General features: G+C 40.5%; 3 protein-coding genes and 1 pseudogene across 7 annotated transcripts in view; 2 read left to right on the plus strand and 2 right to left on the minus strand.

Moving 5' to 3' along the window:
* Positions 1–7,100, plus strand: part of LOC311625693 (uncharacterized protein C2orf78-like) — a gene marked incomplete at both ends in the record, with an annotated part of 12,307 nt that extends 5,207 nt beyond the window's left edge. The window contains one exon of the mRNA XM_084890218.1: positions 5,563–7,100. Within this exon, the coding sequence (XP_084746344.1) occupies positions 5,563–7,100 (1,538 nt within the window). The remainder of the gene's footprint in view (positions 1–5,562) is intronic.
* Positions 7,101–18,428: 11,328 nt separating this feature from the next.
* TMEM14A (transmembrane protein 14A) lies at positions 18,429–28,407 on the plus strand. Of its 4 annotated transcripts, XM_084890821.1 has the most exons (7): positions 18,455–18,540; positions 21,387–21,432; positions 22,054–22,139; positions 23,291–23,368; positions 24,646–24,747; positions 25,331–25,418; positions 27,594–28,407. In XM_084890821.1, exons 4-7 carry the CDS (start codon positions 23,299–23,301, stop codon positions 27,631–27,633), a joined length of 300 nt encoding a protein of 99 aa, XP_084746947.1. In that variant the 5' UTR covers positions 18,455–18,540; positions 21,387–21,432; positions 22,054–22,139; positions 23,291–23,298; the 3' UTR covers positions 27,634–28,407. The 4 variants fall into 4 exon arrangements, with proteins under 4 accessions (XP_084746946.1, XP_084746945.1, XP_084746947.1 ...); XM_084890820.1 differs by lacking the exon at positions 21,387–21,432 and having other exon boundaries at positions 18,429–18,540; XM_084890819.1 differs by lacking the exon at positions 21,387–21,432 and having other exon boundaries at positions 18,438–18,586.
* A 6,653-nt stretch (positions 28,408–35,060) lies between these two features.
* Positions 35,061–53,677, minus strand: LOC311625321 (glutathione S-transferase A2). Its single transcript, XM_084889475.1, has 7 exons — positions 52,666–53,677; positions 46,957–47,063; positions 42,421–42,472; positions 41,274–41,406; positions 38,709–38,850; positions 36,366–36,497; positions 35,061–35,419 (listed from the first exon to the last, which is right to left on the minus strand). The coding sequence occupies exons 2-7, from the start codon at positions 47,041–47,043 to the stop codon at positions 35,297–35,299; spliced, it is 669 nt and encodes a 222-aa protein (XP_084745601.1). The 5' UTR covers positions 47,044–47,063; positions 52,666–53,677; the 3' UTR covers positions 35,061–35,296.
* Positions 53,678–55,858: 2,181 nt separating this feature from the next.
* On the minus strand, positions 55,859–70,446 carry LOC311625834 (glutathione S-transferase A1-like; annotated as a pseudogene). Its single transcript has 7 exons — positions 70,404–70,446; positions 66,009–66,113; positions 62,752–62,813; positions 61,627–61,755; positions 59,225–59,365; positions 56,803–56,934; positions 55,859–55,980 (listed from the first exon to the last, which is right to left on the minus strand). The product of its transcript is annotated as a glutathione S-transferase A1-like (transcript).
* Between the last annotated feature and the right edge of the window lie 1,643 nt (positions 70,447–72,089).

Here is a 72,089-nt window from a genome sequence, read left to right on the forward strand (position 1 = left end):
TGATAGATCAATAGATAGGTAGATATGAATTTCTCTATTTTGATATATTTTATAACTTAATAAAACTGAATAAATATTATAAATTAGCATTATTAATAAAGAAGCATTTTGAGTTTTGAGATGCTGTTAACTGTAATCTTTCTTTGGTGGGTATGGAGATCAAAGGCTGTATGATAAGGAAAGAATTGGAAATTGGATTGGTGAATGAGGGACAACTGGTAAGCACTGTGGGGAAAAAAGGAACATGGGCTATGGCCAGAAAGGCCTAAACAGGAAAGATGTTATGGACTGATAAAGAAAAGCAGGAGGTGGATGTATGGCCGAAGTGAGAAGCTGGGAATGAAGACTGGTGCTTCCACTGTGGAAAACAGTGAAGAGTCCTCAAAAATAAAATATGGAACTCTCATTTGACCTAGTGATCCCACTTCCAGGAATATATCCTAAGAAGCCAGAAACACCAAACAGAAAGAATATATGCACCCCTATGTTCAAAGGAGCACAAATTAAAATAGCTAAGATTTGAAAAACAGCCCAAGTCCCCATGAGCAGATGAGTGGATAAAACAGCGGTGGTACATTTATACAATGAAATACTATGCAGCTGTGAAAAAAGAAAGAACTCTTTCCATTTGCAAAGCATTAATAGACCTGGAGAGTATTATGCTAAGCTAAATAAGCCAGAGAAGACAAGTATTACATAATTTTATTCATATGTAGAATCCATTTAATGAACAAAATAAACTGATGAGCAAAATAGATCTAGAGACTTAGAAGCATAGAACAGACTGACAAATTTCAGAGGGAAGGTATGGGTGTGGGTGTGGGTGTGGTGTGATTAACAGGTAATTTGTATGCATATATGCACAGCCTATGGACACAGAAAATGGAGTAGTGAAAGTAGAAGTGGGGATGGTCAGGGTGGAATGGAGGGGGTCAATGATGGGGAAACAAAAACAGAAAGTAAGGGGACATCTCTAAACAATAATAAAGAATAATAAATAAATAAAAAGTATGAGTAGGAAAAAAACATATGAACAAAACCAGAGAATTGACACACAGCATAAAATTAATGTGTTTGGCAAACACACCAATGATTTATATAAATGACATATGAACTAAATTTATATAATGACTTATATAAATGACATAATCCTATATAATAAGGATATAATATGCAAATTGACCATAACCCCACAAATAAAGATGGCAGCATCCACAGCCAATAAGGAGGGAATATGCAAAATGACAAAAAGCAAGAGGCAAAAGGCAGCTTCATGGAGGAACAAAGGCAGAAAGGCGACTCCAGGCCTGAGTGAAGGCGGATATGTCTCCAGCCGGAGCTAAGGTGGGGCTGGCAGTCAGGGGAAGGAAGGTATACTCTTCCACGAATGTTCCTGGATTGGGCCTCTAGTATGACATAAAAGAAAGTGAAAATACATTTAAGATTATAATCTCTACTGAGCAAAATTCCTTGCATTTGCTGCACTACGTAGATAAGTTTTTGTTTGTTTGGGTTTTGTTTTGTTTGTTTTTTTTTTTTTGTGTGTGTGTGTGTGTGTGTGTGTATAAATTGTCTGCTATCTTAATACAAAATGAGACCAAAATGTGTCAACTTCTTTTTCATAGAACCTAAAATATAATATCCTCATGAATCTCTTTGGTCCCCGACAATTTCACATATTCTCTAAGAATGTCCTTGTCTTTCTCTAACTATTCTCCTCCTCACTTTTGCCTGGCCTTGCACCCCAGCATGGCAGACAGAGAATCCTAGAGGCCCAAAGTTCTATAGCGGCTGTTTGCAAAGGGGGAGGAGACTACAGTAACTGCCACACTGGATACACTTTATGAAAGAAGGAAAAAGGGAAATATATGACAGAGCAGGATGGCAGGATGCCTACATGGCCCAAGGATCCAGAGGGAGCACATTATGGGCCGAAGAAGTGCAAGCAAAGGCTGGAAGAGGAAAGGTTTGCAGTCAGCTGACTCCTAGCTCTTTGGTAGTTGCTTGTAATGGGCAGAGTTCATTGGGAACAGCATCAGACACTACAAAGAAGACCCTGTTGCTGGAAGTGGACAGGAAGTAACATCCATCAGTGTCAGAATGCAGGATCAAAGCTTGTCTAGAAACAGGGCCTACAATGAAGAAGGAGAAGAATGAGAACGGTAGGAGATGCAAGTCAACCTAGCCTGGCCCAGCCCAGCCCAGCCCAGGGAAGCTAGGATTCAAGGAGAAGAAACTACAAGAGAAGAGCCATGGACCCCATCATTCTGCACAAAATGCACTCAAGAAACTTCATTTTACTTTTGAACCAACTGACAGAAAGAACTCCTTAATCTCTTCATTTGCTGCTCAAATGCCATGGTAAATTCACTAATGAGATGGACTAGTATGATTTCAGAACAACTTTAATTATGCAACTTAGATGTCCCTTTCCATTCTCTCTAACCATATTAGCACTATATATAATGGTAAATGTGCTATATAATATAATTTAGAGAATATAAGTAATTACTAGTTAATTATATTCATGAATGTCTGTAACAAACTTTGAGATTATTCTCCTAACATCATAGCTTGGGAAAGTGAATCTAGAACAACTGTCTTGTCCACCAGCACATCTGTCCTGACAGCTCAGCCATTTACGTGTTGGTCTACCTCACCTACCACTCCTTCTATCCAATCCTGTTTCTTGGGAATCTGACCTCCTGATTGGCTCTCTCATCCCTTTAAACTGCCTGCTTATGACATCATTCTCCCACCAAACCTACCACCACCTGGTAGAATCTTGGGGTGCCTATGGAGTTGTCTGTAAATAAATTTGGATCATTGCAACTGACCAGTGACCAGTAACTGGTGACCAGTGACCAGTGACCAGTAGGACCAGTGACTTTCGAACTGGACACATGCTCTTTGGCTTCAGCCACTGACACATCTTCATTCCTTCCATCTACAGTTGATATTTGCTCTTCTCTGACCATGTCAGGTTAGGAAAGAAACTTTTTGAAGTTTTTCATTGGATTGTTATTTGTATCTAAACTTAGAAATAGTGTCAAAAGAGAATAGAATAATTTGGGGAAATATTGAACTAGAAGTCTGCAGACCTAATTTCAGTTTAGATTTTGACATTTACTAGCTTTGTGACTTTGGACAAGTCATTGGCTCTCTCACTCACAAAGCCTGTTTTTTCTTCATCGGTTAGATTAGGATGTTAGAGTGGTGGTTCTATCTAATGCCTTCCTTTTTCCTATACTGAGTGTTAAAGAACACTCATGTTGAAAATGAAATCAAGACCTCTTCGCAGTGTATGAACGTGTACTGAATGAAAACTTGGGTGATGTAGAAAACTAACAATATGCATATATACAGGATGTCTTGTGTGTAATAGTCTCCCACTACTAATGTTTCAACTTGAGTGCTGTTCAAAAAGTAATAGTTACCTGTTTTTGAAGATTTCTATCCAAACTAGGTGAACAAAGAAAAAAGGGAGAGAGGATGGAGAGGACTGGGCTATAGGGAAGCAAGTATTTCAATGTAAGTAAGTTTAGAATGCTTTCATCAGCACAGGCCAACAGGAACCGATAGAAATGGAAAATACAACCAGGAGGGAAGGGAAACTAAAGAATGAAGAAGGAGAGCATGGGAGAGCTCTCAAGAGCAAATAGGATAGTTTGGAAGGAATGTTGAAGGGAACCAAAGAATTTAAATGAAAGCAGAAAGAGTTAAGGGCAACCAGCTCAGAGTAGGGCAAAATAAAGTTGATCTTAGCAAATGCTTACATTGATAGATTAGGAAGGAAAGGAAAGGCAGAATAGGGCACCTTGAGGAAAAGCGTGTATCAAAAAAGTCATATTCAGTTGCCTGTGGTTTTCTATTACCTCTCTGAACACAGATGGCATGTGACAGTTTGGAACGTAAATGTTTAAAATATGTTTCAGAAATGATGTTTCTTCTATTCAAGAAACTAAGAAGGGTGATTATCTAGGGCTCTGGTTGGCAAACTGTGGCTTGCAAGCCAAATAAGGCTCTTTGGCCCCTTGAGTGTGGCTCTTCCACAAAATACCATGGTTTGGACAAGTCTATTTTGAAGAAGTGGCATTAGAAGAAGTTTAAGGTTAAAAAATTTGGTTCTCAAAACAAATTTCAATCATACTGTTGATATTTGGCTCTGTTGATTAATGAGTTTGTCTACCACTGGTCTACAGGACTGGAGTAAACATAATTTTCAGTGTTTCACTTCATCCTCATTTTTAAACTTAGACGATGTTTTTTCTAATAAAATGAAATTTTAAAAATATTAAATATATTTTTATTGATTTTAGAGAGAAAAAGACAGAGATAGAGACATAGAAAAATCAATGATGAGAGAGAATCATCGATGGGCTGCCTCCTGCACCTCACCCACTGAGGAGTGGTAGAGCAACCTGGGCATGTATCCTGACCAGGAATCAAACTGTGACCTCCTGGTTCATATGTCCATGCTAAAACACTGAGCCTTGATGGCTCAAAAAGATTTTTTTAAAGATATTTCCTAAATGGAATGAGAAAGAATACATCCTTTGTGTGATTAGTATGTCCCAAGTCAGAGTAGCTTTTCATCTTTACAGTTATTTTCTTCAGAACACAGAGAGCAAGCACCCTGATTCACAGCCACCACCTCCCTTTATATTCTAGCTACCGAAGGAGGGGAAAAAAAATTCAAGCCCCACATCTCTTATTTCACATTGCTCTTAAAACAATTTTGTGGAGTTTCTTGTGGAATCCTACATTAATTTTTTTTATTGGAATCTAGAGATGATGGTTTTAAAGGATTTGAGTACAACCCTTTCCTGAATGTTGAAGATGATAATCTAGGTTGTCAGAAAAATAGAAAAACCTTCATACCTTTCAACAGTCTTTTCTCTTTGTTATGAGGTTATATCAATTGAAATATGTATTTCTAATAGACTAAGTATCCATTACTTGCTGGGGAATATTCAAAGAAATATTAATGAGAAACAATAATGGAATTCCTTTACACTTACTTGGCTCTCTGCTTTAAATATTGGTCTTTTTTTACTGAAATATTAGTCAACATATATTCTTTTTTTTCCCCCCAACATATATTCTTAATGGAGCACATATCCATCTATTGTACATTGATTGCATTGTGCTGCCTGTTATTCAATTTTTACTGATACATCTTCTCTGTTTATGTATACTGGCTAGGAACTTATTCAAAATCAATTTTGTGGGTTGTTTTAGTTAATAGTATTCATTAAAATAGAATAGATAATATTTACTTTTATGATATCAAATGTATAAAACAGAACTTCATTTGTTAGTAAATTTTTTAGGCTTTGATGCTTCTTATGTGCCCAAATTTGTACTAATGTCTACATATGTCTTTGTATTCCTGATGTATATGATTTTTCTCTTTGTCTTTCCAGAACTTATAACTTTCTTATAAATCACACATAATATATCAATTATTCATTAAATATTACTGTTCTAAATTTATTATTGTTATTTTATAGAGGAGTAGGCCAAAACTAAGAGTTTCTCTTTCTCCACTGCTCCCTTTAGGAATCCCTGACATTCAGCAGGTCCTGGCCTGCATCAATCCCCTTGACCAAGAGATACATTCTGATTGGAAAAATGCTAGTTTGGGAAAGTATAGCTTGCGTCTTAAGGACCAAGAGACACTTGAAAATGCGACTGAATCTAATGATAGTTTTCCAGGCATTGCTACACTGGTGAAGGGTATTCATCTTCCACAGGTCTTAACTACCTTGGATGACCTAGATCAGCCCCAAGGTCCCAAGGTGATCAAAACCAAAATGACTAGAGGCCTCACGTTGCACGAGGTACAGAAAAAGTCAAGGATCAGAAAGGCTTGCTTTGATCAAGGCGGGAAGATCAAACATAAAGCCTCTGAGCCTATCACTGATGCTCCCAAGGCCAAGATCAAACCCGAGAGCCCAGACTGTGTGTTTCTAGGAGAAGTGGTTCTTTGCAATGCTGCAGCTGGTGGCAGGGCTGCTGGAAACATGGCCAAGCATTCTAACAGCAAACCTCAGAAAGCTGCACCCAGCAGCACAACCAAAACTAAGAGCCATGGGCAGAAAAGCACCAAAAGAATCAAAGAAAACTACTCCAAAAGAGCTGAGGAGAGGAAGCAGTCAGGGAACAAAGTTAAGAGACAGGAGAAGCCAGCCATTCCCAAGATGAAGAGGGGGAAAAGTCATCCTGAGCTGCCACAAGAGGCCATCAAAAAGCCTCGCAGCAGCCTGGGTATGCACATGCTGGAGTCTGTGCAGGTTTTCCATGCAGTGGGCAAGAAGACTGATAAGAAAGCTGAGCTGTCTTCCTCACGGGCCCAGGGAAACTTAAGCAACCCCAAAGGCCCCCAGTCACGCCCAGCTATTAAAAGGTGGCGGGACTCTCCGGGGGAGGGCAAAGGTCCAGAGATAACTGAAGTCAAATGCCAGAAACTACATGGAAGTGCTGACAAAGGGTCTTCATCTCCATCCCAGGACCAGCTGCCATCTCCCGGTAAGGTCAAGTTGGTGCCATTGGTTTTCCCAACCATGGACAAGCCTCAAGCTAGACGTGTTCCTCGCAGGCCACAAGCGGCATCACGTCGGCCTGCTGTGACCAACCCTGCCAAGCCTGCTGCAGTCAATGCATCCCTGCCAACTCCTGCATCTATGACAGGTCCTGTCAGCTCAGCTCAGCCAATGTCCACGAACTCAACCAGACCAGGTTTGAACAACCCTGACCAGCCTAGTGTCCCTCAGCCTCCTGCTTCTAGGCCTGCACCCTACAAAACATCATCTCATGCTTGTTTCCAGCGGGAGCCTGTTCACACTGCTGTGAGCCAGCCCCAGACCCTGCTCAAGCCTCACAACCACTATCTTCTCCAGGATTTTGCCCTCCAACCAATTCCATGGAGGAAACCTGATGTCCTTGGACCAGTAGTATCAACACCCATCACAAATGAGCAGAGGCCAGATCGAGAGGCCATGAAGAGGAAGGCTCAACTAGAGCGTGAGAATGCTGCCAAATTGGGGAAAATGCAGCATTTCACTGAGAGGGAGAAAGAAATGGACATTTCTCTGTAGTATATGGCTATGTGATGTAGGAGATTCTGGGAGTGTTGGCGCCACTTTGGGCACCAGCTATTTTAAATAGATAGATAGATAGGAATTTATCATTTTTGACATATTTTTTAACTTAATAAAATTGAATAAATATAATAGAATTAGTAGATGAGTAATAAAAAAGTCTATTGAGTTTTGAGATGCTGTTAACTGTGATCTTTCTTTTGCGGGGTTGGGGATCAAAGGCTGCATGAGAAGGAAAGAATTGGAAGTTGGATGGTGAATGAGGAGTAGGAAGGAACTTAGGCCATGGCCATTAGGCCAAAAGGGGAGAGAAGTTATGTGGTTATAAAATTGAGCAGGAGGTTTGGAATGGCAGAAGCAATAAGCAGGATGCGAGGTTCGGGTGAAAGAGGAAACTTTGAATAGAGTTGAACAGGGCAGATGCTCAGCCTCGGATGACCACAAGAAATCTCTTGTGGAGGTTGGCCTAATGTCTCATGATAAAGTATTTTAGAAAACAGGTTCAGGACACATTTCCCAAAGGGTTGAGTGCCTTATGTATATGATTGCATATGGGGACAGTGAGTACAAGTCAGGGGTATCTACCTGGTGAGTGGCAAAGGCTTAGAGTAATCCTGGGGGCAGCTGTTAATAGGGGCCTAGCCAAGTGAACTGATGCAGTAAGAGGCTCACTCAGGATAGGGTGTGAGATATAGTTTATAATTTACACAAACCCTAATGCCCCAGGCCCCTAATACACCACTTCAGTTAACCTGCACAACATGCAAGGCCAGTATCCCTGTGTCACTTTACTTGTGAGGTTCAGCAATGGGCTGAGGTCACATTGCATGTGGTGGAGTAAAGCCCCAATTTGAGGCTGTCTCAGAACTCTTCATTATTTGTAGGTGCACAGCATCCAGAGGTTAGTGTTGCACGAGATCAAACATCAGGAGAAGCCTAAACATTAACTTGAAGGGCTAGCCAGGGCCTCCTGCATGACCCCTATTTGTGGCTCTATCTAAACACTGCCATCAATTGAAGCCAAAGGGAATATCTGCTGGATGCTTCCATTCACACTGGCCAGAGCAATACACACACGTGTGTGAGGCATTAAACAACCTTAGGACCTGGTGCCATTTCAAAGGGGCTTCCCAGGAGTCCTTCCAGTGTAGTTCTGGTTTGCAATAGCAATAAGTATATGTTAATTCAATAATGAGTCCAAGTTCTTCATTCTGTTCTTGGATTTTGTTGAAAATATCTAAAGGGGGAAAAACTTTCTCCAGGATCAAGTCTGATTTTAAAACTCTTTTTCAATGAAACATGCCCCAGGAATCCTGTCTGACTGGAAGACAGTCTTGCCACCTTTCAGGGATGTGGTTTCTGCCCTTCCTCTTGCCAATGAGCCAGAAAAGATGTGTCTCTGGCCCCAGCTTCCATGGTGCCATTAGCCCACATGGGCTCCTGATATGGCTCACCCAAAGCCAAGAACCTCCACCAGAAACTCCTACACAGAAACCTACGCAGCTCCACCCTCACTCTGCCTCTGAAAATTATATTTTGTAATAGAGAGGACAGTGATTCAGAGCCAGTTCCAGAAGCTGTATCAGAGGTATTTATATACCAGAGGTATCTGTTTGTGGTTTAGCCAAGTTAAGATTGGGCTCCATTTTAGATTGCTCTCTCGACAATATCAACTCCATTTTGCTTTTACTTTCACAAACCACTCTGAAAAATAATTCAGCATTTTTATTAAAAACTAAATATGCACCTACCATACAACCCAATAATTCTATTCCTGGCTGTTTATTCCAGAGAAATGACAAAGTCTATTTACACAGACCTAGTAGCAAAAATCTTGAATACAATAGAGATGGTTAAACAAACTGTGGTATATCCATAACGTGAACTATTACTCAATAATAAAAAGGAAGTGCTATTGACAGATGCAACAACCTGGGTGAATCTCCAGAGCATTATTTTGAGTGAAAAAAAGCTGATCCATAAAAGTTACATACTTGATGGTTCCATTTTTATAATATTCTTGAAATGACAAAATTATAAAAATGAGAATACATGAGTGGTTGCCAGAAGTTAATGAGGGTGTTGGAGTGGGTGGAAAAGGGATTATAAAATGGCGACATGAGGGAGGATCCTTGGGTTGATGGAAATGTTCTTGATCTTAACTATATCAGTGTCAATATCTTGGTTGTGACATTATATTACAGTCTGGGGAAATGTTACCATAAATGGAAGCTTGCTCAAGGGGATAAGGCATCTCTCTGTATTATTTCTAAAATCAGCATGTGAATCCATAATCATTTCAATATAAAAAGATTAATATTAAGAACACTCCTTATGTCTGGGTTACAGCCCATACCAACTAAATTTCATGATCTGCAGGTGGGAATCAACCAGGTATCAGTATTTTTTAAAGATGCTCAAAGGATTCCAATGGGCAGCAAGTGTGGGAACCACTGTATAAGGCATCTCAGAAGCCTCCAAGGATATGTTTAAGAAGAGGAAAGGGGAAAAACATTTCCTAAACTTCTGCCTGTAAAGACATCTTTGCAAAAGGGATTACATTTTGCCACAGCCCCAGTCATTGTGCGGGAGAGAACTTGACCATTTCTTACTCATCTGGCCTTGAAGCTTCACTAATTGAACTTAAGCCTATAAGCCAACCACTTGGTTAATTGGAATTATTTATCAAAAAATTTTAAAGTTGCCGAAACCGGTTTGGCTCAGTGGTAGAGCGTCCGTCTGCGGACTGAAAGGTCCCGGGTTCGATTCTGGTCAAGGGCCTGTACATTGTTTGCGGGCACATCCCCGGTGGGGGGGTATGCAAGAGGCGGCTGGTCGATGTTTCTCTCTCATCGACGTTTCTGGCTCTCTATCTCTCTCCCTTCCTCTATGTAAAAAAAAAAAAAAAAAAAAAAAAAAAAAAAAAAAAAAATTAAAGTCATTTCACAAATAATCCAATTTCTTTCTCTCCATCTTCATCCCAATAATCTTTGTTAAATCTAGCCTGAGAAGGAAGGTTATATGAGTGCTGCTAGGTTTTCCAAAGTCTGCCCCAGGTGTGACAGGTGTGCTGATATTTTAAAAGTAACATACCACCTGACCTGACTTAAATTTCAGCTCCTTACATAGTCACTGCCTTCTTTCCAAGAAATTTGTTGGAGATACCACATAACTTCCTAAACAATTCGCCTCCTAAATCAAACTGATTTAGGAGAAAGGGACTGAGTCTTGCCTCTCATTACGCTTGGACTCAATTTCCCCTTTACAGTGAATCTTACTGCACTTTCCAGAGGATTTTTTAAGTGTCCCTCAATTGCATGTATTCAAGCAGTACCATGACCTATTTTTCAGCCTACATCTTCTCTTGGGACTTTCTCTCTTAAATTAAAAACGTTGCTTAAAATGTGTTATCAGAGCAACATTAATGTATTGAGTAAAGGCAGCCTTATCAGACAAGATAACCTGCTTTTCCTCAAAGATGCCATTTTTATTGCATTAAGGGTTGTTTGCTCAAAGTGAACTGAAGAAGTCACATGGGTTGACCCTGTACATCAAGTCCTCTTTCTCACCAAGCCAATTTCCTGCTTGATTTTTACACTCTAAGTAGTGTAAGTATAGCAGTGGCTCCGTGGAGACTAATAGAATTGGAAAGATTGAGCCATCTTTCTTTTTAACCCTTACTGGAGGATATTTTTCTTATTGATTTTTAGAGAGAGTAAAAAAGGAGGGAGGGTGGCGAGAGAAAGAAACATCAATGTGAGAGAGGCACATCGATTGGTTGCCTCCAACATGTGCAAGGGATGCAGCCTGCAACCCAGGTATGCGCTCTTGACTGATAATAAAACCCTTTGGTCCAGGGGGAAGGGGGGGGGGGGTACAATTAACCACTGGCTTTAACCAGCTAGGGCAGATTGAGCTGTTTTTAATGTTTATTTCTGTTTTTTTTTTTAATTCCAAGAAATCTATTTGGGTAAGATGAATATTAGACATATATGCTAGTAAAGGTAAGTAAATCTACCTTATGATAGAAAAGAACATAATTCCTTTACTGCTAAGAAAAGAATGGTGAGTCATTTTGGTCAAGTCAGAGGCTCTTCTAGATGTTAAGTGTGCACAGACATCCAGCATTAAATTCGGTGAAGGACAACCAATGAAAAACAAGCTGAGCACAATGATTTACCTCCCACTCCATGATGCAAAGTTTCCACACAGCAACATCTGGAGGCTGCACAGGCCAGATGACTTCAGAAGACTCAGAGGTGAGAAAGCATGCTTAGCCTTGACTCTTTGTGAACACAGCTTGTTGCTGAACCAATTCACTCTGCTTCTATTTCACAGTTCTATCGTCCCAACCACGTGCCTCATTTGGTTCTTCCAACGCATGAAGCCCTTTTCCCACCAACGACCTTTTCTCAGGCTGGTCCTGCTGCCTTCACTGTGGGTCCCCAGAATCCTTGCCTGCTGGATCCCTCTCAGACTTCAGGTCTCCATTAAAATAATATCCCTTCCCAGCCTCCTCATTCCAGGGGAAGTCTGACTCAGCACCATGCTTTATTCTGAGTCCTACTCCAGGGCTTGACATCTAACAGATATTGATTTGTGAAATTAATAAATGCTTCCTCCAAAAATTAATAAGTGTTCCCTCCAGCTATAAAAGTACATACCACACCATCCCTTAAGAGAATTTGAGTGGCCAATAAAAATTAATTATAGTTTTAGTTAGGCACACATACCTGATAGTAAAACACCAAGAATGTAATGATTAGTCAAGCCATTCAGGATCAGAGGCTAATGAATGCCAGTTGCTCAGATAGCATTTTAAGCAGGTGCCACACTGAAAACCTGCGACCCAGACCTGTTTCACAGGTATTCCTCCTCTGAACACTGACCTGCATCTATGATCTGTTCCATTCATCCATTCAATAGGTACCTCAACTGCTTTATGAATCAAAGCAACCTCTTGAAATATTTTTTATGTTAATCCTCACCCAAGGATATTTTTCCATTGATTTTTTTTAGAGAGAATGGAAAAAAAGGGGAGAGAAAGAGAAACGATGTGAAAGAAACACATCAACAGGTTGCCTTTCAGAGGCTCCCAACTGGGGGGGCTGGGGGCAGATCCTGCGACCGAGATATGTGCCCTTTGTTGGAATTGAACCGGGGACCCTTCAGACTACAAGCCATGCTCTAACCACTGAGACAAACTGGCTAAGACCTTTTGTAATAGATTTTAAGCTCTTGGAAAGCAAGGACCACTCTTTTAGTAATAATAGCAAACACACCAAAATCGGTTTGGCTCAGTGGATAAATTGTCAGCCTGTGGACTGAAAGGTCCCAGGTTCGATTCCGGTCAAGGGCATGTACCTTGGTTGCGGGCACATCCCCAGTAGGGGGTGTGCAGGAGGCAGCTGATCGATGTTTCTCTCTTCTCATTAATGTTTATAGCTCTCTATCCCTCTCCCTTCCTCTCTGTAAAAAATCAATAAAATATATTTAAAAATAATAGCAAACACTATTATATTGTATTTTCGTAATATTATATGCTTTTCTGTACTAATAATATATACAATGAAGCCATTATCAGAACCCAAGCTGAATGACCTCAGAGCCTGGCACACCCTTTCCTTAAACCTTGATTTGACACTTCTCAACTGTTTGCATGGCCTTGGCTATGTTACCTCAGTTTCTTCCTCTATAAAATAAGGCATGACATCATACTTATCTCAGAGGATTGTGAAGATCAAAGAAATCTGATGCCTATAAAATGCTTAGAAGATGGCTGGCACATAACAGGTACTCATGAAATGTTAGTTGTTGTTATTATTGTTTATAGGAAAGTCCCCAGTCCTGGGAAATCCCCCCCGTCCCAGTGTTTAATGGAAAGTTCCATGTCCTTGGCAAAAGTTCACAACAGAACCAGAGGCAGGCCTAAGACAGGGGGTCAGCTCTGTCCTGTGGTTACCCTTCACTGACCGGTCACTCTCAGAGCCCAGCTCAAAATTTCCCTGTATGCCCTGTAATTGCCCCCGCCCCCACCACACACAATATTTCTACTTCTCAGTCAACAGATTATGATGCAGAAACTATTACCTTTTGTCATATAAACATTCTTCTATGTAGACCATCTCCCTGTTTGCCCCCCCCCCCCTTACTGTTAAGTTTTTTAAGCATCCCCTAAAAGCAAACTATTTGATGTTTGAATGAAACTGACAAGGCTGGACCGCCTTGCCTACCCGAATGAAACCAGAGCATTAGTGCCCCCTGCCGCCCTTTCACAGGAAAGGCCATCAAATACGAAGAATTTGATTTAGTACTGCTTATCGAGGTCTAAATAGAAGTCGGTATAAATATCCTAAATTTGAAACCAGATTCAGGTTTTTATCTTCTCTTAAATTCGCCTCCTGGAATTTCCGTTATTTGTCTTGCCTTTGCAAAACTGACTTTTGCTTAATTATACTTTTCTCACTTATAGTTGTTGTTTTTTTCTTCCCTTTTTTCCTTTGATATTTTTACTGATTTTGGAGAAGGGAGAGGGAGAGAGAGATAGAAACATCGATGATGAGAGAAATCATTAGTGGGCTGCCTCCTGCACGCCCCATACTGGGGATTGAGCCCGCAACCTGGGCATGTGCCTTCGCCGGATAGGAAATATAGTTGTTTTCCTTGAACTTGAACATGGGGGTTTGAACTGGTTTTGTCTTACTTTTGGCTCTTTTTCACGTCCGTGAAGGCCCGAGGCCGGCGCGCGCGGGGGCGAGGGGCGGCGGCACCCCGGCCTCCCACGGGGCGGACGGGAAGCATCCCGCCGGCTCCCGGGGACCCTCCGCCCCGGCTCCCGGCGCTCAGGAAAGACGAATCCCCCGGGATTTAGAGCGCGGCCAATGGGACGCCGGCGCACGGCTGAGTGTCAGGCTGGCTCAGCCAATGAACATGAGCTTTGGCGAGGGGACTCCGCCCCCTACTTGGGTCGCATAAATGCGTCCCACTGCATCCCCGGGAAGCCAGAAGGTGCTGCTGGGGCTTCTTAGGGACGACGCATGCTCTGTGGCATCCTCCGCGTCCACAGCGGGGAAGCGGAGCGGCCAGGTGTGCCCAGTATGTCAGTAGCTGATGACGGGGAGAGGAGCATGGAGGCACGGACACCCCCAAAATGGACACATGCCGCTCCCGTAGGCGGATCGTCTGCCTGGACCCGGGAGTCCTCATCCTGGAGCCAGAAGGCCACGGAGGCAGACGTGATGACCTGCGGCGGGAGACCGGAGGACGCGGGGACATGCCGGGGTTGCAAGCTCAGTCCCCAGTGGGTAGTGTGCTGGAGACAGCCAATCAATGACTCATCATCGATGTTCCTATCTCTCTCTCCCTCTCTCTTTCTCTCTGAAATAAATAAAAAATATTTTTACAGTGTTTTCATATACCCAGAAGATGCCAGTGTTCAGTCAATAATAGCTGCTGAGTGAATTAGTTTGGGCATACCACACAAATAAAACATGCCTTATCATATTGTTTCCGTAATTGGTTCTATGAAACTGAGTACATTTACATTTTTTGATTCAGAGGTTGCAAGTAAATATCTTGTGGGAAAACAAAAGAAGAAATTTCTGTAACAGATGTGTTGGGCCCTTACAGTATAGAGCTGATTTTGCCAAATCTCACCAACAATGTTTTCTACAGCATATCAACTTCAAGGGATGAGCCAAATCATGGCATCAAGAAAATGTTCCCTTTAGCGCTTAAGTACTTTGACTTGAAAATGGAGTTTCAAATAGTGAACTTGATATCTCTGAGGATTGAACAAAACTGCTGAAATCATAAAAGATTTTGATATTTTGTCCAAATGCAAACTAGACTTAACTCATCTATCTGCATTTGTACTGAAGACAGTACAAATGTAAATTTTGGCAAATTCCATTCAGTCTATAAACTTAACAGAGATAATGAAAAGATCTCACCTATTCAATGACCTGCACATCTTGTATACGACATCGCTAAAAAGGGTTGTGATTTGCTTCAATATGATACTGAGATTGTCATAATAAAGAACCTGTAAAAAGGTTATCCTTTTTACAGGCTCTTTATGGCCTCTTCAAAGACCATCAAGCAGTGCTGGCAAACAGCATATAAACTTCTATCTTACTGTAGTCCTTTCCTCCATTCTCATCCTCCATATATTTCCAAATCAAAAAGGATATTATTCTTGGCCCACACTTTGAAAATATGATTTTTTGGCAGGCCAACATTTTAGCATGGTTTTTATGGCTGGGAGCAATGATGCCCATTAATAGGCACATGTCTAAAGAGGTTATCTCCTTCCATTTCTACAAAGCCAAAAACTCATTAAGTGCTTTTTTGCATTTGTTGAAAATGACCAAAAACTTTCATTATTTTCATAAAATCATATTTTCAAAGTGTGGAACAAGAATAATATCCTTTTTGATTTGGAAATATATACATATATATAAATAGGAAGCATCTAATTAGTCCTCTTATATTCTTATTCCCCTTTTAAAGTCTTGTGTATCTTATTTTGATTTGTATTTAAAATATCCATAGCATTTTAGCACAGCAGTATGTGTCTAATTTATAAATAATTATACACATATTGAGATGCTTGTTTAAAATTTCCTAAACTGATGAGCACAGCCCTAAAAAGTAACCATGTGGGTTCTGGAAGAAGAGAAGAGTCAAGGACCTGAAGCAGATTCTTTTGTTTCTTTAAAAATCAGTAAGTCTCCTGTGACTGGTTTTTATGAATCCATCTCCCAAAGCCAGGGTGCCCCTGGAAGAACCGATACAAACTGAGTTTCTGTGCATTTAGAAATGAGGACCAGGCTCAGGAGCCCCAGGACACTCACTGAGGAATAAACACCTGGGGAGGACATGTCTGAGCAGCCAGTCTGCCAGTCTGTCGGGCCCTCAACCTTGCTCTCTCCTTCTCCCATTCCTTGTACAGTTTATACAACTTTTGGAAACCCACATTGCCATAGATTGGGGGTTCCAAATCCTGAGGGGCCTGGAAACGGAAATCAGGAAATCTGAGAACTTGGACAGGAAAAAGAAAGCTCTATTTCCATTCATCTCTAATTAAAATTTAGCATTTCTTTTCATTAGGAAAATAGGCTGCAAACTACAGCAATATTAGTACCTGTGACTCTGTCATCACTAGGAATCACAGCTATTCACATGCTACAGATACCTCAAACTATTGTTTATGTGTACCGCGATTGGAAATTATGGTAATTATTAAACCCACTCCTATATTGTGTGGTTTTATAAAGAAGCACATCTATTATATCACAGGTGTAAGTGTTTAATATTTTGATAACTATTTCAATAAAATTGGCTTACTTGGCAATCCTATGTATTTTATCTTGTGCATTTCTCCAGACTGCCAAAGGGGTTGGTGGCACATTGGAAGTTAGCATCTCTTCTGTGGATCATGAATAGAAAGCTTCACAAATAGGTAGAGGCCAGTAAGCTTTGCTTGTCCTGCCTGGTGCTCTAACCTTACCATTAGCGGGAGTAGGTGGCAGCTGGTGGCATATGAATTGAAAGGACAATGGTCCCTTTGCCCATGACCTTCCTGTTTCTACATGTCCAAGGGTATGGCATTTCTGTAATATGCAAAGAGCTGTTTTTCTAAATGTAGATGAAAATGTCTTGAATATTCTGAGGCTGTTTTTGCTTTTGAATACCTTTGTGACAGGGATCTCAGAGGGCACCTAATCTGAGCAGCATCTTAAATCCAGGCATGGAGGTTCAGGGGAAGTTATTTACCAGGGTTCACAGTTAAAGATAATGAGAGTTTTAGTTTTATTCTGAATAGAGAACGTGTGCTGGGAGTCTGAAGCGGGAGGAGGCAGGGGGAAAGAGAGAGAGAGGATGGGAAGAGAACGGGATGAAAAGGAGATCTGGGAGAACTAGAGCCATTCTTCAGGACACCATTTCCTCCAACCCACATTCCAGTGCCTGCCATCAGCTCTCCTATGAATCTTCAGGACTCATAACTCCCTACGACCAACTTAGATTTCTCATAGATTAGTGACATTACTTCTCAGAAGTACTTTTAAGCACGTGGAATAGATTCAGCAAAGTTCACAAGATTCAATATATATTTTAGCTTGCTTTTTTTTTTTTTTTTTTTTTTTAAAGAGAAATCAGCTATTATTCCCAGTTCCACAGCACCCCTAGCGCTGCTTGATGATTACTAGATTGTGGGATCCCTTAACACGACCCGCGTGGTTCAGGGACCACTCAGGGTCTGGTTTCTGGAGAAGGCCACACACTAAAATGAAGAGAGAGACTGGGACTGGAAAAGAGTTAATTTGGAAAATGGGGGCCAGGCGGGAAGTCCACCTCTACTATTGGGAAGACTACCCGATGCTCTGGCCTTTTACCATTCCTTTTATTGAGATTCTGAGACAAAGACATCCAACAGAAAATCAACAAGAATTTACATATGATTAACAAATTAAAGTTGCCTCCACCACCACTATCTCAACTAGACAATGAGTTAATAGCTCTGACCATTCAGAGCCATCAAGGTTGGCCAGCTCTTTTTACATTTACCACTAGTGATTCAACCTAGACAATGAGTTAATAGCTCCGACCATTCAGAGCCATCAAGGTTGGCCAGCTCCCTTTACTTTTTAATACCAGTGACAATGCTAGGTTTCGGTTCCGGCACTAAATGACAGCCTTTGACAAATATATCATGGGCTATGATGTAAGAAAATGGCCTAGAAGGCAATACCGGAGTGAGATGAGAAGTTGTTATGAGGAGGTTATAAATCCAGACAAGTTTCTTTTTGGAAATGGATTATCCAAGGAGAAGACAGATTTAAAGTGCCTTCCAATTCTGGTACTCTATCCCTTTCTCCTCAAATAGTTAATCCCACCTAATCCTAGGCTTGGATGACATAACTAGGATCCTGACCTCTCCCTGCCACATCTAGATGAGCCATGGTGGGTAATGAAGAGTGCTTAGGCTTTGAACCCTGACAAACCTGGGCTATCACCTTTGCACCCCACGGAGACTTCAGCTTCCTCCACTGAAAACGGAAGCAGTCTTCTGGAGAGTAAGTAACAGGCGTGGGTTGCTGCAGACACAAAAGTCCCTGGAATAATAAATGGTGAAAAATCTCCTGGGATTCCTGCTACACCCAGACCCACCGTCTGCAAAAGCTTTGTAGGTCCCGCTCCGTGCGGCAGGAGGCAGCAGGCCCCAGCCCCGGGGATGCTGAAGGCCTACCTGACTGGCCACCTCCCCTCCGCGGGGCGGGGCGGGGCGGGGCGGGCCTGGGCGGAGCCGCACTTGACCGTGGACGGAGGGACGCTGCGCATGCGCACCTCGGGAAGGCACCGCCCAGAACCAGCCGCCGGGGTCGGAACCCCGCAAAGTGGGGCGCAGGCCACTAGGACCACTTCCGGATTTCAGGTACGACGTTTACTCCGGCTGCGCCTGGGAGGACTTGGGGCTTGAGGTGAGTCGTACACTTTTCAGTCAAGCACTTGCCCTGCATTTCTCCCAAAGGCGCAGGAACAAGCAGCCATGCAGAGGACCTTGGTAGTTTTTTGTGTTTGTTTTTTTTTCAAGAGATGGGGTCCCAGGGATCTCTTCTCTAACCCTCCTGGGAATTCCCCATAGCTCTTCCTCCTCGCGGTCTTGGATCTCCCACCTGTCTTCCCTCCCACCTTCCTGGCGCTAGGGAGAGGTGGGGATAAGGGGTGGGGCTTGTGGATCTTCGCAAAAATGCGTGGCAGGATCATACTTTCCTAGCATCACCCAGGTTTCACCGGAAAATGTGTCTCTCGAGCCCCAAGGGGTGCAAAGTTAGGTAATTGTTGTTATTCAACATGTGAAAATGCTTTTTATATGGTAGCTTACAGAAAATCTCGTAGTGGGGCCCCCAAATTTTGGAGAGTTAGGGGCAAGGCAGAGCTCTGTCACCTGGATTTGTACCCAGTGCACAGAGTCATTTTGCTGCATTGCACCCAAGATGTTTGCTGGCCCTTCTAAGTGCTGAGCATCTCCTTTGCGATGTGTACCACATCGTCGTCCGCCCCCTCGCCCGTCCTGCCCCCTCCCCCCAATCCCTTCATGTTGAAGCTTTTCATGTGTGCTTCTGCGTTGCTCAAATGGTCCTGCCATGGAAGAGGAGAAAGAAGGGTGGTTGCTTTTTGTTGGAATTTTCTCTGTGATCACAGAAACTTCTTGCAAAGATTGGGAATAGATTTTTTTGTTCCTCCTTAAAACAATGCTCAGTTCACTAGGAGATTAAGGGGCTGGCTGACTGATTCCTGGCATTAGAGCTATACTGAGGGTAAGTCAGCGACACCACATCTTCAGACAGAGGTTGTTTACTCAGGTTCACTCACCACTCATTCATTCAGCAGGTATTTACTAAAACCTGCCTATGCATGACAATGAGCTTGATCCTGTGAGAAAGGCAAAATGAAAGTAACCTGAGCTATATATTCAAAGATCTGGGCTAGCTGGGAGGAGAGATAAGTCCAACCTAACTAACTCTGTGTCAGAGGGCGTCAGAGAAGTGGGGGGCTCGGAGGAGGGAGAAGAATCAGCCTTTCACATCAGGTGGTTGGCTCCCTAGGAAAATTAGGTCCCCAGATTACTATCTGGTGATGAGTGATCTCTCATAAGCATCAGGTAGGTCTGTATAGGTGTTTTCCCAACTGTTGTGTCAGGCATCTCAGACTGAACATGTTTCAAACAGGTCTCATCATTCCTGATCACCTCTCTCCTTCCCCCACCACACACCTACTGCTGTTCCGTGTCCCTGTTTCAGGGAATAGCATCAAGGCTCCCCTGCCTCTTCCGCTCCTAATGGCCCAAGCCAGAGACCCAGAGTAAATCTCTGACTTACCCCTCTCCCTCACCTCTACATCCAGGCTTATTGATGCTACCTCCTGAACCTTTCTCATATCTGTCCACCTCTGTCCACCCTCATTGCCATTTCTCCAGGCCAGGCTACCATCATTTCATGCTTTTTTTTTTTTTTTTTTTTTTCCTGCAGCAGCCTCTCAGCTTATTCCCCTGCCTGGCTTCAACACATCTCCCGCTATTGCAGCCAGGAAGTGCTTGCTGGAATTAAATCTGATCATGAGGCCCCCTTCATTCATTCTTTGCTGCCCTTGAGACAGAAACCAGATTCCCTCACATGGCTGGGCTGGCCCTGTCTTTCTCACCAGCCCCATCTCTTTTCACAACCTCCTTGCAGTTCCTTCCATTTAAAAACATGTTATGGTTTCTCATGCCAGGAAGCCTTTGCCTACAACACGCCCTTCCTTGCTACCCTCCTCACTTCGGTTATTCCTATTCTCCCCAAGGTCCCAGCTGGGACTCTGCTTCCTCTAGGAATCCTTCCTCACGCTCCCAAGCCTCTTTAGGTGCCCATGCCTCTCCTCTTAGGGCTCATTCTGTATCTGCCTCCTCCGCTGTGCTGTACTACAAGTTGTGGAAGACCAGGGCCATGTCTGAGGACTCTGCTTCCTACTGCCATGTGCAAAGCAGATGCTCAATAAATAGCTGCTAAATGGAATTCAGTATAAATATTGATAGATATAAGTTGTAATACCGTATTTCCCCGAAAATAAGACATCCTCCGAAAATAAGACCTACTTACAGGTTTCCTTCTGAGTGAAATATAAGGCATCCCTCTGAAAATAAGGCCCCTCTAGGCTAAACATGAGAGATTTGGTCCACTGATTCTGAAAGAAATGGAGTCACAAGAAATTCACCGGGAAATTCAGGAATTGGATTGTTATGATGATGTTCCAGAAGATGATGACATTATTGTCATTGAATAAATAAGTAAATTCTTGATACTGTAGGATTCACAGTTTGTCTGGTTTGTGTTGACAACTACCGTACTACCGTACCGTATACAGGTAAAAAATTTTCTTTATTTTCATTTAACAATAAATGTGTACCATATTCTTCTTCATGGAAAAATAAGACATCCCCTGAAAATAAGACCTAATGCATCTTTGGGAGCAAAAATTAATATAAGACATTGTCTTATTTTCGGGGAAACAGGGTATTATCGTCTGACTTGGTGGATGCCTGAATCATAAATTCACTCAACCTCAGTTGTTTTCTCAGACCAAGCTTAAAAATGCGTGTGAGGGTGAACAAGAACAATCATTATTAGAGTAGCTAATATTTGTTGAGTGCTCAGTATGTTCTAAGTGCTTTATGGTATTAACTCATGTAATGATCATGGCTCTATGAGGTAGATATTTCTTATTATCCCTGTTTCACAGATGGAGAAACTGAGATACACAGAGATTAATGAATGTGACCCAGCAAGTAAGTGGTGACATCAGGTTTGAAGCCAGCCATACACTGTGGAATATGATTAGGTCTTTCAGAAAGATAGTAAGTAGGACTGAACATGAGATGATCATTGGGCTGAAGATGGCAAGTCCCTAGATAGATGAAAACTTTTAAGCTATGAGGCCACATGGAGTGATCAGTCCAGAATTTAAAACTCTAAAGAACATTTGTTTCAGTTGCATATTCACTTTTTTCCCGCCCCCCCCTCCCCCCCCCGGCCAGTAAAGCTCAGTTAGGAGAGGCATTATAGTGTCTAAGAATGAGACTTCTGAGTCTGAAATCTTGCTTCTGCTGTGAGACCTCAGAGGTGTTGCTTGTCTTCTCTGTGCCTCTCCTCATCTGGAAAATGGGGATAGTAATGGTGGCAGTTACTGCAGAGGGTTCTGGTGATAATTAAATGAGTTGATATATGGAAGGCCTTAGAATAGTGCCTAGCACATGGTACTTGCTTGTAAACATTATCATTATTATTTGTTTTCCCATCATTTAGTCAATAATGGTATTTGAACGCAGGTCCTTCCTACACATTCATTCTCACTGCACTGTTTTGTGGGCATAGATGAGCTCCCTGTTTTGTCATTCTTCTTCCCACAGATACTGAGGATTTTTCAGTGTTGCCTCCTCAGGGCCATCGTCTCCTCCTGTGCCCTGGATTTCCTCCCCAAAGACCCTTTCTCACGGTAAGTTCTAGCTAACCCTCTGAGATAAGCTCACAACCCGTTTTCCAGCCTTCTGAGTCAATTTGTTCCCAAGTGCTACAGGAAATAAAAGACTGGGTTAGCCTACATGATAAGCAGTGAGAAAACTGGGAATGCAATGAAATCTCATACATCATTCCTTGTATGTACAAAGATAATTATTTTCCCCCTGGAGGAAATATAGATGTAAAGAAGTTAAGGTATAAAGCACTGTAGGGACTCTCAGCGGAGTTGGTGTTAAGGATGGGGTGTGAGGCAAGAACCAAGAGCCAGCTAGTGACCAGTGTCATGTCTCCAGCCTGTAGCTCGTATATTTTCCCCTACATTTTAGAGACCTTGGGCAGGACTTCATGGGAGTCTCTCACCCCTGGATGTATGCTTCAGCTGCTGCTGTGATGCACAATACAATATCGTTGTCATTTAGTTAACTTTGTGCCAGGGCTTCGTTATATTCTTTAGTGACTTACCATTGATTAAGCGTGGATGTCTCTGCTGCCCCTGAAGAGCTGTCTCATAACAAAGCCTGAGACAAAGCACATGTTTAAAGTGAAGCTGTGGTTCAGTCAACAGACAAACATCTGTATTACCCCTTTTCCATTCTTTGGTGTGAGGAGGATGGAGGGACAAATACCTGTTCAAAGACGAAAGTTATAAGATGGAGTTGCTGACATTAAGGAATTTAAAGAAGGAACAGTTGGCTCCAGACCAGGCTAGAGTGACTGAGGAGGTTGGGTGATAGTCAAGAAGGGGGTGGGTTGTCGGGAGTGGTTGGGGTTTGTAGATGGGAAAGAGGTGGACATTCCAAACATTAAGGGAAGATTGCGGTATTGTTTCCAGTGAGGAGACCTGGCTAACCACAGCAGAAATCTGACTAGCAGAAGTGGAAGGAAAATAAACAGCTGAAGGTACATCAGGTTTGGAAGACAAGGAAAGGAGACTCAACCTGGGTGTCTCCAGGGAATGAGCTTGGTACACAGTGGTTGAGTGTTAGATGAGTGAAGATCTAGCTTCCCCTTTTTAGCAGAGAAATTAATGTCTATAATTAATGTCTATAAGTAATGCATATCACTTGCTTTCCCCGACTCATTTTATTTTGTAAAAGTGGGCCTTTCTCTTTTGCTCTATGATTGCAGCCTTGCCAATGGACCTTATAGGTTTTGGTTATGCAGCCTTTGTGACATTTGGAAGTATTGTGGGATATAAGCGGAGAGGTAAGCCCTTTTCATCAAAATGCCTTGGTGAGGGCTACTGATTGTATAAGGAGCAGCTGGGGGCCTGGATGTCGGACCAGAAGCTAAAGATGTCCTAGAGGTGGCTGGGGACCAGCAGTGGAAGGGATTCCTGGATGGAAGGGGGTTTTCCTAAGTGTGAAGCCAGAGGGTCTTTAATTAGAAGAGTGATCTGTCCAGTGTATGTTTTTAAAAGGTCATGTTACTATGTTTAGAGAATAGCTTTGGGGAGGGGGGTGTTGAGGGTGCAATGAAAAATTTAATACTATATCCAACTGTAACATTTTAAGCCTTTACATATGTAACATGGATGATATTATTAACCCTGTTTTGCAATTAATAAAACTCACAGAGGCCGGATGACTTAGCCAAAGTCCTTCAGGCAATAAATAAAAGAATTTGGACTAGAACCTAGGGCATTTGAATTCTCATTCAGGATATTATTGTAACTAGGGTGTGTGCGTGCGTGTGCACGTGAAAGAGAGAAAGGGAGTAGGGGGAGGGAGACAGAGTTTGTGTGTATTGCTGCAATGGTTCTTAATCTGAATTGCAATCTCAATTCCTATGGATATTTAAAAAGTAGAACTACATTGACTCTACTCCTCGGGATTCCGATCTAGCAGATTCTAAATAGAGTGAATTCCATGAAGCAAAGGCAGTGCGTGTTTAGTGTCACCAGCACGGATCCCAGCGCACAGAAGGTGCTGGGTGGGAGTTGGTGCAATGAGAGGACGGGTTGGGGGCTGGCTGGCTGCCGCAGTGCCCTGGTTCTTCCCATTTTTTAGTGTAGTCACCATTCTTCCCTGAGTCCTGGCATCTTGAGGCTGGAAGCTTTGTTAATTATTCAGAATAGAGCCAGTACCTGGTTTGCATGACACTTCTCTCTCTATCCCTATAAGCTAAAAATACCTCTGCATCTTATTTTTGTCATCACAACCTCACAGTAAAGAGATGGAGACAAGGAGAATAGGGAGAAAAAAAGAGAGGGACATAAGTCAAATGGTTGCCCCAGGTCATGCAGTCAATGTCAAAACCACTACTGCAAGGCAGACTTTCTTATTCCCTCAAATGAGTTGGGATTCAGTATGAAACAGTCATTTCTTACAGACTATCCTCAAATAGGCCTGTATTCAGTTTGGCTATGTCCAGTCATGATTCCCAAGTAGAAATACACTGGAAAGTGAATGTATCATACTTGATGTAATTCCTTTCACTTTCTGATTTTATTTCTGTGCCCATACACCCACCTCTCCGCCCAGGTGGTGTTCCGTCTTTGATTGCTGGTCTCTTTGTTGGATTTTTGGCTGGCTATGGAGCTTACCGTGTCTCCAATGACAAGCGAGATGTCAAAGTGTCTTTGTGTAAGTAAGACACTTTCCAGGTACAGAACATTGAACCTGGGGGGTAGCTGATATGATGCTTCTAAATTTAATATTATTGGTCAGTGTGTTGGAATGGTACACAATAAAATATTTGGCCTTCTTCTAAATACTAAAATAGTATTATTTTATTAATCAGGTCTTACTTTAAAATATATATAATTATTTATAATAAATATATATAATTATTTTCCTTACATTCAGTTACCTAAACATTTGTTGGGTGTCCCCGGTGGGTGACCAGAGTTCCTGAGGAAAGTTGAATAAGCCAGTAGTCCTAGTCTTCAAGGAGTATTCTGTAAATAGAAAGTTAAGTTAGAAAAAGACTTCCTTTTAAAGGCATTTAAAGAATGGATTTTAACATGCTTGTTTACTAAAACCTTTTTAATGAGCTAGTTAAGTGTTTTAATAGAGCTATTCATCTTTTGAAGAAAATAGCAACCCAATACCTATGTATAATATAATAGTTGTTATATTAGGAAGCTTAAATGATATCCCTTTTTCTCACAAGTAGGCATTGGTGAGGTGTTGGCAACTCTGATTCATGTATTGGTTTGTTTTTCAGTTGCAGCTTTCTTTCTGGCCACCATAATGGGTGTGCGGTTTAAGAGATCCAAGAAAATAGTCCCAGCTGGGCTTGTGGCAGGCTTAAGGTAAGAAAAACTATTTTAATGTTCATTTTCCTCTGCACCTCATTTTGAAATGCTGAATTTTGGGCAAAAGTTGACGCGGTCTTTTTGCAGCAAGAGTTCAGGAGTCTGGAGAAGGGCTATGCATAAATGAATAGAGAGTAGACAGGAAATGTAAATTTGGAAGGCATTTGGGGGAATCAGGCAGAAACCAGCTCTCTAGTGAAGTGGCTCCCTGGCCCACGGCTTTTTATTAACACATTTTTCCCTTTAGCAAATGAAAGGTTTGGTAAACAATAAAGGATTATCAGGTTAGGGGAATTGCCCTCAGCTGTTTGGCAGCAGGTAATAAGATGCAGATCTTCAGCCTTCTGATGAACTTCTCACATTTATTATTCTAATTGCTGTTCTTTAGCCTCCTGCAAAAAGTCAGTGTTAATTTTATATGTCAAAGTAATTTTTAAAAAATATATAATAAGCATGACTTTGAACTCTCAAAATATGACTTCAGTCAGTCTTTGGGATGGATGTGCACAGAATATTTATACTGAATAGACTTAGTGTTGCCCTAGTATTTGATCACATGTACACTATATCATTTTCAGAATAAAGAACTCAATTAAGTCTCATTTTTTCTCAAGATTTACCCATCTGAGGCAACATTTTGAGTTTTTAAGGGAGAAAACAATATTTTTTCCCAATAGGTCAGTAGGGAGCTTCAAGTTTCTCTTCATTTGCTCCCAGTAATCCTATCCATGAGATTAAGCATATTACCAAGTAAAAATTTATAGTTTATATGTTTTTTTGAAAGAGGTGAATAGCACTATTGTTTCTATTCAGCTCAATGTAACTTTTAAAAAATGTGTTTTTATCGATTTCAGTGAGAGAAAGGGAGAGGAAGAGAGATAGAAGCAACAATGATGAGAGAAAAATCATCAATCAGTTGCCTCCTGAATGGCCCCTGCTGGGAATCAAGCCCAAAACCTGTGTATATACCCTGACTAGAAATCAAACTGTGATGTCCTGGTTCATAAGTCAACACTCAACCCCTGAGTTATACTGGCTGGGCATATAATTTTTAATTCTTCCTGAAATCTGCCTTAATATATTGAAAGCCATAAAACGTTCATTTTCTATGATATACATTTTTTGCCTTCTGAATTTTTTTTTCTGAAGAAATAATGAGATGTATATAATAACTGGTGTTTATTGTGACTTTATTCCTAATGCAAAACATGATAAACTGAAAAATTAGAAACAACTTAAAAATTCACCAGTAATGAAATATTTCAGTAAATGTTTGTCCCCTTAATGGAATATTGAGCAGGTGTTACATGTCATGTTTTAAAAAACTATTTAGTGGCATTGGAAAATGTTAATAACATAAGGAGAGATTATTTAAATGGAAAAAAAATATACTGTGATCTCAATTTTTAAGTTTGTACATAAAAAACCAATATGGGAAGGGAAATCTCTCAAACTGTTAAGAATTTGTCTCTGGGTGGCAGCATAATGAGTAATTTTCTCCTTCTGCTTTGTAGAATTTTCTAGTGTGGCTGTGTTTATGATTTGGGGAGGAAAATTATGATTACAAAGACTGCTTTCCAGTTTGAGGCCTGTCTAAAAATGGTACTTTGTGGTGGAAAAATCAGAAGTAGGGTTTATGGGTCAAGAAGATAAGACCCCCAAAATATGAAATGTCTGCTGCTACCACCCTTTTAAATTGCTGTTTTTGAAAACCACTAGATGTGTCTTAGGTTGATGTCCCTATTTTAGGGAAATGACTGTCAGTCCTTTCAGTTCTGGTGGTAAAAAGAAAACTTGTGTATTAAAAAAAAAAAAAAAAAAAGGACAAGATCCCAATCAATGAAAAGTAGCTGAGGTGGTAATTACTCCTTAGAAGCACTTGAAAGGTTTGTATTTCTTTAGAAACCTTTCTCTCGTAATGCTTTATCCCAGATCTTTAGAACAGCAAGTTCTGATTTTTCTCATTCATTGAGTGAACATTTTAAAGTGGCTAATTCAGGCATGTCTGGGAAGTTCGAATGCAGGGTTAATGAGGTCACCCCTGCTCCAACGATAGAAATCTGGGAGAAGCCTGGAGCCAGGGTTTAGTCACACCACAGTGAGGGGAGCATGTGGCCCTTTCTGTCTCCGCCATGTAAGAGCCACCTTCCCTTTGCCTTTCTTCTCATCCAGCCTCATGATGATTCTAAGACTTGTCCTACTGCTGCTCTGAGAATCCGGAGGAACTGAAAGCTGAATTGATGTCATTCTGAACTAATGGGCAGAGCACACTCCTGGAATTCAGAAGATAAATTTCAGTATGGAATGTCAAGATTTTTATTTAATACTAGAAACAAAAGAAATGCTGTCACCTCTAATATGAACACCAGTCTGCGGTGTTGTTGTTCTGTTTTTGAACAAAACTTTGTTTTCTAATTGTCAGGTACTGTTTTCATTAAGGGCATTTAATAGTCTGGCCAGAGTAACTCAGTTGTTTGAGCATCTTTCCATGTACCAAAAGGTTTTGGACCCAAGTCCTGGTCAGGGTACCTACCTGGGTTTCGGATTTGATCCCTGGTCAGGAAGCATATAGAAGGCAACTGATAGATGTTTCTCTCTCATATCTGTTTCGCTCTCTTTCTCCCTCTCTCACTTTCTCTCAGCATGTTCTCGGGTGAAGATTAAAGAAATATACTTAAATTGTAATATATTTTTTCATTTGCTGTGTCTAGTTTTATATATGTGGTATTTCTTGGCAATTCTAAATACTCATCTGAAGTGAATTTAAATGAAACTCCAGGGTATCAGATAATGGAATGGCCTAAATGGACCTCAGAGAATGCTGATGTGTCTATGTCATTTGAATTATATTAGAAATTATATGTTTTGCATTTTAATTGTATTGCTGCCAGCATTATTTTTTTTTTCCTGAAAAAAATACATCATCAGCACACTCTGTGCTAAAAGAATGTATTTAGTATTCAAATAAAAGATGGTCTGTTTTAAACCTGCTGTTTTGTGTGTGTTTTTTCATTTTAGTGTCTTATGTATATACTTAAATTGTCTTTGATATTTAGCTATTCAATTATTAATGAAAGAAGTTGGAAAGGAGGGTTATTATACCAGAACTCCTCCTGAAACAAAAATGATTTTGTCTCGCCGTAACCGGTTTGGCTCAGTGGTAGAGTGTCGGTCTGCAGACTGAAAGTTCCCAGGTTCGATTCTGGTCAAGGGCATGTACATTGGTTGCGGGCACATCCCCTGGTAGGGGGTGTGCAAGAGGCAGCTGGTCGATGTTTCTCTCTCATCGATGTTTCTAGCTCTCTATCTCTCTCCCTTTCTCTCTGTAATAAATAAATAAATAAATAAATAAATAAATAAATAATCAATAAAACATATTTATTAAAAAAAAAAATGATTCTGTCTCAATTCACCACTTCATTTTTAGACTTAGTTTTGACTTTTACTTTCAGACCCCAGACTGAACATCAGTTCCAGCTCAATTCTCCCACTGGTGGTTGTATGCTCTTTGGAAGGTCATTTCCTCTCTCTGAAACTCAGTTTCTCCTCCTTAAAGAGGAACCAGGACTAAATGATTGACAAGACCCATTAGAGCTCTAAACATCTGCAATGTTGTTCTTGTTGGCTCTGTGCAATAGTGTCAGATTTCAAACCCTTTTTTATTATTATTTTGTGTTTTTAATTGAGATAACATTTGTTAATGACATGTACATTTCAGGTGTACAACATTATAATTCAGTATGTGTATGCTATCGTGTGTTCACCACCAAAAGTCTGGTTTTGATTCATCACCACACATTTGACTCCCTTTACCCATTTTACCTCCTCTCACCCCTGTTCCCTCTGGTAACCACCAATCCATTGTCTGTATGAGTATGTTTTTGTTTTATTTGTCCTTTGTTTCTTTTTGGTTTTATATTCCACATATGAGTGAACTTGTTTGCTTAAGAGAAAGTACTGGCTTCCTCAGACAAATGATACCAAACAGAACTCTGAGCAATGGATATTAATAGAATATCATCTCCCGCCAGCATTTTCCAGCTCTCTTTTTTCTTTTGTAATTGCTTCCAAATCTGTCTTTTATTGAAATCAAGGGAAATTCTAAGAAAGCTCAATAGACCTTAAAAATACTGATGCCAGCTCTCTCCACCTACTTGCAGGAAAGGAGGGATTAGAAGCAATTATTGTGCATTTATTTCATTCTAGCCAGAACATCATAGCTTCTGCTAAGTAGTTAATTTCATAGCTTCCAAGTGTGCCTTTGAAGTAAACAAATTTAAAACTCCATTGTTTGAAGTGTATATGAACATAAGGAATTAAATGCAACAGTAACTGCATGCTCCCTTCCCTGTTCTCAGCCTACTATTGAATTTTATCTCCAGTCATGCTGGCACCATGCCTCCATTCTGCTTTGTCTGCTGAAACTGAGTCTTAGTAACGTGAATTCGTGGGTAATTTAATATAAAGAATTTCCCCCTTGATAAAAGTGAGTCTAGTAATCGAGTGCACAGTACAATTCATGTGTCCTTGGTTACTGAATACATACTTTCTGGTTGATGAAAATCTTTTTTTTAAATTTATATTTATTTTTTTAAGCAAGATAAACAAGTTTATATATTTAAATTATAGTGGAAAAGTTTTCAGCAAAATCAATTGTCTTTTAAAAATCCTAATGGCCTATTATATTTTAACCTAATGTTTTTAAATTGACAATCTTGAAATACAGAAGTTTGCAATTGAGTGCAGTTCAGCCCGTCAGCATTTAGAACATGTTTCTTTCATGTATGTGTAATGTGTGGGAAGCATATATATGAATGCACAAGTACATTTTTGTATTGGAAGCTTGATTTCAAGACAGCATAAAAGAATTAATTAGTTTATTTTTAATTTATTTTTCTTGATTTCAGAGAGGAAGGAAGAAGAAAAGAGATTGAAACATCAATGATGAGAGAGAATCATTGATCAGCTGCCTCCTGCATGCCCCCTACTGGGGACCAAGTCTGCAACCTGGACATGTGCCCTTGACTGAAATTGAACCCAGGACCCTTCAGTTCGAAGGCCAATGCTCTATCCACTGAGCCAAACTGGCTAGGGCAAAGTGTTAATTTATAAACCACAATATTAGGGTCAATTATTTCTACTATGACAGAGCTGCTTTTGACTTTGAAGTCAAGTAGGAAGCTCCCTGAGTATATTTAAAGGATTCTGTTAAGATATTTTTATGCACATTTACCTTCTCAGTGAGTTACACCCAGAAAATAATAGTAATTAAAGTTATTAGTTTGTCCTTTTTATGTCATTACATTATAATTTATTTATGTCTTACAAATTATACTAACATAATTATCCACTAACCTCTTGAAAGGTATTATAATTAGTTTGACAAATCCACACACTGTGACTAATTTTCAGTTTTCTCTTCATTCTTTTTTATTTATTTTTTTTATTAATTTCAGAGAGGAAGGAAGAGAGATAGAAACATCAATGATGAGAGATAATCACTGATTGCATGTCCCCTACTAGAGGGATCAAACCCACAACCTGGGCATGTGCTCTTGGCCAGAATCAAACCTGGGACCGATGCATCAGTTTGCAGGTCGACGCTCTGTCCACTGAGCCAAACCAGGCAGGGCTCTCTTTATTCTTTTTTTGGTGCAGAAGCAGATGAGTTTTTCTTCAGTAGTTCAAATTATGGTTTCTATAAGCTGTAACTTGACACTATACCTTACAAAACACTGTGTCATCTGAGCAAAACCTTATGGAAGAAAGCCAGACATTGGATTCCTGTTTCATCTAGAATGAAATCCCAATTCCTTGATAGTACTCATAGGAGTGTCATCTGCATTCTGCCATCCCCAGCTTTATCCCCACTCTCCAGCCACGCCTCCTCTGGCCTGAAGGACCATGCACTTTCCCACACCGAGGCTTTGAAAATTCGGGTTCCTCTGTCTGAAACCCTCTTGCCCATCTCCTTGCATGCCTGTTTTCTTCTCACTTTTAATAGATCATCACCTCCCCCAAATAAATAACAAGAGCTGTCAAGGATGTAGAGGAAAGGGAATCCTCATGCACTGTTTGGTGGGAATGCAGATTGGTGCAGCCACTGTGGAATACAGTATGGAGGGGCCTCAAAAAATTAAAAATAGAACTGCCTTATGACCCAGTGATTTTACTTATGGGAATATATCTGAAGAAACCCAAAACAGTAATTCAAAAGAATATATGCCCCCCTGTGTTCATTGCAGCATTATTTACAATAGCCAAGATAAGGAGCAGTACATGAATGGATAAAGAAGCTGTGGTACATCTAGACAATGGAATATTATTTGGATATCTTAATAAATGAAATATTACCATTTGCAACAACATGGATGGACCTAGATGGTATTATGCTAAGTGAAATAAATTAGTCAGAGAAAGACATGATTTCACTTATATTAATATGTGGAATCTAAAGAACAATATAAACAAACAAAACAAAAACAGACTCATAGATACAGAGAAAAGTCTGATGGTAGCCAGAGGGGAGGGGAGTTAGGGGACTGGATGAAAAAGATGAAGCACAAATTGGTCGTTATAATATAGTCATGGGGATGTAAAGTACAGCATAGGGAATATAGTCAATAATATTGTAATAACTATATATGGTGTCAGTTGCATACTGGAAATTTCAGAGAAACACTTTGTAAAGCATATGATTGTCTAACCACACTATACCTGAAACTAATACAAAATAATATTGAATGTAAATGGTTTTTAAAAATAAAATTTGAAAAATGTTCTTTTCAACAGCATGAATGGACCAGGAGAGTATTATGCTAAGCTAAATAAGCTAGTCAGAGAAAGACAGATATCACATGATCTCACTAATATGTGGAGTCTAATGAACAAAATAAACTGATGAACAAAATTGGTCGAGACACATGGAGGCATGAAACAGACTGGCAGATCCCTGAGAGAGGGGAGTGGGAAGGTCAGAAAAAAATTGATCATAAAACATATATGCATATATGCATAGCCCATGGACACAGGCAATAGTGTGATGAAGGCCTGGGTGGGACAGGGGCTGGATGGAGGGGGGCAGAGTGGGAGAAAATGGGAGACATGTTTTAATAGTATCAACAATAAAAAAATAATTAATTAAAAATGTTGCCTCCCCAGAATGGTCTGCCCTTGCCATCCATCTAAAGTAAAGCTCTAACAACATGGATGGATCTGGAGAGTATTATGCCAAGCAAAATAAGTCAGGCAGAAAAAGACAAGTATCACATGCTCTCACTCATATGTGGAATCTAAAGAACAAAATAAACTGATGAACAAAATAGATCCAGAGACATGGAGACATGGAGCAGACTGAGGGATCTCAGAGGGAAGGCAGGGGTTTGGGGTTGGGAGGAGTGATTGACCAGGGAACTTACATGCATATACGCATGGCCCATGGATAGACAATAAAGTGGTGAAGGCCTGAAAGGGGTGGATGCGGGTTGGAGGGGGTCAATGGGGGAAAAACAAACAAAGGGGACATCTGTAATACTTTCAACAATAAAAATACATTTTAAAAGTTAAACATAAAAAAAAAATTAGAGCTGTTGTTGGTAAAAGGGTGCATACTTTCAGCTATAAGATGAATAAAGTCTGAGGATCTAATGTATAACATGGTGTCTTTGGTTGATGACATTTTATTGTATACTTGGAACTTGCTAAGAGAGTAGCACTAGAAGGTTCTCATATAAAAAAGGTAAATTTGTGAGGTGATGGATGTGCTCATTTATTCGATGGGGGAATCCTTTCACAATGTTACATATATCAAACATCACAGCCCTAGATGGTTTGACTCAGTGGATAAGTAACTTGAGATGAATTATCCAGGTGGGCCCCAAATCCAATGACGAGTGTCTTTACAACAGAAGAGAAGACACAGACACAGAGGGTGAGTCGATGTGAAGATAGAGGCAGGGATTGGAGTGATGTGACCAGGAGCCAGGGAAAGCAAAAAGCCACCAGAGGCTGAAGGAGGCAGGGAAGGGTTCTCCCCTAAAGCCTCTGAAGGAAGTGCTGCCCAGACAACACTTTGACTTTGAACTTCTGGCTCCCAAAAGTGTAAAGCATATATTCTGCTGTTTTAAGTCCCTCAGTTTTAGTAATTTGTTATAGCAACCACAAGAAACTAATATATGGGAACCTACTTTACCCACAACCATGGAATTATTTTGAAGCAAATTCTAGACAGCCTATCACTTCATCAATCAGTAATTAGGTATGCTAATCTCTAAAAGGTAAGGATTCTTTCTAAGCATAATAATACTTTTCTCTTATCACACTAAAAATTATAATCCCTTAATTTCATTCAATATTCCACATCCCAATTTCATCCATTGTCTCATGAGGGTTTCTTTACAATGAGCTTATGTGTATCAGAATCCATGCAAGATCCCTATGTTGCACTTGAGTGATATGAATACAGTAGAGACCCAATGCATGAATTCATGTACCAGTGGGGTCCCTCAGTCTGGTCTGCAGGATTGGGCAGAAACCAACTCTCCCTGAGGGGTCCTGGATTGCTAGAGGGCGCAGTCAGGGCCAATGGACCCCACTGGTGCATGATTGGGATCAGGGAGGGACATGGGAGGTGACATGTTAAGCAAGGTCAGGTGGGAAGGAGGGGGTGAGGACAGATGGGAGGAGGAATTCCCACAGGCCTGAGATTCACGGAAGGACTTAAAGAAGGTAGTGATACTCAAATGTGCATTTTAGGAAAAGTATTCTGGTTGCAAGGAGACAGCAGACTAGATGGAAGTGAAGCTACAGACAAGGAGCCCTGTGTGTCTGTCAGCTCCCTCCCCACACTATGGGGAAGCTTATTGTGGGGAGAAGAACTCAATATGCCAAAGCCCAGATTTTCTGAGAGGGTGTTCATGATGAGCTCCAAGTGTGGCTGAAGTTAGAAATCACTCCCAACCTAGCCACTCTGGCCCAGTGACAGGACAGAAAAAAAAAAAAAAAAAAAAAAAAAGATTTTATATGTACTCATTAACATATAATTTCTACATGTAATCTGTACCTTGGAAGTCAAGGTCTGAGCAACATTGAGGGATTTGAAAGAAAGCTCAGCCCCACCAAGCATTAAGCAGCAGAACGATGATGTGCCAGGTGGTTATGAACTTTAAGGACAACAGAGTCAACAAAGAGCAGAGATTGGGTCTGCTTTTTTTGTAAATAATTTCCCCACCCCCTAGGACACACTCTGAAACCCTCCTGGACAGGACTCATGGAGCCCCCTCTATCAGCAGCAGCATGAACCTGGGAAAACGACACTCAAGACAGGAAGATAAGTCCTTCAGTGACTCCCAGGCACCTGGGAATGCACTAATAAGTCCATAATAGGCATATCACTGCTGTGTTGCATGAGAACCAAACTCATAACAAAAAACCAAAAAAAATTTTTAATATCAGAAGGAAAACAGCTCCTAAGTAAAAATAAATAAATAAATAAATAGCATTTCTTATGCCATTTCCAAGAAGGGTAGCTATTTTCTTGTGAACAACTGAGAATGTCAGATATGAATTTTACACTTTACTCTTTGATGGGCTCTGTGACAGATATGTGACAATTCCTGGAAAAGATGAGAGACGTCATAATCCATGTTTCCATTTTTTTAAATTTAATTTTGAATTCCAAAAGAAATGCAATTGAAAGAATTGAAAACCTGATTTCATATTAATGAACAAGAATAAACTATAACTAAATCTGTTCATAGGAGATTTAATTATTTTGGAAAAGTTTATTATTCTCACATCTCTAGGTAGAGCATTTCATTGTTGGACAACTTCAGAAGATTGGTCCAGCATGTGCTGGGCATCCATGCCTGCTTTATTTAAAACTTGAAAATCTTCCTGGCTTCTTCCAGTGCTTTTGCGTCTATGGGAGGCTTCCTCTGACTGCCGGGCTGCAGAAACTTCTTCACAGGTGGAAGGTTGCTGATCCTGGTTTTCAGAGCCTACAATGCACAAAGCACAGCCTCAGATGGAGACACAACACCCACCCATCATTACTCAGGCCAGAGAATCTGAGACCCTCCTAACAGGACAAAGGAGTCCCTTCCATTAGCACCAGCAGGGAGCTGGGAAAGAGACACCCTGCAAGACAAGAAGATAAGAGGAAGGAAACACAGTTTAGTAGCACTTCCCCCAGAGACATGGTTAACACTTGATTCAGGTCACAGTCTTTCCTGTCTTCTACCCCTCATGGAGATCTGGTAGCTTCATCACTCTTATGCAGATAAGGAAGACTAATGAGTCTGTCAGAGCAACACAGGGAAAGGCTCCAAACTGGAGAAGTGAATGTGTGGGACAACTGGGCTGGAACTGAAGATAGAAAATATAGAAGGTCAACCATGAGGACAGTCAAAAACAATCGAAAGGGAGGGAGGGAAAGAGAGAGAGGGGGGGGGGGGGAGGGAGAGAGAGAGAGAGAGAGAGAGAGAGAGAGAGAGAGAGAGAGAGAGAGAGAAAGAGAGAGAGAGAGAGAGAGAGAGAGAAGAAGAAGAAGAAGAAGAAGAAGAAGAAGAAGAAGAAGAAGAAGAAGAAGAAGAAGAAGAAGAAGAAGAAGAAGAGGAGGTGGAGAAGGAAAAGGGACAGTGGGGAGGGGAGCACAGTGTTGGAGAGAAGGAGCAGAAGCTAATGACAGAGAAACATTGAGTCCTGGGTCCCTCTCATTGTGAGAGACAAACAACTCTCTTTGGGGTAGTGTCTGCCTCCAATTTCTTTGGCAAAACAAGAGTCTTGTCCTGCCTCAGACCAGGGCCTACGAGCAAATTTTGGAGACCTGGGGGCAGTGGGACATAGACAATGATGTGATCATAACATCGCCAGTTCAAAAGCACAGATATTAGATTCCAAGATGGGGGATGTGGGTTCCCTCCCCAGGGCTGTGAAAGGGGTCACCTTCAGCAGCGGGAAGTTGGCCAGAAGACTGGGGTCAATCTCTTCAACATAGTAGAGAAGTTCAACCAGGTGAATGTCGGCCCTGCTCAGCCTGTTGCCAACCAGGTAATGTTGTCCATGGCTCTTCAACACCTGGTGCATTGGAGGGAGCAGGTTATGAACACGGGTGCACTCAGGCTGGGTCCCCCTGCTCCTGCCCAGGTCTCTCCACCATGACTTTTCACCTGTGCTGTCTAAATGGGAAGGTGAGGAGCATCAAACCACAGTCATTGCCCCTGACTCAATGAGACAGAGAGAACAGGGCCTCTGCTGTTCTTTCCTCACCCCTCAGCTGATGCCCAGGCTACCATCTCTTTTTCCCATCCCTATATCACTGGGCTCCCTCTATGCATCTTGCGTTGGCCCAGGGCTAGCACTGGCTGCACTGTGTGTCTGTCAGCCCCTTGCTCTACCCTTTGGAGCCCTGAACTTTAGCACATGGCTCTCTCTCTCTCTCTCTCTCTCTCTCTCTCTCTCTCTCTCTCTCTCTCTCCTCTCTCACTTGGGCAAAGATCTATCTCTAGGACATCCTTATACAATCCTGAGCAGACTATATCAGAGCCTACATTTCTCCTCTACTCATTTCCTGGTTTATCTCTTTGGAACCTCATGCAAACCTGGTTCACCTCGAACTCACCACCTCTCTTGAAATATGGGCTCTGTCTCCTAGGTTGCACTACATTATGATCTGCTGCTGAAATGAACTGCGGTGATACCTGAAACGCACTTTGTAATTTATCCAAAAACAACATTTTTGACTGATAGAAAGAAGGACTCAGAGGTAGAAACTCATGATAAAGCAAACATAATGAAAGGTTAATGTTAGTATTCCCATAGTGTGTTCAATTATTCTGAATGTATGAAATTTTTCATAATAAAAGTTTGAGGAAAATGTATGGTATTTATTGAAATATTCCAACAATCATAAAGTATGAAGAGAATAAACATACATAGCACCACCAACTAAAGTTAATAACACATTGGCACATACACTTTCAGATTGTGCATGCATATAAAAGAATGGATAATTATCTGGTAAAGAATATGATAAGGTCAAAACCTATTTTGTAACATACATGTTTAGCTGATGTTATCATGGAGCTCTTTGACTTCAGAGTATCTGCATCCTCAAGCTGCAGTGCCTACTGACCTTGTCATTGAGTGAATGTTCCCTAAACTCTCAGCACCACAAGGCCCAGGAGGGTGTATTATTAGATTACTATTACATTTTTCACTCTTTGAATATGGATGAACACACAAGTAATGAATTAAAATTTGTAGAATGAAAGACTGTTTCATAAATGCTTTTTAATGCTTTATAAAGATGAGAGTGTTAGTGTTAAACCTTTTTTATATATAAGCCTCCTATAGCCCTTACAATCATTATTTTGGTCCATAATTTTTATTTAGTTTGATTCCAAGAAATTTGGATCTTGAAATCTTTTTTTTTTTTTAATCTTCAAAGAGACAAATTATGGTCTGCACTACATACAAAATCATGGAACTTTATTTCCTTAATTTGCATAGTAGCTTTCCTCTGAAGTCTGACAATCCAATATTTTGTAGATTTAACATCTTTTCATCTGTCTCTTCCTCTCCATCCCACTCCCCCCATCTCTGTTTAGATACTTCTCATCCATCCCAAAAAAACTGTTGGGCAATCGGTCTCAGGTTTCCTACGCATGTTGCCAGCATATTTTTTGATAAGTTGCTTTCTTCCTGCTTCTCTTGGATGAAAAGCCCCTTTATGATGTTCTCCCAAATCCACTCCAATTGTTAGTTTAGACTCCCAGAGCCTTCCACAGCCCACACTCTAGGTGTGGCCATAAAATGCCATTAAATAGAGCATTCTAAATCAGATCCTAGTAAATTGAAATTTTGACTCAGCTGGTGTTGCTCAGTGGTTGAGCGTCGACCTATGAAACAGGAGGTCATTGATTACGGTCAGGGAACATGCCTTGGTTGCAGGCTCTATCTCCAATGTGGATCATGCAGAGGCAGTCAATCAATGATTCTTTCTCATCATTAATGTTTCTATCTCTCTCTCCCTCTCCCTTCCTCTCTGAAAGCAGTAAAAATATATTTGTTTAAAAAATTTTTTTTGCTGACAGATTATAACTTGGGTATAACTGGTACATATCCTCCCTGCAGCTGATTTTGATAACATCCCTGGAGAACCAGGGTGCTCCATCAGTAGTTAGGAGGGCCCATTGGAAGTGAAGGTCAAAGACCCAGGACTGTCCAAGCACCAGTTCTCTTGGTCCTCTAGTCTCAGTGCCCCCAAACACTAAACAGCCCGCTTACCTTTTCAAAGGCTGGGAGATAACGATTTGTTGTTCTGTCTCTGATCTGGGCCATCTTGGCATCTTTTTGATCAGGTGGGCATAGTGGCAAATGCATGATCATTTCATTCAGATCTGCCATACCTTCTGAATACATATCAATCCTGAAAGACAAAAATGACCCAATTGTCAACTGTCACCTGCCTTACATGTTATAGTTTAAAAATGTAAGAGAATGGGGAAACAGAAGAGGGCAATTCCATTGGGTGCATTTTTATGTGCAGGTCATTCAGCTATGATTTCCTCTTAATTTTAACATTTCATATCAAGGTGGATATCTATGTCTAAAATTTTTGTTATGCCTATGACCAAATGTTCTGACAGAGAACATCAGTGAAGTGTCCAGAGTCACAGGCAGGGAGAAATGCTGGAGTCACTGCAGATTCCCAGTGAGATGCTACCTAGGGTTTGCCATCTCTGCTGTGATTAGTTCAGGGCACAAACTCCATATGATCCATAAAGCTGAAGGCCTGCCACCTGAGGACTCTGCAGAGAGTCCCTGGCACAGACATCTCAGTCATGTCCCTCTTCCTCTCACATCTTGTAATACCACCCAGGCCCGTTTACAGTTGCCCAATATTAGCAGTTCTTCCAATGAGTCCCCATAGAACACAGTCCCCATAGAAAACAGTCCCCATAGAACACGTCCGCATAGAACACAGTTCCCAACCCGCTCCGTGTGTTGTCTCTAAACTTTGGCCCTGTTTGCACTGCTCAAGACTCCACCTGAAACATCCCCTGAATGGGTGTGATTCTTTATATAGTTCCAACCAGCACATAGTCCAGGAGATAGATTTTTATTGTGCTTAACTGGGCTTCCTATAAGACGTTTTCCTTTTTTAAGAGATATCAATTTTATAGACATTTAATTCAAACACCACAATGCCACTTTTTAAAATGTATAATTTTGTGATTTTTTTTCATAAATTCACAAGTTTCTGTACCATCACTGCACTCTAATTTCAGAATATTTCCACACCCCCAAGGGAAATGCTGTGTGCTCCCGCAGCATTCCACATTCTTCCTCCCCCCCCCCCCCCCCCACTCCCACCCCACCATCCCCTAGCCCCTGGAAACCAAAATTGCTTTCTGATTCTATGAAAAGAAATGTTCTTGACACCTCATCTGAATGACATCATACAACCTGCACCTTTGGTGTCTGGTTTCTTTTATGAAATGTAATGCTTTCAAGGCTTATCCATGGTCACTCCTTTTCATGGCCAACTAATATTACAATCATGGATACACAAAACCTTGTTCATCCATTCATTGGTTGATGGACACTTTTTGAATATTATGAATAATGCCATTATGGACATTTTTGTACAAGTTAGAGTGTGGATATATTTTTTATTCTTTTGGGTTCATGCTTACTTAGTAGTGGAGGTGCTGATATGGTAAATCTATGTTTAATGTTTTGGGTAACTGTCAGATAGTTCCTTACAAGATTTTAGTTTCAACCATGTGGTCCCATCACATCAGAGAGGAGACCCCTTCCCAGATGTAGTGGTATTGAATAAATCTGGCTGCTTCAGTACTTACATCAAAATGCTCCAGGCAATTGTAGCATCTTGGGCACCAACCTTTACAAACCTTTGTCAAGTGGCCAGTCCACACAACTGGCTGATAAAGTCGGTTCCTGCAAACTATTCTTGTAATTTCTGGACCTTAAAAGTTAGCTCCTTGCCGAAACCAGTTTGGCTCAGTGAATAGAGCATCGGCCTGTGGACTGAAAAGTTCCTGGGTTCAATTCTGATCAAGGGCATGTACCTTGGTTGCTGGCACATCCCCAGTAGGGGGTATGCAGGAGGCAGCTGATCGATGGTTCTCTCCCATCAATGTTTCTAACTCTCTATCCCTCTCTCTTCCTCTCTGTAAAAAAAAAAAAATCAATAAAATATATATTTAAAATTAGCTCCTTAAAATATATATATATATATATATATATATATATATATATATATATATATATATATAATATATATATATATATAATTGATTTTTTTACAGAGAGGAAGAGAGTGAGATAGAGAGTTAAAAACATCGACCAGCTTCCTCCTGCAGACCCCACAGTGGTGATGTGCCAGCAACCAAGGTACATGCCCTTGACCGGAATCAAACCTGGGACCTTTCAGTCTGCAGGCCGACACTCTATCCACTGAGCCAAACTGGTTTGGGCAAAATTAGCTCCTTTTGATCATTTCCTCCCACAGCCTCTTCTTTAATGGTCTGAGCACCTGGAGTCATGACTCCACCATCCTCTTGGCTTCATAGTTCACCAGTGTTTAGAAACCTCTGTCACTGCCTGTGCTACAGCCATGGACTGAATCTTCTCTAAGAAGGGGAATCCCTCCTCTTCATGCTCTCTGCTGGCCTGGACCTAAGCCTTTATCTCCAAGGCCCATGCTGCTGCTGGTTATGATCCCCCGACACAATCAGGCTCATTCAATGAAGAATCTACATTTTTAATAATTGTTGATGGAAACACACACACACACACACACACACACACACACACAATACCTACAGGGCTCTCTCCTTTATGTCTTTCCCATACAGGTTGTATTTGGTGGCAATGTAGTTGAGAATGGCTCTGGTCTGTGCCAGCTTCATCCCATCGATTTCCACCATGGGCACTTGCTGGAACATCAAAGACCCATCTTTTGAAAAAAGAAAAGAAAAAGTATAGTGAAATGTCTCCGCACTCATAGGATGAAAAGATGTTTGTTAAAATGACTAAAGATATGGATGGAAACAAAAAATTATGGCCTGATAACGTTTTAATAGAAATTGTATTGGGTTTCCACTTCCTGTAACCTTTTTCTTCACAATCTGCCTTTTATTTTTTTAATTTATTATTTCACTTATCTTTTTTCACTTCCCATCCAGATGCATGTAGGTGCCTGTGTTTTTTAATTGACTTATCTTCATGGATAATTTAGGAAGAAGTTGGAGAGAGGCTGCCAAGGGCCACCAGCCAGATGCCATTTCCAATGGGGAGTTCCCAAAGTAAGTCTGGTGGAGTTCCTGGCATTAAGGCAAATTCTAAGTGAGATTTCTATGTAGCTGTTCTGAGTGCTCTTCAAACTCCAGCACTGGTCACTGTGTGCAGGCAGGCCCTGCTTTCCAGACTCCAATGCTGCTGGCTCTTTCTCTTCCTCTTCCTTTCATACTGTCGCGTGGCCTTCCAACTAATTCAACACCATCTTGTTATCTGAGTCTGTAATACTACTGGGATATTACCTTGTCAAACCTGCCTGAATCTTGTCAAACCTGCCATGTTGAAGGCAACTACTGGGTTTATTTCTACTCTCTTCACCCTGATGCATGTGTTTGAGTGTGGATGGATAGATGGAGTCCTGAGCAGACACACCTTCACTCATGGTGTATGCAGAGAGGCAGGAGAAGCAAACAGGGGGTATTCCAGCTCACAGGAGGTGATTGCTTGGCAAATACTCTGAGAGTTCAAGCCCTTGTATCCTAAATGTGTGATAAGACCTGCTCAAGGACCCCCATCCTTACACTTGAACCACTTTTCTTCCTCTCTATGCCCCCCTCCTCCACCAATCCCTGCCAGCTCCCACCATGCACACAAATAGGCATTGCTTGGTGTTCAAACCTCACTATTGACTTTATAGATACCGTTATCAGAGAATTTAGATACATAGTCTTACCATTTCTTAACTTTTCCAGGTCTTCTGGACTTTGCAAAAATTGCTCTTCAAACTGGAAAGTAGATACAGTAAAGAAGTTCTTATTACTCATTCCATTGAAGTATAGAACTTAAAAAAAAACACACTTTATTATTGTGAGTATTACAGATACTCTTCTTTCCCCATCCCTCCCATTGATCCCCCACTACCTAGTTCCCACTTCATTCCAGGCCTTCACCACCCTATTGTCTTTGTCCATAGGTAATGCATATATACATATAAGATCTTTGTGGGGTTTTTTTTTTTTTTTTAAGATCTTTGGTTAATCTTTCCCCTTCCTCCCTCCCTTACCTCTGAGATTTATCAGTCTGTTCCCTGTTTCCATGCTTCTGGTTTTATTTTATTCATGATTTATTTTGCTCATTAGATTCCTTGTTTGTTTATTTTAATTTTTAGATACAATTGTTGATACACTATGTATTTATTGCCTCATTCTCTTCCTCCTCTTCTTCCTCCTCCTCCTCCTCCTTCTTTTTTCTCTTCTCCTCTTTCTTCTCTTTCTCATCTTAAAGAATACCCTTCAATATTTCATGTCATGCTGTAAAACTCTTTATCTGACCTTCAATTCTAAATGATAGCTTTGCTTGGTAGAGCAATCTTGGTTGTAATTTCTTCCTATTCATTACTTTAAATATTTCTTGCCATTCCCTTCTGGCCTGCAAAGTTTCTGTTGAAAAATCAGTTGAAAGTCATCTGGGTGCTGTCTTGTAGGTAACTAACTGCTTTTCTGATGATGTTTTGAAAATTCTCTGTTTTTAAACTTTGGCATTTTAATTATGACATATCTTGGTGTGTGCCTGTTTGAGACTCTTTGTACCTCCTAGCCTTGTAAGTCTATTTCTTTCACCAGGTAGTGGGAAGTTTTCTTTTATTATTTGTTCAAACAGGTTTTCAATATATCGCTCTCTCTCTCTTCTTCTCCTGGCACCCCCATAGTATGAATGTTTGTATGCTTGAATTATTATATGTAAATTATTCTTTATTTCGGTTAGTGTATGCTTAATTTCTGACTGGTTCTTATTCAGGTCACTTATGTTCTCACTAACTTTCTTGAAATTCTCATTCATATCCTTGAAAGTCTCACCAAGTCCCTTGAAGATACTTGAGCAACCTCATTAAGATACTTGAGCAACCTCATAACCATTGTTTTGAACTCCATATCTAGTAGTTTGCTTGCTTTCATTTAATTTAGTTGTTGTTTTTTTTCTGGAGATTTCTTCTGTGGGTTTTTTTTTTTTTTTTCATTTATTACATGAACCCTTTCCACTCTTTTGAAAAGTCTGAGACACACTAAGGTAGAATTCCCAATTAAAGAAAGGAAAAAGGGCCCCCAAATCAGTTTTTAAATTTTGATCAAAAAACAATCTTTGGTTTTTGATATGATCCCTAGATGTGAATATCACCTCTTTCATGTGCTGTTTTCTTGAGCTTGAGCATATTACTGACTCTTTGCATGTCTATATTTTCATTTATAAAATGTGTGTAGATATGGTATCTGTGCTATAGGTTGACCGGAATAAATTCAGTTAGGTATGCAAAGTCCTTTGATCAGTACCAGGTGCACAGTAGGTGCTCAGTAAATATAAGTTGTCATTATGTTTTAAGGATGGCTGCTTTTCATATCACCCATCCTCTTCCTTTATTTGTTAAATTTAAAGCAATCTAACCTTGGTGAAAATATACTCTGTTGTTGACCTACTTTCCTTGCTCCACACCCTCTTCAGTCAAGCTGTTGCAGAGGAGAGGAAGCCTGGGATGCTCCCAGAATCACGTGCTGCTCACCTCCTGTGCTGAACCCCAAAGCTGAAGTCTGGACTACAACAAAAATGTTGGGCTACTGGTGTATATAGAGAAAAAACTTGGTGGCACTATTTGCATTTCTGAGCATTTTTTTAAAATTATAAAATAGAGAAAGGACGAAGTTAAACTCCTATGCATTCATGAAACAATCAAGAAAGTACAAGCCAAGGTACATCTACTATGGAGAGATAACACTAGGAGGGCACTTGAAGGGAAGCTCCTGTCACACAATGCTACCTCACCTGAAACCCTCTTTTACTGCTCTGGCCCAAGGCACCAAATCCATGAGTTTATCCCTCTCTGGGTTCCACAGAGATCCCAGTGCCCTCTTATTTTAAAATTAGTTATTTAAAGAATTATTTTAAAATGAGTTTCTTAAAGTTATTTTAATTGAGAGGTGTGTTTCTCTTTAACACCTCTAGAGGGCAGAACTAAACAGAGTGCCACAGAAACGACCAGTTTTCCACAGAGAATCTGGAATTTTGACAAGGTTGGCTGTGCTCTTAGGTGCTCCCATTCTTCTTTTATTCATCTGTTTACTTGTCTGCATCCTGACTGAATTATAAGCTTCCTGAGGACAGAGACCTTGTCTGTCCTGTTCTTCTGTGTATCCCCAGAACCGAGCACAGAAGCTGGCACTGAAAGGTGCTCAACAAAATCGTTGCTGAGTGGGTGTATTAAATCTTTTAACACACAGTTTCTTACAGTCTGCTTCTCCCTATATTTCTGGTTTAGGCTTTAACTTAAATTACATTTATTTTCTAATAGTGTTTTATTTTTTATCTCTTTATTATGGAAATTTCTAGCATAAAAATAAACAGAAAATTATCATCCTGCACCCATCACCCAGTTTCAATAATTACCAACTCAATCCAACCCTATGTCATGTTTATGCCCACTCTCCCGCTCTTGTAATAACTTGAAGCCAATTCTAGACATCATATATTTTACCTTTAAATACTTCAATCTGTTCCTCTAAAACATAAGAACTATTTTTAAAATAACCACAATACATGATCACACTTAAAACATCAACAATAATTCTTTAATATCATCCAATATTCAATCAATGTTCATGTTTTTAATGTTGCATAAATATTACAAATGATATTTTACAGTGTGTTTAAATTCAAATCCAAATAACACATTGTGATTGTTTCTTTAAATTTTAATTGTTTGTGTTCCTTAATAAGAAGAATTTTTTGTTGTTGTTGTTAATCCCCACCCAAGGATATTTTTTCCATTACTTTTTTTTCTTTAGAGAGAGAGCGGAAGGGAGGAAGGGATGAAGGAAGGAGAAAGAGAAAGAAGAGGAAGAGGAAGAGGAGGAGGAGAGAAAGAGAAACATTGATGTGAGAGAGACATTGGTTGCCTCCCTCACCCATACTGACCAGGATGGGGATAGATCTGGCAATGCAGGTATGTGCCCTGAACCAGGAATTTAAACAGTGACCTTTCACTTTGGGGGCCATTGTTCTAACCATTTAGCAAAACCAGACAGGGTGAGAAGAAATTTTAATAATACATTAGGTTAAATCTGTTCATCTCCTAATATCTGGCAGTTTTCGTTTTAATGTAAAACTCATCAGAAGCTTTAAAAAAGCTTATAGCTTACTGAGAAAGTGTGTCAGGACAGTATGAAGCTAGGAAAATTCCTGGGCAAGTGGAATAGGGAAACTGAGACAAGAACATTAAACCAGGCCAAACAATTTGAACCTATGGACAGATAGTGAAACACAAGACCAAATCTTCCCTAACATAGGACACTTGGGAGCAAAAGGTTAATAATTCTCCCTGACCAGAGAATACCTAGGTTAACTCACCTGGTCAGGGAAATAGAATACAGAGACCCAATTAATGCCATTTGTGCCATCCAAACCCAAGGAAAAATGAAGTCAGAGGAAAAAAATAACAAAAACCCCATTAGAACCAGACAGTCCCGAGGTAAAAGTAAAATAGTAAAGCAGACCAAAGAATAATCCTGAATTCCTTATACACTTATTTGGATGCATCAACATGTTAAAAACACAACTGCAAAGCTGATGAATATTCTATGAGCCACCCCCTCTCCCCTCTAAGATTTTCCTCCACAGGGGGAAAATATATATATATATATATATATATATATATATATATATATATATATATATATATATATATATATATATATATATATATCTCCCTCAGGATAAAGACCAGTGCAGGCTCATTCTAGAGAACACCAATGCCCCTTCTTGGGCATGAACTTTTTACTTCCTCTGAAACTCTAAAGGTCTCCATGAGACTTGCAACCAGGAGAGCAGCAGGCTCAGCACCTCATCCTGTCTCCAAGGCCCCCTTTTCTCTGACTTCCCAGTGAGCTAAAACCATCCCCTCCTTGGTTCACTTTTTTCCTCTAACGTTTCTAGGGAGCCAAAGCAGACCACTGCCTAGCCTCTCTCTTGTTGCTTCTTCTCCCGTAAGTCCTTCCTTTGCTTCACTTCCCCATCTTTTAAAAAGCTAAACAAACACATTTACAGTACCCTCAAAATCACCTGAACTCGTGTTGTGCAACCTTTCCTACACCAAGTCAAGAACCTACACACTACACCCTGGCCTGAGGCAGACCCTCTCCTAGCCTGTCCCTGTTCGGCAACAAAAGTGCTTTGATACAGTCCATTTTAGATCCAACTTAAGATGACAGAACTCAGAACCCACCTCGACTCCAGCTGCAGCCAGGAGCCACCGGATGGACTCCATTCGGCCTCGTGCGTTGAAGTAGTGAAGCTTGGGCTTCCCAGCCATGATGCAGTCTCCTGGTTTCTCTAAACACAAATGAATGAATGAATGAATGAATGAAGCACAAAAGCAAACATTCACTTTCTGATGTGGGGTAGAAGAGCACCAACAATGCTGAGGAAGTATCTGCCTTCTCTGTGGCAGAGTTGGAAGAACCCCTGGAACGTATTTCTTGGTCTGATTTCTCACTCATCACTAGCCACCCTAGCGAAATTACTCCAAACCATTGTCATGTTTCTATTGGGTAAAATCTGATTGACTTGGCAGGCAATAGGGGAGAGGGTGTGGTAAAGATGTATTTGTGGGTGTTACAGGGAGGGGAAGGATTATGAAAGTGATGACTATTGAAAATCTCCTAATGATTCTGGCTCTTTGAACACATTATATCTTTAATCCTCATAACAGCCCCATAAATTAGTTATTATACCCATTATTCATCTCATGAAACCAAAGGCACATTCACAGTCATACTCCTGCTAGGGATGGAAATGGAAATCTAAAAATGAATGAAAAAAGGGCAGGGCTAGAAACCACCCAGGTGTGGGCCCTGGGGGCCTGTGAGGCACCTTGAAACCAGAGGACTTCATTGAGAGGGAGAAGGGGGAGGGACCAGAGTCAGTCCTCAGCACCGTGGAGGTTATGCTGCATTTGTTCAAAAGCTGAACCTAGGGCAGAGACTCACTCAATTGTAGCTCAAAAGACCCTAATTCTTTCCACAAACACAGGGTGCTAATTCCTTACCTTTTTTGAAATTCTACATTTTCCTATACTTGGTGTTTTTTATAAACTAGAAAATTAATGTTACTGCATTAACTTGACAGTCTATGGAATGAAATTAACATTTGTTCAAGGCCTACTATACAATGGGAATTCTCTCACCTATTTATCTTCACTTAATCCTATAAAAATCACCTGAGATGGATTCTGTTATTACTTTCCTTTTACAGTTGGGGATACTGAGGCTTCCAGAGTAACTTGCTCAAGGTTAAGTGGTGTCCACCAACTTAAAGAATGAAATTAAAACGACAAGTGTTGGCGAGGTTGTGGAGAAAAAGGAACCCTTGTGCACTGCTGGTGGGAATGCAGACTGGTGCAACCACTGTGGAGAACGGTGTGGAGTTCCTCAAAAAACTGAAAATGGAACTCCCATTTGACCCAGTAATCCCACTCCTAGGAATATATCCCAAGAAACTAGAAACACCAATCAGAAAGGATATATGCACTCCTATGTTCATAGCAGCACAATCTACAATAGCTAGAATCTGGAAACAGCCTAGGTGCCCGTCAGCAGATGATTGGATCCAAAAACTATGTTACATCTATACAATGGAATACTATGCTGCCATAAAAAAGAAAGAATTCTCATCATTTGCAGCAACCTGGATAGAACTAGAGAACATCATGCTGAGTGAAATAAGCCAGTCAATGAAAGAGAAATACCACATGGCCTCACTCATTTATGGATATTAAAGAACATTATAAACTGACAAACCAAAAGTCAGATATAAAGACAGTAAAGCAACAAGCAGACTGTAAAATTACAGCAGGGAGAGTAGGGAGATCTGGGAGAGATAAGAGATCAACCGAAGGACTTGTATACATGCATATAAGTACAACCAATGGACACAAAACTCTGGGGAGGGAGGGTATGTATGGGGGGGGGCAATGTTAAAATATGTACACAGATAATAATTTAATTAAAAAAATAGGGAATATCAGAGTGCATGTTAGGTAGAACAGGTAATCATTGTTTCATGAGGCTTAGTGTCAGTTATGTTTGTTGTTTGTGTAGGTATGTGCATATGTGCACACTTCCTTGGTTATTATAAAAGGAGGGGATACTTTGGTTGTGTATGACTTATCCCAGGCTGCATAGGAACTGTACATAGCCAGGAAACTGAGAATGAAACTCAATGCTTCCAACAAGAGAAATAACTAGATCTATCATTGCATGAATGGAAACACACAGGACTCATTAAAAGCATGAATCACAGAGCCAGGACTTAGAGAGAAACAGTTGCATTTTCTTTGTAAATCCAAAATCCAAAGTACTATTTAGAAAACATTAATTCTCTTGAACATTTTTGTTGTTGAGGAGTTTGAGACAAAACATATACTCTCTTTACTCAATGGATATATCTCTGAAAAAGTGAGTGGACTGGAATTTTAATACCAAAATGTTTTTAATATCCACATTGTTAATGTGAGATTCAAAAATCTAAGCTTTAGAAAGTAAAGACTATTGTGGAAACATAGTTAATCAACCTGTTTTGGGTTTTATGTTTGTTGTTTTTTAAAATATATTTTTATTGATTTCAGAGAGGAAGGGAGAGGGGGAGAGAGATAGAAACATCAATGGCAGAGAATAAATGATTGGCGACCTCCTGCAAGCCATACACTGGGCATTGAGCCCACATCCCAGGCATGTGTCCTGACTGGGAATCAAACCATGACCTCCTGGTTCTTAGGTTCATGCTCAACCACTGAGCCATACTGGCTGGGCAATCAACCTGTTTTATAAGTACAATAGATTTTTGTCTATTGTGCTTCCTTATCATGGAAAATGGAGATGCAATGATTCAGCAGAACGAAGAGGGGAATTTAGCACTAGCATGTGGCAGTTGTTCACAGAGCTTAGTGACTCAAATTCTCTCACTAAGCTGCTTCCTCCGTTGATTGAGGATCAAGTTACAAAGAGAAATAATTTATATCTTATGTAATGCTTTATCATAAAGCTCCTCCTTAAAAACAACTTTCTTCCCCCTCCAAATAGGAGGTACCCAATGTACTGATATAACTGGGCCAAAAGTTAACGTGAAACTGCCTAGTCAACAGAAAATGAGAACCACAGATAGTCAACAACTTGCCAGAGGTCACACACCTTTGTTCCTGATTCTCAGTATCTACTTACTGTGCCTCCCCTCTACAACGACCCTAGGAAATAGCTTCTAATATCCTGTTTTAAAGATGAGGAAACTGAAGTTTAAATGGATAAAGCACCACCCCTATTCTCCTATGTTTTATTAGTGTTAGGCCAGTTCGAACTCATCTTCTGATTTCATAACACTTTGGCAGACTTTTTTGCTTCTCTCCTGAGAGCTTTGTTCATTTTTCCCACTCATTAGTCAGCTAATGGCTAAAGAGGAGGGAAAGAGAAAAGTGTTGCACTCACAAGTTCTTTTGTGTTCCCTGATTTTTAGTGGTTTGTCAAGAAGAACTATTAATATGTGCATGCCTTGCTTTACATTGATATCCTAAAAAAACTGTGAGTGGATGGGGAACTGGCATCTCTATATTTCACCTGAATAAGGAAGTCAGCTTGAAAGGAATTTGTCCGATGATAATTCTGTAGTAAAGGAGCTAAGTCTCTGGGGGTGGTCCTCATCACAGAGTTTTTGTTTGTTTGGTTTTTTTTTTTAACAAAATCAAATCCAAATGGTTTACTATCACAAGCAATGCAAAAGGACTACATTTAATTAGTTACTAGCTTATAAAACTGGACTAAAACCAAAATTAATTATATGCTGCTTTGAGGCACAGAAGGAATGAAGCTGGCTCCAGCCCTGGGGGAACCATATGTGGTAGACACAGTCACCAGACCAGCTCCTTACCCTCTGGGTCAGAGTCAGCAGAGAAAGACAGGAACCAGGACTGATCCCTGCTCTCATTGGTCACAGTCTGGTGGGCAGACATGAGAACCTGATTAGGTCCCAGCGCTCATTTGTCACACCCTGCTAAGGTTAAACACTGAGATCAAGCCTGCTCCATGCCCTCAGGGGTCACAGACTGATGGGGGAGAACAGACATCAGGTTGGGTCCCATTGCTGGAGTCAATGTGTTGTGTTGTTCAGTGGAGAGCTAGTCCCTCGCTGCAGCGCTGTCCTAGACTTCTCCTACAGGTCCCAGCTTTCTTGAGGCTGGTTTGCTCCAAGAGAGCCCTCACAGCATTTCTTAGCACAGAGATGGGAGACATAGAGACAAAGCTCAACTCCTTTCCCTGTAAGGTTCATATAGTGGCCAGGTTGTTTAATATTTGCATCTCAATTCTCTCTTCTAGAAATAGAGCTAGGTAATGTGTACTTTTGAGAGCTACTGAGAAAATTAAATGTGAAAATGTATATAAAAGTCATGATAGGAATTAGTAAATGCAAGTCCCCTTCTGTTCCCAGCTCTGGAGAGTCTTTGAACATATTAGTTCATATGTCTTCTTTTATCTGTTTATCTATCTGTCTATCTATCTTCTTCATCATCATCATCATCTCTCTGTCTGCCCATCCTCTATCATCTATCTGTCTATCGTGTATATCTACTCATCATCTATTTGTCAATCTATTTATCTAGCTAGCTAGCTTAGATAGATAAACCCACATGCCTGGGTTGTGGGCTCAATCTATCTCTTGATTCAGAGTTCCAGAACAAATATGATTTTATTCACCCACAGTCAATCTGCATGTTATCCAGCTTTTTTCATTAACCATGTTATCCTAACAGACACATATTTTGTCTGTTTAGTTGAAAATACTTTATGGTTGACTTTGCAGTTAGCTATTACATCTATGTAATCTTTCCAAGATAAAGTTGTCTTAAAAAATGCAGTGATTCTCTATCCATTTGCACCTCATTCAACTCCACAGACTGTAAATAGCACCAGGATGGAACTCTACCCCACTCTGTGTTTTCCTTCCAAGTGCAGAGTGAAATGAAGAGAAAAAGTGAGAATATTAACCTTAACCATGGTGACTGAATTGATGAAGTGATTTTACAAGATTTTACAAGATTTCTTGTAAAACTTATAAACCAATGATCATTGCTGCTTCTTTAGGTGTAAAGCTTGGAAATTTGAGAAAACATATGTTAACTTGATTGTCAAGTACATTCCTTAAAACTAATTAAAATCACATTTCTTTAATATTTTTCAACAAACAAGCAAAAAAAAAAAAAATAGAACAATGGACAGGACAGCGTCTCACAACAATGTATTATCCAGCACGACACACTAATAGCATCAGGGTTGAGAACACTGTTCCAACCATTTGCTAGCCTGGCCATAAACCCCAGAGAGAGTACGGGACTTCTCAGTTAGCTAATCACAGCTGAGACTGAGTGCAATCTAGTGCCACTGACATTCAGACTGATTTCATCCTATCATAATAAATTTAATTTTGATCTTTCACAGCCTCTAAAGTATTAAACAGTATTGCCATTCACAATGGCTGCATGTTGACTCAACAGAGAAAGAAACTTCAGAACAAACACCTAAACTCTCTTGCACTGTCTATCTATCTTCATCATCATCATCATCATCATCATCATCTCTGATGATGCAGAGCAGGCTTGCACTAGTCAGGTTCTCAGATTGCCTAAAATGCTATCATTTTTTTTCTTCTCATATTATTACTTTTTCTCACACCACAATGCTCATGCCCTTGCTTTCTGAATTCTTCACTTTTACATTTTCATAAAGATGCAAAACAACTCTTGAACTGTTCCCTAACACACCAAGAAGGCATAATGTGAGCATAAAACAGACATTTTCTTGTACTATGGACACATTTTGAAATATTGTTTTAGTGACTTCTCTGTGAGGATGTGGTGCCATCTATGAAGGTTTATAAAATCAGTACTTACCTTATTTAAGTCTTTCTCCCACTTGTCTCAGCAACTCACAGCCACCTCTTCGTGTGTTTGGCAGCCGTTTTTACAGTTGAGTAACTCCTCCCTGAAAGGGGGAGCTTTCAGATAAGGGAAAGCCCTTCCCACAATGTTCAGAGTCCATGGGTTCAATGCTAAATAAGAAGAAAAATGACAAGTCATCCTCGGATCATGAAACAACTGGTTAATATGTTCCTTCTCAGGGTCAGCAAATAAAAGATTAAACAAAAACTTTTCAGATTATGCTGCTCTCTCTGCCAATTAGTGGGCATGAATTTTTGAAGAGTTTGTTGTGAAGTTGCATGAATTGGATGCAAGGACTAAGGCAGATGATAAACCTGTTCTGTGAGCAGCGAAGGGAGCTGAGGACAGGTAAGGGCAAGCTGATTGGGGAATACTTTTTCTGTTGGGTTTCAGATAAAATACAGGACACCTGATTAAATGTGAATTTCAGACAAGGGGCATTCTTATAGAAAAGTATTTATTGTTTATCTGAAATTCACAATAAACTGAGCATCCTGTATTTTCTCTGCTAAATCTGGCAACCTGATTAGTACACCTTTTCTTCTATGCCACACTCATATCAGCCTCGACAGCCGCTGGGCCTTTGCACCAGCTTTTTGAGCCACTACAGCATTGTTGACCGTATATGTTTAACATCAGTTTTCCCCTAATTCTGTGAAGTTTTGGAGGTAGGGCTTTTATCTTGTTTCCAGTCATGTCCCCATTGTCTGGCATAGCACCTGGCACACAATAGCTCAATAAATAATATAGTTTTATAAATTATTAAAGGGAAAATTTCCAGCAAATACAACTATAGAGAGAATGGTAGAAAGTAGAGAAAGCTCAACATACCCATCCCCCTGCTTCAGCAATTGTTAACAATGTTTTTTATCTGCACCCTGTTGGGGAGGGGAAGGAGAGCATGGTGGTGGCCTCCTAAAAAGACAGATCCATGCCCAAATACTTGGAATTGTATATGTGACCATACTTAGAAAAAGGATCTTGCCGAAACCGGTTTGGCTCAGTGGATAGAGTGTCAGCCTGCAGACTGAAAGGTCCCGGGTTCCATTCTGGTCAAAGGGCATGTACCTTGGTTGCGGGCACATCCCCAGTAGGGGGTGTGCAAGAGGCAGCTGATCCATGATTCTCTCTCATCGATGTTTCTAACTCTCTATCCCTCTCTCTTCCTCTTTGTAAAAAATCAATAAAATTTATTTTTAAAAAAGAAAAAAAGGAAAGGGTCTTTGCAGATATAATTAAGTAACTTGAGATGACATCATCCTGGATTATCCAGGTGGGCCCCAAATCCAATGATGAGTGTCTTTACCATAGAAGAGAAGACACAAGACACAGAGGATGAGTTGATGTGAAGATAGATCAGGGAATGGAGTGATGTGACGAGGAGCCAGGGAAAGCAAAAAGCCACCAGAGGCTGAAGGAGGCAGGGAAGGGTTCTCCCCTAAAGCCTCTGCAGGAAGTACTGCCCAGACAACACTTTGACTTTGAACTTCTGGCTCCCAAAAGTGTAAAGCATACATTCTGCTGTTTTAAGTCCCTCCATTTTAGTAATTTGTTATAGCAACCACAAGAAACTAATATGTGGGAACCTACTTCTCCCAGAATCACGAGATTATTTTGAAGCAAATCCTAGTCAGTCTATCACGCATCTAACAGAAATTGAGTATGCTAATCTCTAACAGGTAAGGGCTCTTTCTAAGCATAAAATTCTCTTATTATACTAGAAGTTATAATCCCTTAATTTAATTAAATATTCAGCATTCCAATTTCATCCATTGTGTCATGAGGGTTTCTTTACAGTGGATTTATTTGCATCAGAATCCATGCAAGATCCCTATGTTGCTCTTGAATGATATGAATACATCTATGAAGACGTGAGTGAATGAATACAGATGTCAGGCAGATGAGAGTGTGTGTGGAATCCTGAGGCATTTCCAAAGCCCAGACTCAAACCCTTAGGTCATCAAGCTGTGGGTGGAGTTGTGTAAGGTGTTATGACCATTTGTGATGGAGCAATAGGGATGCCGCCTGGCCATGCCTGCACACCAGAACCTCTCAGGAGAGTGGAGAAGGCACAATGGCATTCAGCTTTGTTAGTGGGCTCTGAGGGAAGGCACAGAGGAGAGCCCAACTCGCCCTCAGAAGCAATTGAGGTGAAGAGCTAAGCATGGCCATGTGGAAAGGAGGGGGTGAAGACAGATGTGAGGAAGCATCCCCACAGGCATGAGATTCACCGAAGGACTTAAAGAAGGTGGTGATACTCAAATGTGCATTTTAGGAAAAGTATTCTGGTTGTAAGGAGACAGCAGCCTAGATGGAAGTGAAGCTACAGACAAGGAGCTCTGTGTGTCTGTCAGCTCCCTCCCCACACTACGGGGAAGCTCATTGTGGGGAGAAGAACTCAATATCCCAAAGCCCAGATTTTCTACATGTAATTTCTACATGTAATCTGTACCTTGGAAGTCCAGGTCTGAGCAACATTGAGGGATCTGAGAGAAAGCACAGCCAGGGGCCCCACGGAGCATTAAGCAACAGGGCAATGATGTGCCAGGTGGTCATGAACTTTAAGGACAACAGAGTCAACAGAGAGCAGAGTTTGGGTCTGTGGTCTTGTTCATTTCCCCACCCCCTAGGACACTAACAAATCCGAGGAAGGCATATTGCTGTTGTATTGCATGAGAGCAAAACTCATAACAAAAACATTTTCATTACCAGGAGGAAAGCAACTCTTAAAGAAAATTTCCTATGCCATTACCAAGAGGGATAGCTATTTTCTTGTGAATAACTGAGAATGTAAGTTATGAATTCTACATTCAACTCTTTGAAGGGCTTTGTGACAGACACGTGACAATTCCTGGAATAGATGCAAGAGAACTAATAATTCATGATCCCATTTTTTTTTTAAATTTGATTTTGAATTCCAAGAAAGACGCAATTGAAAGAGACTGAGAATATGATTTCATATTGGATCTTAATGAACAAGAATAAATTGTAACTAAGTCAGCTCACAGAAGTTTATTATTTGATTGCTTGCAAAAGCTTATTATTCTCACAAAATCCAATGTCTACTTCTAGATAGAGCATTTCATTGTTGGACAACTTCAGAAGACGGCTCCTGCATGTGCTAGGGAATCCTTGTCTGCTTTATTTAAACCTTGAAAAGCTCCCTAGTTGCTTTTGACACTTTTGGGTCTGTGGGAGGCTTCCTCTGACTGCCAGCTCCAGAAACTTCTTCACAGGAGAAAGGTTGTTAATCCTGGTTTTCAGAGCCTGCAATGCACAAAGCACAGCCTCAGATGGAGACACAACACCCACCCGTCATTACACAGCCAGGGAATCTGAGACCCTCCTAACAGGACCACCGGTGTATTCTGTATCAGCACCAGGTGGGGACTGGGAAAGAGACACCCAGCAAGACAAGAAGATAAGAGGAAGGAAACACAACGCAATTTTTCTAGACAGCATTCAGTTCAGTCTTCTTTCCCACATGGAAACCCTGTGGATTCTCACTCTTGTGCAGACAAGGAAGACTAATGAGTCTTTCAGAGCAACACAGGGAAAGGCTCCAAACTGAATATGTGGGACAACTGGGCTGGAACTGAAGATAGAAAATATAGAAGGTCAACCATGCGGACAGTCAAAAGCAATCTTCCCTGTGAGAGACAGACAGACAGAAGGAGAGAAGGAGCTGTGGGGAGAGAAACAGTGTCTGAGAGAAGGAGAAGGAACTGAGGAAAGAAAATCAGAGGAAGAAGATCTGCTCACACAGACTCAGGTAAGACAGACAGGGACTCATGTGGGACGAAGGGAATCCCAGAGAAAATGAAGACAGGAACTCCATGGACGAGGGCTGAGGACAGAGCCCTAGGTCCTTCTCATTGTGAAAGACAAACTATTCTCAGTGGGGCAAAACAAGATTCTTTTCCTGCCTCAGACGAGGGCCTCAGAGAAAAATTTTAAGACTTGGGGACAGCCAGGCATAGACAATGATGTGATCATAACATCACCAGTCCAAGAGCCCAGATATTGGATTCCAAGATGGGGGACGTGGGTTCCCTCCCCAGGGCTGTGAAAGGGGAGGAAACCTTGCACCTTCAGCACCGGGAAGTTGGTCAGAAGACTGGGGTCAATCTCTTCAACATAGTAAATAACTTCAACCAGGTGAATGTCAGCCTTGCTCAGCCTGTTGCCAACCAGGTGGTGCTATCCATGGCTCTTCAACACCTGGTGCATTGGAGGGAGCAGGTTATGAACACAGTTTCACGCAGGCTGGGTCCCCCTGCTCCTCTCCAGCCTGGCTTCCCACTTGTGCTATCTCCCTGGACAGGTGCAGAACATCAGACCACATTCATCTCCCTGACTCAGTGAGACAGAGAGAGGTAAGTCTTTGCTGTTCTTTCCTCACCCCTCAGCTGACACCTAGGCAACCATCTCCTTTTCCCATCCCCATATCTCTGTGCATCTTGGTCTGGTCCCGGGCTAGCACTGGCTGCACTGTGTTTCTGTGTGCTACATGCCCTGGAGCCTCAGCAGCTCTGAGATTTCAGGACTTGCCTCTCCAGGCTGTTCTCTCTCTCTCCTTTGGGTAAAGACTCCATCTTCATGACATCCTTCCTCAATCCCGAGAACACTATTTCAGGATCTATATTTCTCCTCTTGTCTGCTTGTCTCATCTCCTGGTCTACCTATGTAGGACCTGAAATAATCCTGGAACAATGTGAACTCACCATTTCTCTTACAACATTGTCTCCTACTCCTAAGCCACCTGTGCCTCTCAATAACATTGGAAGAATTTGCTATAATTCACATGTGAACTGCCTAGGGGTGACTGCACTTGCCTGTAACTTACTTTTAAATATATCAAAAAATAATGTTTGATTACAGCAGAGAGGGATGGGGAAATATATGATTAAGGCAGCAAACATAATTATAAAATGTTAATTTTTAATCTAGGTGGTCAGTATATATGAGTTTATTTATGTCTCTTTCAACTTTTTTGCTTCAATTTTTTATAATTAAATATTGGAGAACTATGTTTTGCTTATTAAAATTATTACAACAATATGGAAATCATAGAGAAAAAAACACACATGGCCAAAACCGGTTTGGCTCAGTGGATAGAGTGTCGGTCTGCAGACTGAAAGGTTCCAGGTTCTATTCCGGTCAAGGGCATGTACCTTGGTTGCGGGCGCATCCCCATTAAGAGGTGTGCAAGAGGCAGCTGGTCGATGTTTCTCTCTCATCGATGTTTCTAGCTCTCTATCCCTCTCCCTTCCTCTCTGTAAAAAATCAATAAAATATATTAAACACACACACACACACACACACACACACACACACACACACACACACGGACCACTGACTAAAGATAAAATTTTGGCAAATAGACTTTCAGACTAGATAGATAGATATGAATGGATAAATAATTAATGACTACAATAAAATATCAAATGCTACATTTTTATATGCATTTTGCATTCACGTGACCATAGGGCTCTTTATTTTCATGGGATCATGGGACTTTTTATACATGTGATCATGGAACTCTTTATATTCCAATTATAGAAACATCTAAATTGCAAAGTCTGTTTAGGTTCTCATCATGTGAAATGTGCCTAAACTCTTAGCACCACAAGGACCAGGAGTGTACTAGTATGCCCTGATTAATACCAAATCCTTTGCTCTTTGAATAGAACCTCACACACAAGCAACAAATTAACATTTGAGTGAATGAATGATTTAATACTTAATATAAATAAGTTCCTCAGTATTAACCTTTTTATTTCTATGTAAGCCTCCTGTATCCCTTACAATCTGGTTGTTATTTTTCATTATTTTTATTTAGCATAATGTCAAGGTGTTTTAATCTGAAATGCTCCCCTTTTACCTTCAAAGAGAAGCATTAACTAATATAGGTATTATGTATATTGATGGAACTTTATTTTCTTAGTTTTGCATGACTTTCATCGAAGGTTTGAGAGCCATGTCCACAAAATTTGTAGATTATTTATTCCTTAACATATTTTTATCTGTTTCTTCCTCTCCATCCCACCACCTTTCTCTCTGTTTAGATACATCTCATCCATCCCAGACACACTACCATATCCTCCTGGTGGGCAGTTGGGGGTCATGTTTCCTACGCGTGTTGCCATCATAGTTTCCAATGAATTGCTTTCCTGGTGCTCCTCTTGGATGAAAAGCCTCTGCATGGTGTTCTGCAGGATCTACTCCAATCGCTCATGTGGCTCTAACTGTGGCCATGAAATGCCATCAAATAGAGAATTCTATGTCGGGGCCTAGTAAGCTGAACTTTTGCTGACAGATTATAACTTGGGTATAACAGGTTCCTATCCTCCCCACAGCTGATTTTGATAACATCCCTGGAGAGCCAGGGTGCCCCATCAGTAGTCAGGAGGGCCCATTGGAAGTGAAGGTCAATGTCCTGGGACTTCCCAGGCACCATTTCTCTTTGTCCTCTAATCTCAGTGCCCCAGACACTGAACAGCCCACTTACCTTTTCAAAGGTTGGGAAATAACGATTTGTTGTTCTCTCTCTGATCTGGGTCATCTTGGCTCTTGTTCATCAGGTGGGAATAGTGGGAAACGCATGGTCATTTCATTCAAATCTGCAATACCTTCTGAATACATATCAATCCTGAAAGACAAAAATGACCCAATTGTCAATTGTCACCTGCCTTACATGTTATAGTTTAAAAATGTAAGAGAATGGGGTATCTGAAGGTTGCAAAGTAATTCACCTCCATTGGGTGAATTTTTATATCTCTCTCATTCAGCTATGATTTCCTCTTAATTTTAACATTTCATATTAAGGTGGATATCTACATCTAAAATTTTTGTTATATTCATGACCAAATATCCTGACAGAGAACATCAGTGAAGTGTCCAGAGTCACAGGCAGGGAGAAATGCTGGAGTCACTGCAGATTCCCAGTGAGATGTTACCTAGGGTTGCCATCTCTGCTGTGATTTGTTCTGGGCACAAACTCCATGTGATCCATAAGGCTGAAGGCCTGCCACCTGAGGACTCTGCAGATAGTCCCTGGCACAGAAATCTCAGTCATGTCCCTCTCCCTCTCTCATCCTGTTACACTACGCAGGCCCCTTTATATGCCCAATATTAGCAATTCTTCCAGGGAGTTCCCATAGAACACGGTCCCCATGGAACACAGTCCCATAGAACACAGTCCCATAGAACACAGTTCCCAACTCTCTCCATTTGCTGATTCTAAATGTTGGCCCCGTTTGTACTGCTGATCCTTTATATATTTTTAACCAGTGCATATTAGAGAGGAGTTTTTTTTTTTTTTTCTCCAAACTGGGTTTTCTACAATATTTATAAATATTCTAGTATTTACATTATTTCAATAAAGCTGGCATAAATATCACCCTTTAAAGTCTATTATTCTGTAGATTTTAGTACATTCTGAAATCATCATCATACTCTCTAATTCCAGAACATTTCCTATCAGGCACAAAAGAAATTCTGTACTCTTAACCTTCACTCCCTATTTCCCCAAAAACTCCTTCCCCAGGAGATCACACAACTACTTTCTGTTTATATGGATTTGAATGTCTGGACATTTTATATGAGTGGAATCATTTTATATATGGCCTTTTGTGTCTGGTTTCTTTCATTTTGTATACTATTTTTAAAGTGCATTCATGTTGTCACCAACATCAGATTGTTGTCCACTCTATGGCTAAGTTACATTCCATTGTATAAATATTCCACTCTTTGTTCATTCATTCACCAGTTGATGGACATTTCTATTCTTTCCACTATTCAAATATTGTGAGAATGCTGCTATGAACATTTGTGTGCAGGTTGGGGAAGGTCATCAAGGAGATGTGAATGTCACTTGACCCCTAAGCTGGGCCTGGACAATTGGGGGCTCCCCACTCCCTCCCCTGTGCTTGGAATGTGCTCTCCACATGCCTTCCCAGGGACACAGCCTTGAGATAGGAATGCAGTGATAAGACCATCTGGACTTGATGTGTGACCCAGTTCAGGCCTCTATATAAGCTTTCAAAATTCTGGAGGTGGAATCAGAAACCTCGCATCTTGTGATCATGAACAAATGTCCTTGTTTATTAAACCTGCCACCTACCAATAAGGACTGGAGTGCCGTTTTCTTCAATCTCTCCTTGCCCTGCACAGATGGGAGCCAGCTTCAGATTTCACCTGGGGGCTCCCAAAGAGGTCTATGAAGCCATTGTACAAGGTTTAGTGTGGATGTATTTTTTATTACCTTGGTAACATACTTAAGAGGTGGAGGTGCTGACATAGGATAACTCTTATGTTTAACATTTCGAGTAAGTGCTACGAGTTCCTTACATATTTTAGTTTCAATCATGTGGTTCCATCTCAAAAGGAACCCCTCCCCAGATGTAGCTGTATTGAATAAATCTGGCTGCTTAAGTACTGAAAATAATGCTCCAAGTAACCCTGGCCTCTTGAAAACCTGCCTCTGGTAAACCTTGGCAAGTGGCCAGTCCACACAATGGGCTGTTGAGTTAGGTTCCTGGTAACTGTTTCTATAATTTCTGGAACTTGAGAATTAGCCCCTTTGTGTCCTTTCCTTCTCCAGTTTTTCTTTAAAGGCCTGAGCACCTGGAGTCATGATTCCACCATCCTCCTGGCTTCATAGTTCCCCAGTGTTACCTCTGTCACTCCCTGTGCTACCTCTGTGGACTGACTCTTCTTTTCTAATCCCACTGCTTGATTCCACTTCAAATAGAATCCCTCCTCCTCATGCTCTCTGCTGGACTGGACTTCAGTCTATTCCTCTAAGACTCATGCTGCTAATGGTCATGATCCCCCGACACAATACTGATCATTCAAGGAAGAATCTAAATGGTTATTAATTGTTTATTAAAACACAGAAAAAATACCTACAGGGCTCTCTCCTTTATGTCTCTCCCATACAGGTTGTATTTGGCAGCAATGTAGTTGAGAATGGCTCTGGTCTGTTCCAGCTTCATCCCATCGATTTCCACCATGGGCACTTGCTGGAACATCAAAGACCTGTTAACGAAAAAAACCATTGAAACCTGTAAAGAATTTTTTAATGAGTTTATTTGAGCCAAAACTGTCGACAATTGCCGGGAAGCAAAACCTCAACGGATTGAGATAATGCTCCGAAGAATGGCGAGTTACATTTCTCTATTTATACACTGAAATCAAAGGAGGGACATAGGTGGGTTACATGAAATTCATTGGTGATGGAGTAAGGAGGCGGGAGAAAGCAAAGTGGTGGGAAACTCCTGGGATTGGATAAAAAGTAAAATGATGGACGTGTACTCAGGTGAGTGCAGGAACAATTAACATGATAAAGAAGGAATCTGAGGCATCTGTCCTGGCACCCACCACATTTGGTTGTTCCCCAGGGGCTCCGGAAAAAAGGGAAGTTACAAGTTACCCAGACATCTCACAGATATGTTATCTTAGAGGCAAAAAGGCAAATGGGCTCAGTAAAAAGATCAAAGTTGATCTTTGTCTGGGAAAATATCTGGGACATGACTACCTACTATAACCTGTTAGATATTTAATTTTCAAACCATCTTTTGTGGTTATCTTAGGTCTCTGGGTTTGCAAGACTGCCACGCAGGCCTTCCCTGAGCTTGTCAGGTTAGCATGTGGCTTTTTTCTTTCACAGACCCATCTTATGAAAGAAGAAAGAAAAAGTAGAGTGAACTGTCTCATGGACATAGTCTGTTAAGTAGAAAACAAGTTTGTTGACATTATCAGGTTATACTTCAACAAAATGGCATTTTGTTCTTAGTTTTTTATAGTCTTTTTTTCTTATCAATCTGCTTTTTATTTTTTAACTCATTATTTTATCTATCTTTTATTTATTTTTGTGGATGAGACCTGCTTGAGGAGCCTCACCCTTACACTTAACTACTTTTCGTCCTCTTTCACCCACCCTCCAGCTCCTACCATATACACACACAGGCATTGCCTGGTGTTCAAATGTCACTATTGACTTTCTAGATTCCCTCATCAGAGCAATTTAGATACATAGTCTTACCATTTCTTAAATTTTCCAAGTCTTCTGGCCTTTCCAAAAATTGCTCTTCATACTGGAACCAGAAAGAGTAAAACGAGTTCTTGTTTTTCTTTCCATAGCATTACAGAATTTTTAACCTAAAATGACCCCTGCCTGGTACATCATAGGGAGGAGGTAAGATTTTCTGAGTTTGGCATGGTACACAGAGGAACACAATCATGCCATTTGGAAATTCAGATTAAAGCCATCAAGAACAGAGCATGAAGCAAAATAAGCCAGTGAGAGAAAGACAAGTAGCACATGATTGTGTAGAATCTAATGAACAAAATAAATTGACGAACAAAACAGATCCAAAGACATTGAAACATGCAATAGACTGATGTATTTCAGAGGAAGTGGCGGGAAGTGGGAGGCTGGAAGAGTTGACCAAAGAATTTACATATGCTTAGCCCATGGTCAAACAATAATGTGGGGAATGCCTGGGGAGTGGGTGTGAGCAGGGTGGAGGGAGTTATTGGGGTGGGAGGGGGGGGGGGAAGGATAGAACATCTGTAATCCTTTCAACAATAAAGATATTTTAAATACAGGACAGAGCATGCTCACACTTGGAATTTCCATTCACCTCCACCTGCTTTTACATCTGTCATTGGTTAGGTCATGATTTGGAAGGGACATGTTATCAGAGGGAAGGGTCTGGGAAGTTCTTCTAGTTATGGAGTTTTAATATCTCAGGAAAGCCTTTCTCTCCATAGGAGATAGGCCAGGAAAGTGTGTGCCCCCAGCATGGGGTATCCATGGGCCCATAACCATCTAAGATGCTGTCACCAAAGTGACAATTACATCACTTCATTTTATTTTATAGTTTAAAAGGGATATTTTATGATAAAAGTTGTGGTCTCTAGCTTGCTCAGTGGAACAGTCTATTGTGAATCTACATAATTCCATGGGGAAAGACCAGATAGATAGTGAGTTATATGTGCTGCAATTTATAAAGCTTCCAGTTCAAGACAAACATAAAGGATGGAGGATGGTCATCAAGGGAGGATAGCTTTGGCTGGCGTGATGTTCCTTGTGAGGCTAATGGAGATGAAAATGATTGTGAAGATCAACTTTTGGAAGCAGAGAACCCAGGAATCCTGGCCAAGAGCCTTACCCCACGCTCTCTTCAGTAAAGCTGGGATGGAGAAGAGAAATCCCCTCCTGTGCTGAACTCATCCTGCTCACAGGCTCTGAACACGATCCTGAACCCAAAGCTGAAGCCAGGGTGGGTTTATGGAGAGAGAGAGAGAGAGAGAGAGAGAGAGAGAGAGAGAGAGAGAGAGAGAGAGAGAGAAAAGAAGAAGAAGAAAAAAAAAAGCTGCATGACACTATTTGTATTATTTGTGTACTTCCTGACTCATGAAAGTAAGAAAGAGCCAGGCTCAAGTCCCCATGCCTTCATGAACCAATGAAGAAAGTATAATCTTGGCTCAGGCTCAGGTAAACATGTTGTTATGAGACAGAAGGGAGCACATTAAAGCTCCTGTGTCCCTCACCTGAAACCCTCCTTTACTGCTCTGATTTGTGGGACAAAGTTTCTTGAGTTCATCCATGACTGCCTCTCCTGAAAACCCCCAGAGTTGCTGAGTCACTCTGATGTGGACTGAGAGAGATGTGTTTTTCTCATTGACACCTCTAGAGGGAGAGCTCAACAGACTGCCACAGAAACCTACCAAATTTCCATGCAGAGTCTGGCATTTTGAGACTGAAAATCAAGCATGTCAAACTCAAAGGCTAACATGGGCCAAATAAACAAGGTTTAAGTTTATGGGGGCCGCAAAAAAACAAAAGCTTCCATTTTCTCAGAAACCTAGATTTATTTCCATAGAGACATGCTGAATACAAAAGGCTAAAATAAATGAAATAACATAAAATAATAGAAAATTTTGATAAAAATTAATATTTTTACTCAAACATTAACTTACCAGACACTGAATAAATGCACAAATTAATAAATGTATTGCAAGTAAACCTAATTTTGTTGTTCTCTGAAAGCGAGATGTTCCTATTGTGCACACCAAACAAGTCAGCACAAGACTAATGACATGACAATTGGCTGCTAGAATATTTGCTACTAGTATTAATGGAGAGAAATGGTGTGCCTGCGCTTAAGGCACTTAAGGAAATGAAGGCAACACAATTATAACAATAATCCATTAGTGAACGTTGTAGTTTGTTATTAATAATTATGTATAACAGTGTATTGTAAATATTAAGTTATGAAATTTCTATTAAAACATTTCTTGCATACCGTTATATTGGCTGGGCCACAACAATATTCATTGTGGGGCCATACGTGGCCCATGCACCTCGAGATTGACATGCTTGCTGTAAATGCTTGGATGTCCTCTAGATGCTCCCATGCCTCCTTTTAATCACCTATTCACTTGTCTACATCCTGACTGGAATGTAAGCTTCCTGAGGGCACGGACCTTATCTGTCTTGTTCATCCATGTATCCCCAGAACCAAGCACAGAACCTGGCACTTAAAGGTGCTCAACAAAATCATTGCTGAGTGCAAGCTTTAAATCTTTAACAGGCAGCTTGTTATAATCTGCTCCTCTCCACTTTTGTGGTTTTATCTTAATTTTAATTTCATTACATTTTAATGTTATCGTTTTTATCCATTTGTTTTAAAAATTTCTAACATGTATAAAATAAAAGTACAAATATCCTCTTTGTATCCATCACCCAGCTACAAACATTATCACACAGCCAATTTTGTGTCAACTATATGCCCACACATGCTCCCATCTTGTGAAAATTTGAAACAATCCCATTTACAGTATCATTTACTACTTAACTCTTTAATTTATATTTCTAAAACATTACATTATCAAAATAACCACAATATCACACATAAAATCACAACTAAAAATTAACAATGATTTTTAATATCCTCTAATATTCAATCAGTAGTTGTATATGTGTCATAAATATTTTACTGTTCATTAAAATCAAAATAAGGTCCGTAAATTATGTTTAGTGGCTGTTTCTGTTGTTTCCTTTAAAATTTTATTTTAATTTTTCCTGTACTCTTACAATGGCAGGATTTTTAAAATTTTTATTGGTCAAATAGTCCAATTCTTTCCTAATATGCATGATATTTTTATTTAAGGCAAAACCATTCACAGGCCATCTAGTATGAAAGTTCTCTCACTTATGTGAGAAAGTACTCTAATACAGTCAATTTTAGATCCAACTTAAGATGACAGAACTCAGAACCCACCTCGACTCCAACTGCAGCCAGGAGCCACCTGATGGACTCCATTCGGCCTCGTGCATTGAAATAGTGAAGCTTGGGCTTCCAGGCCATGAAGCAGCCTACCGGTTTCTGTAAACATGAGCGAGTGAATGCATTCATCAATGAATGAAACCATAGAAACAAACTGTATTTTATGGTGTACATTTGGACAGAAGGGTGAAGTATCTGCTTTGTTAATGGTGGAACTGGTAGAGTCCCATGAGGTCTTCCTTTGCCCATATCCTCACCCAATAGTGGCCAATGGTGTCCAATTGCACCAAGTAAGTCTCAGGTTGCCATTTGTCCTCACTCTGAGGATATAAACAGAGCAGTCTGTATCCCACACAGTAGAAGCAAGCCAGCTGGTGAGGGGCCTTGAAGCCAGAGGACTTAATCACTGGGGAGGAGTGGGGAGAAAGCGGCAGTTAGTCCTCTGCTCTTTGGTTGCCATGCTGCCCTTGTGCAAATGCCTGCAGTGGGACTTAGTCCTGGCCTGATAGTCACCAAAACCTTCTAAGTTCTCTCCACAGAGGAAGGGGTTCATTTCTATTTTCTACTGGAATTCTATATTTTTTCCACCGCTGGATGAATTTTATTTTCCATTTAGAAAAAGGGTTATTAGTGATTATTTTTATAGTACATGGAAATGAACTAACATATTTAGTGTCTACCACATAACGGATATTTTCTGATTTTTATCCTTATTTAATCTTGGTAAAAATGACTTGAGTTAGATCTTACTTTATTCTATGTTTATAGTTGGGGGTTCTGGTGGTTATAGAGGTTAAGCAAATGGCCTAAAATCAGTGGTAAACCTATCATTTGAGCACACTTAAAAAAACACTTATATTGGACACCAAAATCTTGGAGCTTCTCTAAAACAGTATATTGTAAACTATGGATTGTGATCCCTCAGTGCACTGTGAAATCAGAACAGTGGGTTCTGACTAGCATTTTCTATTTGAAATATCAATATAATAATAACTATCAGTGTACCACATATAGTAAGTCTAACTATATATTAAATAAAATTTTAATTTTAGTTACACTTACACTATGTGAGTGTGTATATGTGACTGCATGCTCTGGTTTGTTGTAAAATGTGAGAAATTCATTTGTCTGGGCCAGCCAAACGAGTGCGACAGCTGTAGTCCTTTTCTAAGGTTTCTTTGCACCACTGACTGGATAATTCTTTGCTGTGGGGTGCAGTCCTGAGCATTGGAGGATTTTTACTTTAGCAGCATCCCTGACCTCTACCCACGAGATGATCTCTACCCACGAGCATAGTGCCCTGTTCCTCTCTCCCGTCATGACACCCAAAATAAAATCAGGGGCAAAATCAGCTCTGGCTGAGCACCACTGCTCTGTTCCAAGCTGTAGCACATGGATGGGAGGAGCCAAAGACAGCTCCTCAGGTAAGGACTGGGAAAATCCAGCCAAGGTATGGGGCAAGTTTTTTTTGTTTTTTGTTTGTTTGTTTGTCTGTGTGTGTGTGTGTGTGTGTGTGTGTGTGTTTGTTTTTATCAGTGATGTAAGTACAAAGGCACAGGAGTCATAAAAAAGGAAAGGTTTCCTCTTCCTGAAAGCGGCCAGGGGTGACATCTGAAAATGGTTCGCTGTTCACTTGACCCAGAAAATCCCACAAAGTCATGCAAGTCAAGAGGTTCAAATCTTCCTGTTCACTGCCCAGGCCATCAAGGGTATGCATATTCAAAAGGCCACCACGTAATCTAATGGATGCCACTTTATAGAAGCTATGTGTGCCATTCTGTTGTTCCAGTGTGGAACTGATAGGGCAAGGATTCAATTGCCCAGACTTAGCAGGGGGACAATTTCTGTCCCATTCTTAGTCACTGGACATCTAGTCAGAAAATGTTTATAAGCATTTTTGCAAGATTTTGTGGTTAATTTTTTTTTTTTTAGCAAATCATATATGTGTTCGTGCAATAGTTATATTTTTAAAAAGTACATGAAACTTAATTTTTATATGTCAAAAGGTAACCATAAATTAACATTGCAATTAAGCAATAAATGCTGTGTTTTATTCTGCCTTTTCTCAAGGCTGCAGCCAGCACTATGTTTTCTTAAAGTGTGTAAATAAAGCCCTGAATTGTCATTCCCTATTTAGCCTTTTTTGCAGTTTAGAGAACTATGCTTGGGGCCACAGGTGTCCTCAGTAAAACTGCAAATTCCAGTTTGAAGAGAGAGAACTCTGCCAGTAGGGGAGGAAGCCCCCACCCTTTCCCATGCTCCCCCTTCTTAGGAGAAGCAGCACTTCCCATTCCCCTCCCCCTGATCTCTTTGTTGTACAGTCCCTGTCCCCCTTATAAAACCTCCGTCAGCACTGAGATCTCAAGGTGGTTTTTTCAGGACTGGGAAAAGTCCCCCATCTTCCCAAGATGCCAGCACTCAAATAAACCTCTTTTCTTTTTCACCACACCTGTGTCATGAGTTTTGCTCTCATTGCAAAGGCAGCCAAATCTGGGTTTGGTTACAAAAAGAGTTTAAGTGTTCCAAATGATATTTATTTATTTATTTATTTATTTATTTATTTATTTACTTGCTTGCTTGCTTCTTAGAACCTTGTTTCTGGATGACATGTAATATATTTTCTCTTCTTAGGACGTTTCATTCAAACTTCCTCAACTAACATTAATGGAGCAGCTTCATGTATCAAGCAATAATGGCTCTTTGGGAACAAGAAACAACTCTAATTTGTTCCTTCCCCTTCAGGGACTTAAGTCTGGTCAGAAAAATAGCCTTGTTGACAACTGGAATTCTGAGGCTTTCCTGAATGAGAACTCTGTTTTGCTCTTTCTTATGTTGAGTAGTGCTTCTTCCAGGGCACTACTGACTTTCATTAGGTTGCACCCTACTGGGTGACTTCATGTGCCTTCTGAAAACTAGTGCTCCCTTGATGTATGATGCTCTCCCCTCAAGACTTCCCAAATTATAGACCCAGAGAGGGTCTGAGAAGTAGGCTAGTTCTTCAACGCTATTAGGAATATGCTACATAACAAAGAGAGGGTATGGCTTGCCAGCTAGCCAGTTAGTGATAAAGTCTAAATTAGATCCCAATTCTCCTGGCATTCAGACTAGTTTCTTCCTATTATTCTATGTTACTGAATTTTCATAGCCCTCAGAAATTAGTGTCTTTGTCCCCCACTAAATTAGTGAGCTTCCTGAGAAGTTGTTGTAGTACAATTTGTATTGAGCATAATTCATTGTTCAACAGGCCATTTGCTCAAAGTTCAGTACACTCCCCAAATGACATGGCATGGGTAGATTTCTCAAAAGCTATGCTTTTTGTTCTTTTAAAATTTCCCTAGTAAGGCTTGCCATTTTACAATATAGCAGTATGGAGTGATTAAATCATAAGGTGGGATCATAAAATGAAGCAAATCCTGATTATAAAACCCAACATTGTGCCATTTAAATGGAACTATCAAAGCAGTAGAACTTTCCACATAGTAGAAACACAATGGTTATGACAAAAAGCTTTGGCAAGGTAGCGCAGAGGAATATTCAACTTGCCAAATAGAAGGAATTTGCAAATCTTCTGTCATACTGGAAATTTCACAGCTTAAGAGAAGGCCATTATTTTCTTAAGTTTGCTTAAGAAATAAACCAGAGGCACTTGACTTCCTATTTTAAAATCCCTATACATTTAGGTTCACTAGTCAGTTTGAGTCTTTTCTTTCTAAAAAACCCTTCCTAACCTTTGATCCAAAAGCATCAAACAAGGAAGAGGAGGAGAAGGAGAATGAGAGCAAGATTGAGGGTTGGGGAAGGAGTGGGGGTTGAGGAGGAAAGGAAGGAGAAGGCAGAGAAAGAGGAGACAGATATGTGTTTAATCGCAAAGTAATTCATAAGAACAAGCTAATATAAGAATTCACCTATGGAGGTGTAGTTCAGATTCTGATTGGAAGGCATTGCTGACAATTGGTTTCCCAAAAGGAGGTGTTGGTTCAAGAGACACATAATCATTGTCATACATTTTCTTCTCATTGCTCAATGTGTGACTTTGTCAAATTTACATTCAGTACCATGTGTGTTGACTACTATATGCACACACTAATGCATCATTTATAATGGTGAAAGTGTCTTTAGTGTAAGCTCACATGCTCTCCTGTAACTGAAATGTTGTATTTTCTCATTACCTATAATAATAACACTCATACTTTTCCCATATCATGAAGTTCTCTGCCTTCATTTTCAAAATTATTAGTTATTTTCCTTTAAAGACCTGGCCTTGAGCCTGAACACATAAGGAAGACACAATAAGAACATAGAGTACCCACATAAAATAACACATTATTAAAAATTTCCAATGACAGGAACACTAGAAAATTTATAAAGATGTGTAAGGTCAGTACTAACCGAATTAAGTTCAGGCTGTCTCTCTGCTCAGCTCTTCGAGGTCACTGTATAATATCTGTGTTGGATGCTTAAATATCTTGACAACCCTCACCCTCCTAAGGGGGTGGAGTTCAATAAGGAACAGTCACTCCCACAACTTCCAGCCTCCACAGAGTTCAATACTAGACATGAAAGGGAATGACAGTTTAGCAATGTTTCATTTCAAGATTATCCATAAATGCACAAAGAAGAGATTTCAGGTTTATTTGGTTGCCCAAAAGGTCCATGGGAACCAGGCTTCTATTAACACTGCTGCTTATGTAGGATTTTATGAAATTTGCTCTAAAGATGTAAACATCTTATGGGAAAATGTATCATAGGAGGGTAGTGTCAGAAAAGAGGATAAGATAGAGAACATAGGGACATAGCAATCTAAAATCTAAATTCCTAAAACGGACTGAATGATGAATATGGTTGCAACCCAAATTCTCTAGACCCAAAGAATCTGTCTGAATTCTCTAGTGGTGGGGAGGAAGAACTCAGCTGCCTTAACCTGGGCCATGTTAGACCCCTTCCTTAGTGACTACACTTCAGCATTTCTCTCTAGCCTCAGGACCCTTGCATGTGCTGTTTCTTTTGATTGGAACACTCTCCTGTTGTACTGTCAGGCATCCTGTGCTTGCTCTGTCAAGTTATTATGACCTTATCTGTTTAATATCTGTGTGTCTTTCTTCATCACACGCCCCCCCCCCCCATTAACTGAGACCTTCCCAGTGCCCATGACTGACTATAGTCCCTGGCACCACATGGAAGAGACTTCATTAACAAAAATAAATACATATAAATATGTATACTGTATCTTTTTCTAATGAAAAATTTCTAACAGATATAAATGCAGAATGACAAGTATAATGGGCCTTAATGGACCCATCACATTACCACAATAATTGTCAACAATGTTTTGAAGCAAATCCCATTGAATTGAATTTAACATATAGTTTTTTAACTTTGGTGAAATTATTTATTACAGAAAAATTGTAAAAGTGGTGCAGAGTTCCCAAATATCCTTCCCCCAGTTTTGTCTAATATGAATATCTTACATAACCATAGTAAAGTGATCAAACAAGGAATTTTATATCAATATAATACTATTAACCAAACTCTAGATCTTACATGGGTTTCAGCAGTTTTTCGACCACAGTCTGTTTTCCAGTCCTGGATTTCACACCGATTAGTTGCCATAGTCTCCTCCAATCCATGATAATTCCTCAGTCTTTCTCTATTTGCTGACATTGGGCTTTAGGAGAGCACTAGTCTAATGTCCCTCAATATGGCTCTGCCTGACATTTCCTCATGGCTTGATTGAAGTTATATATTTTTCTTGCAAGAATACCACAGAAGTTATGCTGTTCCTATCTTAGGCCATCACTTCCAGGCATAACATCTTACCCAAGACAAAATATGTCTTATTAATGATGAAGCTAATCTTGATCCTTTGATGCAAGTAGTGTCTGCCAGTCTTGTCAGCTATAATGTTCCTATTTGGAATAAATATTTTATGGGGAAGTAGTTTGTGACTATGCAAATATTCTGTTTCTAAATGAGCTTTCACCCACCAACTTTAACATTCATTATGGATCTTGCCTACAGCAAATGTTACCGTAGTGTTTGTTTAATGGTGATTTTCCTCATTCCTTCTACACTGAG

This window comes from Pipistrellus hanaki (assembly GCF_964339955.1).
Source record: "Pipistrellus hanaki genome assembly, chromosome: 7".
Lineage (NCBI taxonomy): Eukaryota > Metazoa > Chordata > Mammalia > Chiroptera > Vespertilionidae > Pipistrellus > Pipistrellus hanaki.

Excerpts from the sequence above, each read along its gene's own strand:
- TMEM14A (XM_084890820.1), top strand. The coding sequence starts at position 23,299 with ATGGACCTTATAGGTTTTGGTTATGCAGCCTTTGTGACATTTGGAAGT. Across the intron at positions 23,369-24,645 it reads TGTGGGATATAAGCGGAGAG|GTGGTGTTCCGTCTTTGATT; the intron begins GTAAGCCCTTTT and ends CTCTCCGCCCAG. Across the intron at positions 24,748-25,330 it reads AGATGTCAAAGTGTCTTTGT|TTGCAGCTTTCTTTCTGGCC; the intron begins GTAAGTAAGACA and ends TTTGTTTTTCAG.
- LOC311625321 (XM_084889475.1), bottom strand. The coding sequence starts at position 47,043 with ATGGCTGGGAAGCCCAAGCTTCACTACTTCAACGCACGAGGCCGAATG. Across the intron at positions 38,851-41,273 it reads GACATAAAGGAGAGAGCCCT|GATTGATATGTATTCAGAAG; the intron begins GTAGGTATTGTG and ends TTTGTCTTTCAG. Across the intron at positions 36,498-38,708 it reads ATCTCCCAGCCTTTGAAAAG|GTGTTGAAGAGCCATGGACA; the intron begins GTAAGCGGGCTG and ends CCAATGCACCAG.